At 43.6% G+C, this 72,089-nt stretch overlaps 2 protein-coding genes and 1 long non-coding RNA gene across 6 annotated transcripts; 2 read left to right on the top strand and 1 right to left on the bottom strand.

Moving 5' to 3' along the window:
* Positions 1–5,580: 5,580 nt before the first annotated feature.
* si:dkeyp-59c12.1 (Ras-related and estrogen-regulated growth inhibitor-like protein) lies at positions 5,581–8,164 on the top strand. Its single transcript, XM_066684991.1, has 4 exons — positions 5,581–5,674; positions 7,415–7,468; positions 7,565–7,641; positions 7,716–8,164. Exons 1-4 carry the CDS (start codon positions 5,602–5,604, stop codon positions 8,139–8,141), a joined length of 630 nt encoding a protein of 209 aa, XP_066541088.1. The 5' UTR covers positions 5,581–5,601; the 3' UTR covers positions 8,142–8,164.
* Positions 8,165–8,755: 591 nt separating this feature from the next.
* On the bottom strand, positions 8,756–41,734 carry plin1 (perilipin 1). 4 transcript variants are annotated; one of them, XM_066684988.1, is made up of 7 exons: positions 41,615–41,734; positions 41,413–41,486; positions 37,734–37,929; positions 34,662–34,744; positions 32,502–32,670; positions 27,255–27,421; positions 8,756–11,902 (listed from the first exon to the last, which is right to left on the bottom strand). In XM_066684988.1, the coding sequence occupies exons 2-7, from the start codon at positions 41,455–41,457 to the stop codon at positions 11,714–11,716; spliced, it is 849 nt and encodes a 282-aa protein (XP_066541085.1). In that variant the 5' UTR covers positions 41,458–41,486; positions 41,615–41,734; the 3' UTR covers positions 8,756–11,713. The 4 variants fall into 4 exon arrangements, with proteins under 4 accessions (XP_066541085.1, XP_066541084.1, XP_066541087.1 ...); XM_066684987.1 differs by having other exon boundaries at positions 41,413–41,492; positions 41,615–41,707; XM_066684989.1 differs by lacking the exon at positions 8,756–11,902 and adding an exon at positions 20,654–21,343 and having other exon boundaries at positions 41,413–41,492; positions 41,615–41,707.
* Positions 41,735–50,387: 8,653 nt separating this feature from the next.
* On the top strand, positions 50,388–52,860 carry LOC136710116 (uncharacterized). Its single transcript, XR_010804575.1, has 3 exons — positions 50,388–50,594; positions 50,729–50,832; positions 52,318–52,860. It is a non-coding gene; the product is annotated as an uncharacterized lncRNA (long non-coding RNA).
* Positions 52,861–72,089: the final 19,229 nt, after the last annotated feature.

Consider the following 72,089-nt stretch of genomic DNA (forward strand, 5'->3'; position numbering starts at 1 on the left):
GTACAGTCTGTCAGGTCTCCCCAGCTAAGGTTGATGTAAGCAAGGGACTGTAAATCCAATACACATTTAAGAGACGCTCAGCACCGGAGCTATCTAATCCCAAGACTTTACTCCCCCAGCGTGCTCTTAAACACACACTTGAATCGGGAGAGGGTGGACTTATCAGACGTGTGAAGGGAGGCCGAGCTTAGTCCGTAAGAAGATTTATTTCCATAAGCACACACAGGCCCAGGCTGCTTCCTAGGGACTGACTTTGCGAGAACACAGTGCAGTAAGACACTGGAGCGCTGGGAGGAAAACTGGGCGTGCAAAATATTACATTGAGGATATATGCAAATCCTTGCCACCTGGTTACTGACTGTCAGAGTTATCAGAGCTAATTCACACTGCCTCCCTCTACAGACACGGCTTGGGTTAATATTTCATCAGGGTCTACTCTCCATGGACATCTACTGATTCATTAGAGTGTTAGCACTTTGAAACCGACAAATCTAAGGTACATTATATGTCCAAGAGTTAATACTTAGTGATTTCAGCTCAGATTTCAGATTTTATTTTATAACAAGTACAAATTAACTATTAAAATATAAAGACCACTATTATAACATAGATATTTTCGCAATGGCATTAGTACAAATAAAATCTATGCCTGAGAAAACCTGACTGGAAAACTGCACTCCAGGCCAGAAAGGCTTTTGTTGCGATTCACCTACTTGGCCACTAGAGGTCACCTTGACTAAGGCACCATATCACTGGTAAATATTTGGGATGTGGGCGGCACGGTGGCGCAACAGGTAGTGTCGCAGTCACACAGCTCCAGGGGCCTGGAGGTTGTGGGTTCGAGTCCCGCTCCGGGTGACTGTCTGTGAGGAGTTGGTGTGTTTTCCCCGTGTCCGTGTGGGTTTCCTCCGGGTGCTCCGGTTTCCTCCCACAGTCCAAAAACACACGTTGCAGGTGGATTGGCGACTTGAAAGTGTCCGTAGGTGTGAGTGTGTGAGTGAATGTGTGTGTGTCTGTGTTGCCCTGTGAAGGACTGGCGTCCCTTCCAGGGTGTATTCCCGCCTTGATTCCGGGTAGGCTCTGGACCCCCCGCGACCCTTAATTGGATAAGCGGTTACAGATAATGGATGGATGGATATTTGGGATGTGAGGCCTCTGCTGGCCAGGTATGTGAACTACAAAAACAATGACAAACACTCCAGAGAAATTGCCCAGTGCACCTTTAAGATCCACAGGATAATCTACATAACGATGAGAAGGAAAGTGAAATAATTCACACACTCACACAGTCACTCACACACTTAACCAGTCACTCACACATTCACCCAGTCACTCTCACACTTAACCAGTCACTCACACACTTAACCAGTCACTCATACATTCACACAGTCACTCACACACTCACCCAGTCACTCACACACTCAGTCACTCTCACACTTACCCAGTCACTCACACACTCACCCAGTCACTCTCACACTTACCCAGTCACTCACACACTCACCCAGTCACTCACACACTTACCCAGTCACTCACATACTCACCCAGTCACTCACACACTCAGTCACTCTCACACTTACCCAGTCACTCACACACTCACCCAGTCACTCACACACTCAGTCACTATCACACTTACCCAGTCACTCACACACTCACAACTGTGGACAGTTTCACACACTCACCCAGTCACTCACACACTCACCCAGTCACTCTCACACTTACCCAGTCACTCACACACTCAGCCAGTCACTCACACACTCACAACTGTGGACAGTTTCACACACTCACCCAGTCACTCACACACTCACCCAGTCACTCTCACACTTACCCAGTCACTCACACACTCACCCAGTCACTCACACACTCAGTCACTCTCACACTTACCCAGTCACTCACACACTCACCCAGTCACTCTCACACTCACAACTGTGGACAGTTTCACACACTCACCCAGTCACTCACACACTCACCCAGTCACTCTCACACTTACCCAGTCACTCACACACTCAGCCAGTCACTCACACACTCACAACTGTGGACAGTTTCACACACTCACCCAGTCACTCACACACTCACAACTGTGGACAGTTTCACACACTCACCCAGTCACTCACACACTCACCCAGTCACTCTCACACTTACCCAGTCACTCACACACTCAGCCAGTCACTCACACACTCACAACTGTGGACAGTTTCACACACTCACCCAGTCACTCTCACACTTACCCAGTCACTCACACACTCAGCCAGTCACTCACACACTCACAACTGTGGACAGTTTCACACACTCACCCAGTCACTCACACACTCAGCCAGTCACTCACACACTCAGCCAGTCACTCACACATGGGGGGGAACGGCCAAACCCAGTCACTGTGATGGCGTTATCAGATCAAATGTAGCAATTATGATGTTATTAAGAAATATGTCTTTCTTATTTGTGCAGGAAAGGTACATATTAACACACTAGTGTTGCATTACACTAGCGCTCAAATCAGGGCCAACAGCCATGCTAGCTCCCAGCTTATAAACCACAGAGGGCTAAAATTCCCTGTAGTGACTTCCCACATGTATAGATTCATAAATCATCCCCCAGGCTTTTATATGCTCTCCTGAGAGACTCATAAAGACCCCACACACACTTCCTATGCATTTCTGAACCTGAGGCAAGGAGCAGAAGCAGCAGTGTGCTGTGCAGGTTATACACACGACCCACTTCTTGTCATTGCTTTGACTTTGACGTGTAGGTCATGTAGATTATTACTCGACTATAAATGGACCGTTTACAGCACACAGCGTATATCAGTTACATACACAGTGTAGAAAATGAATAGTTACATTTTGTCAACTACATATGTAAAAAGGGAACATAGACAATTCTGGGCAACTACTGTTTGTTTTCAATAAGAAGCTCTGCATCTTTTAAGGTGGAACGGTGCCTTTGAGTATGAAACTGGACTGTATCTTGTTGGTGTCTGAAGTGTAAATTTCTGTGAGTGTTTATTCACTGTTTGAATTCCCACAGAAACTCATGTGTAACTCGAGCTGTTTAGTTTTGTAGCACTTTCCCTCTGTGTTTACTTTCATGCAGTTAGCGCTCTCCTGAATTTAGAGTCAGTTCCACCTTAAGTAATGTAACTGTAACAGCAAAAATAAGTCATTGTTACCCCCCTATGGAGCAGGAATAGAGCAACATCCTCAACTTGTTTCATATTTTTCAGCTTTGGAGGTCTCTACATTGTCCAAATTTGTGCATATTCTGTTTCTCAGCCATCAACAGAGAGAGAGAGAGAGAGAGAGAGAGAGAGAGAGAGAGAGAGAGAGAGAGAGAGAGAGGCCTTTAGATTTATTTTCCCGTTTACAGTCAGGGATGTGTACATTCACAGGAGCTTTTTCCCAATGTACAAACAGAGTGGAGAGCAGCAAACGGTAATGAAACAGTTTGAATTTTATAAAAAGTGTTATTATTATTATTATTTTTTTTTTTATTAAAATCATGAAAGTCTTATTTAATCAAATACTGATGGATTTGCACATTACTGCTGAATTTATAATAAGTGAAGTCAGCTACTTTATGGAGCAACTTTTGTAGACAATGATGCAGATGTCCAAGTTCAATGCCAGTCATTGGCTAGAGGTGTTGTCTGAAGTCACCATCCCATACTTAGGGTTCGAGTCCCACTCCGGGTGACTGTCTGTGAGGAGTGTGGTGTGTTCTCCCTGTGTCTGTGTGGGTTTCCTCCGGGTGACTGTCTGTGAGGAGTGTGGTGTGTTCTTCCTGTGTCTGTGTGGGTTTCCTCCGGGTGACTGTCTGTGAGGAGTGTGGTGTGTTCTCTCTGTGTTTGTGTGGGTTTCCTCTGGGTGACTGTCTGTGAGGAGTGTGGTGTGTTCTCTTTGTGTCTGCGTGGGTTTCCTCCGGGTGACTGTCTGTGAGGAGTGTGGTGTGTTCTCTCTGTGTCTGCGTGGGTTTCCTCCGGGTGCTCCGGTTTCCTCCCACACTCCAAAAACACACGTTGGTAGGTGGATTGGAGACTCAAAAGTGTCCGTAGGTGTGAGTGTGTGAGTGAATGTGTGAGTGTGTGTCACCCTGTGAAGGACTGCTGCCCCGTCCAGGGTGTGTTCCCACCTTATGCCCAGTGATTCTGGGTAGGCTCTGGACCCACTGTGACCCTGAACTGGTGTGTTGTGCTGGTGTAGAGTGGATCAGACACAGCAGTGCCCCTCAGTGTCTGGACTGAGAACAGTCCACCGACCAAAAACATCCAGCCGACAGCATCCTGTGTCACTGATGAAGGACTAGAGAATGAGCGACACACACTGTGCAGCGACAGATGAGCTACTGTCTCTGACTCTACATCTACAAGGTGGACCAACGAGGGAGGAGTGTCTCACAGAGTGGACAGAGAGTGGACACAGGGTTTAAACACTCCAGCAGCACTGCTGTGTCTGATCCACTCTACACCAGCACAACACACACTAACACACCACCACCACGTCAGTGTCACTGCAGCGCTGAGAATGATCCACCACCACATCACACCTGCTCTGTGGGGGTCCTGAGCACTGAAGAACAGGGGGGAAGGGAGTAAACACAGTATGCAGAGCAACATGTTGATGACAATCTGTAATTGGAGAACTGTCCACACTAGGTGCATTATATAAACGGTGTCTATAAACATTTGGACACAGTCAAAGTGTGTGTTGGTGTTTGCCTTGTTTTGGGAATAAGCCTCTTGCACTCTGCCTTGTAACTGTTAGACAATACTGACCTCGTGTGGTAGGACAGAGCATTGCAAGGAGCGGGATGGAAAGTTTCTTCTTCAAAACAGATCTCACAGTTTAGTCTGAACAGGAGTCAGTGTGAGGAGAATCTTCCTGTCTTTTCTATTTTATCACTCCCACCCCCTTCATCTGCCTCACTGTGGTGGGCACTCCAACTCTTCCAGGGTTGCCTGGTCCACGTATTTCAAGCAATACTGGGCCTTTTCTGTGAATAAATACTGGTATTTGCTGGTTGCGTTTTTAGGGCTTGTTTCTAAAGTTGTTCTTGTTTTCCTCACTGCTTCAGTCTTTCTCCAGTAAACCTGTTCATTAAAGAGAAACTGACAGACTCCTGCTGTCCATTTCATGATGGTTTGGCGCCACCTACAGGCCAGTCTTGGTATTATTGGTTAGGTGTAATAAAACAACAGCACTCTGGCGCCACCTTCAGGAATTGATCTTAAGAAATGTTACTGTTTATATCGTTCTTTAACTGTTTATGTTTTAATTGACTCATTTATACAGACACAGGTGTAGTTTGTGTATAGTCCAGTTTATTTTAGTTGGGGGCTGAGGGGTGGGGGTTTAACCCTTTGACTTGTGTTTCAGTAAAATCAGTTCACTTTAACTTCCTCTCAGTCTTCAGTCACAGAGCTTTCTACAGCGGCACACGAGGTTAACTCCAGCTTTACAAGAGACTCTAATAAATCATTAACTAAGGTGCTGTTTACGTATTGGGACATAGCCTCTTTGAAAGCACCTCCTCCTCTTCCTCCAGCTCCTCCTCCTCTCTCTGAGAGTGTGTTGTGGCTGTGAGGGTCTCTGCTCCACTCTGAGAGAGATGACTGCCCTGAACACACAGAGGATGGAGGCTAACATAGTGGTGCTGGGGACGGACAACGTGGGGAAATCAGGTGAGTTCACATTCTGCTCATTAACACTGATACTGAGATAAATACAAAGCTTGTGTCTGATGTTTACAGTGAGATACTCAAGCGGTGAACCCTCACAGAGGGAATATTTAGGGAGTCAGACATCAGTTATTAAATTACTGTCAGTTATTGTCACCTTTTTTACATTTCTGTTTAAAGCCATTACACAGACTGCTATTTCATCTGGGTGCAGTGGGTAACGGCTATAAGAACGAGACACTGAGCGGTCCCTCTGTTTCTGTAACTGTTTAACACTCCTTTACAGACCTACGCTTAAGTGTGTGTACAAATCAGGAGAAGACTGCTTTACCCTACATTATTAATATTAGATATCAGGTGTTCCTATATAACTCTCACCATCAGTTTAATAAAAACATGGACGCTTTACTCCCTCAAAGACCAGCCTCGAACCACTGAGAGCTCAGTATAAATTCAGCCATCCGTACACTCAGGGCAAGGGCAGTGGGTCATGGCAATAACCTGAATATTACTTTTACATCACTGTCTGAAAAACCTGCCTTCATTTCAACAGGGTTTTCACTCAGTGGAGTGTTCCTTATCTCACTTTTTAAGAAACTACAATCTCACGGATGTAACAAGACTTTACTTCTAAATAGGACTGATATTATACAGTAGTGGAGTTATAGTAGGGTTTTCTTTAATAAAAAAACATTAATGTCACTCAAATAAAATATTTGAATATATTCATGTCATCATCATCATCATCATCATCATTTTCTTTTCCGCTTCTACATTCCAGGGTCGCGCTTATATATTCATGTGACATTTTATAATAATTACCTTTGTAAACGTTCATTAATAATCCGTTATAACACACAGTTGGAAAAACAGTGAGCTGTTCTTTGCCAAATAATGAACCCACGTCCATCTCTACTGTTAAACCCCAGATTTCACCAGACCTCAGTTTGTCTTCTACCTCAGTCTTCATTCGTCCAGCTTCAGCACATCTCTGTTACGTTTAAACATTTCACCACAAGTTTAAAGAATTAACCACCATCAAAACGTCCTGTTTAGATATTAATAATGATGTGGTGAACCTCAACAATAAGAAACGAAGGTCTGAGCACAGAAAGTTATGACACACTTATTTTTAACAAACTTTTTATTGGTCACTGTTGCCCTTCAATACACTGTCAGTGACCAAAGAAATATATGCATCTCCATTTTCTGTGGATTTGAACACAGCAGCTGTTCTTTACTCTGTGTGAAATTAAATGTGGAATGGACCAATAGAAATGCTCCAACATCATGTATTTATAAAATAACATTTTTTTACATTGACTTTACATTTAAAAGCTAAGGTGTTTCCTTCTCCGTCTCCTCTAAAGTCACTATTTTGGAAATATATATATTTTTGCTGTGGACATTGACTGTGTGTGTTACAAATAATTATTAATCGTTTTAAGGTGTTTACAACTTCATTAATAACTATTTAATAAACAGATTTTCAGCTTGAGCACCCAGGGCTTTCAGATTCACTCTGTTATCGGTTCTGATTCCAATTCTGTGAAGCTGCTTTTCGACATCAGTTGTAAAAGACTCTATATAAGTACATTTTAATCGATTGATTGATTTTGGCCAGGATTTTTCCAGATGTAAAGTTGCAGGTCATATTTGTCCTATATTAAAAACAAGATAATGCCAAAGAAAAGTACGTTACAGGGTTGAACGAACTCATACTGGTTTCTCTCGCCCTTGTAGCCCTTACTGTCCGCTTCCTCACCCGAAGATTCATTGGGGAGTATGGAGACATTGGTGAGTTACTCACACTAGGGTTAATACAGTGTTATTAACCCTGTACAGGTTACAGACCATTAGCCCTGACTAACCAGACTTTCTGTTCTTCTCCAGAGTCCATCTACAGTCACAGTGTTATTGTGGATGGGAGGGAGCAGACTCTGAGCATTTGGGACTCTCCATACTCGCAGGTAACATAGTGTTCACTCTGCTCCATCGTTTTAACAACTGGAGTCTTTCTCATGACGTCATGTTCATCTTACAGGACATGTCCACGGAGTCCACCACATTTGAGAAGAGACTGCAGTGGGCGGACGGCTTCGTCCTGGTCTACAGCATCTGCGACCGAGCCAGTTTCAACAACCTCAGCAAGCTCTTCCAGATCATAAAGGCTGCGAAAGACTACGTGGGTTCAGAGAAGGCGCCAGTGGTGATCGTAGGGAACAAAAGAGACCTGCACCACCGGCGCACCGTCCTCAGCGAGGAAGGCCGGCTGCTGGCCCTCTCCGTAGACTGTCAGTTCTATGAAGTCTCAGCCGCCGAGAACTATCACAGCGTCCTCGTGGTGTTCCACGGCCTGGTCAACCGCATCAGGGAGTCCAGGTCAGCGCTCAAAAAAACAGCAGGCATCAAGGGCATCGTCAAGAGCATGTCTGCTGTGTTCGCGCGGAGGCGGACGGATTCGCTGTGAAGCAGGCGTGGTCAGAGTCGCGCCTCAGTTCGGTCGGAGGTGACCTACTTTAGAGGCCCTAATAAGGGGCAGGCTGATGCCGATTCCTTTATGGCCCCAGTGTTAGGGCCTTGGCGAGGATCTGGACGGTGGCCTGTGGTAGCCCCAACACCGTAAGGAAGAGAGCAGATCAACAATCCAGTTTTGTGTGTCATGGTGTTTGTAGATGCTGTAGAAATCTGGTCAACAATGACCACAGTGGTCACTACTCTGAGGGACCCAGGTGACAGCATAATTACACCAGAGACAAACTCAAATCTCTGACATAACACGGAACAAACAATTCAGAAGCTTTTAAGAGTTTATTTAGCATTAAAACAGAGTCCTGTAGTCACAGATATAGAAATGTGATGTGTTTTCAAGCTGCTGGAGACATCTGTGGCATCTGCGGTGGTCCAAACAGAGACAAGACAGTTTTGTTGCCCTTTGATACACATCAGAAGCTCTACATTCTCCAGAAGTCTTTGATTAAGGATCTCTCACCATCCCAGAGTCGACTGACCTTTTAGAACAGTGTTGAGTGTAGGTGTGTGTGAGTTACAGGGCTTAGTCCAGAGCTGTCATGGTTTCGATGCTGTGTCTGTGAGAGCCCTTCATTAGACTGATGTTCACCTCCAAGATCTTGTTTTTCTTCTGTTCAGAGCAGCAGCATTTCCACTGGTCAACTCTCTCGTGGGAGTTGATAAACCAGAGGAAGAACTGTTTATTGATATTGTGTTGTATATGGTACACTGATGGAATATGCATGTGCTTTAATAAACTTCTGATAAACTGATGATGTGCACCAGGCTTTTGCAATATTGATTGTATTCCCTGATAATGATTTACCTTTAAACAATCCTTTTTAAATATTTCATCACCCAAAACAGATAAAACATAATAAAAAATGAGGAAAAAAAAATCAGAAATGTCCAGATTCATGTGAATGGGACGTGGCACTTCATAATTTAATCCACTGCAGTGTCTCATCCTTAAAAAAAGGAGCTGTTTTCACATGAGCTGGTGCTTTATGTTTTTTAGCTGTTGTTGGCCACAGTCACACAAACGCTCTCTCTCTCTCTCGCTGTAATCTTTCTTTATAACTCTGCGTATACAGACCCCATATTACAAAGTGCAGAAGGATACAGACAAAGATGTAGCTTAACACACACAGACAGAATGATTCTACAACGTTAGGAGATCTGAGTGTATGGGAAGGACTTGTTTAAAACACTGAGCCTGTTAATCGATGTTCTGTGCTGCATATATTGAGGATTAAGCTACATATTGGAGTAAATCTGCATAAACATAAGCTCTACAAACTGAAATGGAGTGAAAGTGGAATGGAGGACAGACGGAGCTCTAGTAAACAATGGAAAGGGAAAGTGTGAGTCAGTGAACTGCTGCTTTTTCTCAAATTTCCTTTGTTTTTTGAACGATTTCCATAAAAAATAAACCACTTTAAACCACACACCAGGTCTGAGAATGCTCCTTCATTTCTGCCTCCACCTCAAGTACAATAAATGACCAAAAGTTTACAGACACCTGTCCGTACCTCTCCTTCTGCTCTTTTGGAAAATAAATCCAAAGCATTGAAATGGCCTCTTAGTTTCTACACTCACTGTCCATTCTCTCAGCTCCACAGACCACACAGGAGCACTGTGCAGTTCTACAGTTACAGACTGTAGTCCACCTGTTGCTCTGCATACTTTATTACCCCCCTTTAACCCTTTTTGGTCAGTGTTCAGAATCCACAGGACCAGCACAGGTAGGTGTGATTTGAGTGGATCAGAAAAGCTGGAGTTTTTTAAACCCTGTGTCCACTCACACCTGTGGACACAATCATACCAGCAAATCACACACTAACACACCACACACCACCACTGTGCAGAGCAACAGATGGACTACAGTCTGTAATTGTACGTGGCCAGTGGTGGATGAAATGGAAATGAGTGTAAAAACGTGTTTTAATGTTTGGCTGATAGTTGTTATTCATTTAATCCACTATTCCTCAGTAAGGAACACAAGCAATGCTTCGGCCTTCTAAAAACTCGGATATTTAAATTTTAGCTGACGGTGTGCAGTCACACGTTGAAAGATGTGGAGATCTTTGATCTTCTGAAGTCACAGTTATTGGTAGAGATCAAAGCATATTGTCGTTTTTATATTACAGCTCACTTGAAAAAAAGCAGAGAAACTGTCAGATAACTTTTCTGTAGCCAATACTTTTCTGTTTGTGTGCAGCATAAAAAAGATATTTTATCATTATTCGATAGACATTAAAGTTAAACTGTGGGGAGAAGATACAAGAAGATACTCCAGATCAGTAGGATATCAAAACAGAAATATTCCATAAATATGCTTCATAGGTACCTGGTAATGATATAATGTTAAGGGAGTATTGATATATAGCCAAGACAATAGCATTTAAAAACACAGGAGCAGAATATAATCAATGAACTATGAAGTGATTGTGAGCTGAGGGGAGTAAACACCAGTCGAATTCAGTGAGGGCAATAAGCAGTGATGTCATCACTGTGTAACTAGAGTGTCTTGATATTGTCTCTTATGATGGCTGTGGTTGTAACGTTGATCATTTTCACAGCTGCCAAGAATAGGCAGTGGTCAGTTAGGGTACTTTTCCACCGCATGGTCCCTACTCTATTAGTCGCTGCTGGACTCTGCATGATTCTACTCTCTGTTGGGTTCCCTCAAAATGTATCAGGTGTCGTCTCAAAACCCCGTCTCTAACAAGAACAGCGGGCTTTGGAAACCCCAACAACGGCGGCGGTAACGTTAAGCGGTGTTTACTCATGGTGTATTGGCGTGTTGTTGTTGTTTGGGACTGAACACAGCTCCGTCATCAGTTCAGACAGATCAGTAGAGTTTGTTCCTTCCTTGTTGCAGCGTCCAGCTCTCGCTGGATTCTTTTGTCGGCCACCGATCCAAGGAGCGTTTGAACCTCTTCAAAAGACCACGGCGTCATTTTACAAGCTGCCGTCGTGAGTCGGATAAAAACAAACGTGATCTCTGCTGCAGCTGGAGATTTTAGAGATGGAGAGTTGGTGCTGGTCGTCTGCGTTGCGTGGCGTAGAGTGACGACTCTCTCTGGACAATCAGCGCTCTGCAAGGTTTACACGCCACGGTTTAGTCCCTACTCGACTCATTCTGAACCACGAGAGAACAGCCACTAAACAAGAACCCGCTTCCAGACCTGATTCACCAGGTGGAGGAGGAGAAAAAGATGAGTAGAGTCCAGTAGGGACCAGTGGAAGTGGACAATGCAGTGGGAAAGCGCCATCAGAGAGCTCACTGGGAACAGAAACACACCCTTAAAACGTAACTAATGTAAATGGATACACAAAAGTAACTCAGCATCTAAGTTTAAATTTGTCTTGCGAAATCTTGCACTTTCTCATAACCGTATCCCTCTCCCACCACCACCACACACATTTATTCTGCGTCTATCCTCAGACTGAGCAGAGCAGAAGAACTGGAACATTGACTCTGTCTCAACTTTCCACAGGAGGCTCTGGGTGACTTCTCTCCAGGATCTATTTTGTGTGGAGGAGGCGAAGCTCCTCAGATGACTGCGGCTCCACGTGTTCGCCATCCTTCACCGACTCCTGGGAACTGCGAGAGGGGCTGTTCTTCTGGTCTGATCCATTCGACTCTTCTGCTGTCCTTCCTTCTCCCACGTTGTGAAGGACATCATCTCTTTGGTTGGAGGAGTTGCCAGGACACTGTGTTCAAAATAATAATAACACATTTATTTCTATGGGTCTTCAGTATGACATGTATCTTAGGACACTAAAGAGCAGTGAGGAGAATGATATAGATCAATAATTCAATACTGTGCAGAAGTCAGAGACCACTTTTCATTTATTGTGAGCCTCCACCTGCACCATAGTCCAACATAATCCCATAGTAAAGTTATCCCAGTATTAGATGTTGTCACTTTAGTCAAAAAAAAAAAAAAACGATCACATATTCCTAATTATATTAAAAATAAACATGGAGATGTGGTGTTTAGCTCCTTCGCAGCTCTTGAACTGAACCAGTTGACTTTCATCATCCTTATCCAGTTTAGGGTCTCAGTAAGTCCAGAGCGTACCTGGAATCATTGGGCGCAAGGCGGGAATACACCCTGGAGGGGGCGCCAGTCCTTCACAGGGCAACACACACACTCACACATTCCCTCACACACATTCACACCTACGGACACCTTTGAGTCGCCAATCCACCTACCAATGTGTGTTTTTGGACTGCAGGAGGAAACTGGAGCACCCGGAGGAAACCCACGCAGACACAGGGAGAACACACCACACTCCTCACAGACAATCACCCGGAGGAAACACACGCAGACACAGAGAGAACACACCACACTCCTCACAGACAGTCACCCGGAGGAAACCCATGCAGACACAGGGAGAACACACCACACTCCTCACAGACAGTCACCCGGAGGAAACCCACGCAGACACAGGGAGAACACACCAGAGCTAGTGAGTCAGTTCTTGAAATTGTTGCTGAAGCAAGAAAAAACGTCAGGGCAATAATCTGACCCACTTCGACAAGGGGCACACTGTGATGGTCATAATGTTTTGATCAGTCTCCAAAGCTCCTCGACAGGGGGCGCTGTTACCAGAGCATCAGTGTTATTCACTACACTGGCCACTGGTTTAATCTAAAGGCTGACTGTGTGGATCTTATTCAGAGACTGCAGCCTTGCAGCTTCACATCCTTTCAGACCCATATCATTGACACGTTGCCCTCACAGTGAGAAGACCTGTTCATTTCTCCTACATCTTCAAGATGAAAGCCTTAAGTACTGTTTATTTGATGGTGACTGTGACGGGGGTCTGCTCTTGGAAAGCTCCTGTTCACATGAGTTTCGTTTGATGCTCCTTTTCTTTTCTATAATGGGTTACGTCTGAAAGTCTGAAGTGTCTCCTTGAGTCAATTATCTGCAGATGTGTGTGTACTCTCGTGTGTTAATGCTATGCTCCTTTGGAAGTGTTTTGTTTCTATGAAATGTTTTTGAGGCTTTTAGTGCCCAGGCCTGGTCTTGTACATGTGCAGGGTACGGTACGATCTGGTACCGTCTGGTGGACTTTACCGTCCATGGAAAACCATAATGAGACAGATAATGAACAGTGGTTACGCTACGCAGTGTGTTACAGACATTCAGTGCTAATAAGAGGGTCGCTAAATTACCTTTAGACACTATGAACTTAAACAAATATAGTCTCTGGCCCAAAATAAACATGTATCTACAAATTAGTAAGTTTCCAGGAGAAGGAAAAAAAACCTTCTTTACTTTCAGTGGAAGTCAGAGGAGTGTTTCTATTGGTTATTCATCGTGACATTTTCACACAGTGTGAAGGACAGCTGCTGTGTTAAAATGATGTAGTAAACTACACACCCACAAACTTTTATACATGTGTTAGATTTTCAGTTCTGTGAAAAAATACACTTCATCTTCACTGGAAAACCTCTTTCCTCTGAGATGTATCTTCAAGTCTGAGAGCAGGTAAAAGACCCTCGGGTTGTAGGGTGGAGTCCAGTGTCCTGGAGCCCACAGTCACACACACAGCGCCAGGTTCCACTTTCCTTAACACACTTGTGTTACTCTGAATGGTTTAGCAACTGTAGCAAACTAATGATGGAATACCTGCAGGATTAGAAGATCCTACTGAACACCTCTTATTTATTTTAAAGACAGAGACCTAGACTCTCAGGGCACAGACTCTGTGTAGCAGTGGAACACTCTGTTTTCGTCTGATGAATTTCCCTGATGATATTCCCACCAGATGCTCTTGGCCTTTCTCTGCGATGTCTGTTCCAACAGCCATCTTCTAACCAGAACCCTGCAAACCTTTTATTTCCAGAAGAGTGAACTGGAAGCTCCCTGTTATGGAGAAAAAAGAGTGGGAATCTCTCTCCTTAAGAATTCCACACACACAAGAGCACAGACCCTATAGAGGAGTATCCGTGTGGTGCTGAACTCAGGATGAACTTCCAGGGACCAGAATTTGGATGCCCTTTGTCTGTCCTAACACCTCGCCAGAGTGGGGCACTTAGCTGGGCGAGGGTAGCACTGGTGCCAGACCTAGTGGAGTCTCCTGCTTCTGTCTAGTGGCCTAAAGGCATCTCAGACAGGCCCATGCCGGGGGTTAATGAGCGAGGGATGGTCCGTCTACAGCATGTGACGGCTCTTTGTCACATTCCGTGACCCCTTTAAAGATCACTGCGCTGAGTGACACAGGGTCTGGGCTGAAGTCTGTCTCAAGGCTCTTTCATCAGTAGACTGTAAAGAAACATTAGCACTAATACCTCTGTAGGAAAACGGAAAGTCTGGATTCTACAAAGAGCCAAAGCAGACAGCTCTGTTCATGTCTCAGCGCTGGGAAACAAAGCCTTTCTCTCTTAAAGGGGACATACTCTCCTCCAACTCCAGGAAGAAAGAAAGTTGTGTCTTAATAAAGCCCCAAGAGCCCCACAGCAGTGTTCTCCCCCTGTGTAAACAGCCCCTGTTCAGAACGCACCTGTTCCTTTAAATGATAATGAGCCGCTCGCTGTTCACCCCGACCCCGAACGCACAGCAGTGAGGAGCGAGGAGCTCTGGTTTTTAGCCGTTTTCGCTCTGTTGTCTTTCTTCTCCGCTTTTACTCAGTGCTCTTATTTCTCCGCGCTCGTTGTGTCTCTTTTGCTGCGTTTAACCTCGTCTTTGCGCTCTCACATAAACATGGATCCAATGCTGTGATTGGACAGAGCCAGATGAGGGGGCGGGGCTAGTTTTATCCCATGTTCTCTGACTTGCACAGAGCAGAAAACTGACTAGGTGGTCTTGTTTCACAGTGTATGGGATGGTGGGATCTAGATCCACACATTGTTGGGCACATGCACTGATTAAGGGATTTCTTTATAAAACGTCCCCTTTAAAGATTCATTGGCAGATAAAAGCTTGTAAGTCATCGTGATGTAGCCCAGGCTGCACAGCACTTTATCGGCTGTGTTGGTAAAGGACTGTGAAGATGAAATTCAACCCTGCGTGACTATCACAAGTCTTCAACCCTCAAAACCTCCTGAGCGTGTCCAATACGCAGGTTTTACCCACAGTCTCAACCCACGGTCTACAGATACAACCCAGTTAAAAAATAAACACCAACTCCAGACACAACATCTCAGCCTTACCCTGCAGCTGAGTTCATTCCCAAACACTGGTGTCCAAGGAGAATAAGCAAACGTGCAGGGAACAATATAAATGTGCAATTACATGTCAGTGACACACTCACTGCTTTGGAGAGGTTCACACACTCACTCAGTCACTCACACACACTCCCCCAGTCACTCACACATTTACCCAGTCGCTCACACACACACACACCTGTGGACAGTTTCACACACTCACCCAGTCGCTCACACACACACACCTGTGGACAGTTTCACACACTCACCCAGTCACTCACACACACACCTGTGGACAGTGTCACACACTCACTCAGTCACTCACACACACTCCCCCAGTCACTCACACATTTACCCAGTCGCTCACACACACACACCTGTGGACAGTTTCACACACTCACCCAGTCGCTCACACACACACACCTGTGGACAGTTTCACACACTCACCCAGTCACTCACACACTCACACAGTCGCTCACACACTCACACAGTCGCTCACACACTCACCCAGTCACTCACACATTTACCCAGTCGCTCACACACACACCTGTGGACAGTTTCACACACTCACCCAGTCACTCACACACTCACACAGTCGCTCACACACTCACCCAGTCGCTCACACATTTACCCAGTCGCTCACACACACACCTGTGGACAGTTTCACACACTCACCCAGTCACTCACACACACACCTGTGGACAGTGTCACACACTCACCCAGTCACTCACACACTCACCCAGTCGCTCACACACTCACCCAGTCGCTCACACATTTACCCAGTCGCTCACACACACACCTGTGGACAGTTTCACACACTCACCCAATCACTCACACACACACCTGTGGACAGTGTCACACACTCACCCAGTCACCCACACACTCAGCTGTGGAGAAGGTCACACATTCACCCATGAGAAATCTTAAACGTAACATAGATTAAAGCATGTTGTTGATTTGAAAGCAATCAGATCATTAAATTGATATGACTTAATGAAACTATGTTTGTGTAACTTGTTAATTTGACTTGACAAGGAAAAAAAACTAAATTAATTTACATGTGACCATTCATTCATTATCTGTAAAGACTTATCCAATTCAGGGTCGTGGTGGGTCCAGAGACTACCTGGAATCATTGGGCGCAAGGCAGGAATACACCATGGAGGGGGCACCAGTCCTTCACAGGGCAACACACACACACTCACACATTCCCTCACACACTTACACCTATGGACACTTTCGAGTTGCCAATCCACCTACCAACGTGTGTTTTTGGACTGTGGGAGGAAACTGGAGCACCCGGAGGAAACCCACGCAGACACAGGGAGAACACACCACACTCCTCACAGACAGTCACCTGGAGGAAACCCACGCAGACACAGGGAGAACACACCACACTCCTCACAGACAGTCACCTGGAGGAAACCCACGCAGACACAGAGAGAACACACCACACTCCTCACAGACAGTCACCCGGAGGAAACCCACGCAGACACAGAGAGAACACACCACACTCCTCACAGACAGTCACCCGGAGGAAACCCACACAGAAACAGAGAGAACACACCACACTCCTCACAGACAGTCACCCGGAGGAAACCCACGCAGGCACAGAGAGAACACACCACACTCCTCACAGACAGTCACCCGGAGGAAACCCACACAGACACAGGGAGAACACACCACACTCCTCACAGACAGTGACCCGGAGGAAACCCACGCAGACACAGGGAGAACACACCACACTCCTCACAGACAGTCACCCGGAGGAAACCCACACAGAAACAGAGAGAACACACCACACTCCTCACAGACAGTCACCCGGAGGAAACCCACGCAGACACAGAGAGAACACACCACACTCCTCACAGACATTCACCCGGAGGAAACCCACACAGAAACAGAGAGAACACACCACACTCCTCACAGACAGTCACCCGGAGGAAACCCACACAGAAACAGGGAGAACACACCACACTCCTCACAGACAGTCACCCGGAGGAAACCTACACAGACACAGAGAGTACACACCACACTCCTCACAGACAGTCACCCGGAGGAAACCCACGCAGACACAGAGAGAACACACCACACTCCTCACAGACAGTCACCCGGAGTGGGAGTCGAACCCACAGCCTCCAGGTCCCTGGAGCTGTGTGACTGCGACACACTACCTGCTGCACCACCCTTACATGTGACCAACCGAATTAATTAATTCTTCGACACAACAACGCATTCTGTACGTTCATTCACCTGCGTAATATTTATGTGACTTACTTATTTCTTGTATGGCTTTGTTCATATTTTCATTCAGTTGTTATTATTTCATCGCTGTTCAATCAAAAACCTGTATCTCCGTGTGTGTGGATGTTTAGTTACTAAATCATTTGAACGAGGCAGTTGTCCTTCACACTGTGTGTAAATTAATGAAAAATAAACCAATAGAAACGCTCCAAAACTACTCTGAGTAACATCTTTTACATTCACTTCCATTGAAAATGAAGACCTTTTTTTCTTCTCTTGTAAAGTTACTGTTTTGGGAGATACATGTTTTTAATTGGATCTATCTATCAGTTCTTTTTTTACAGTGCAGTCACTCACACTCTCACTTGTGGACTGACATTTACATGAACGTTATGAACAATATTTAAAATATTCACACTAGAATGGAGCCTGCTCTTGTACAAAAGCTGAGGACCAGGGACAGAGTTCACACAGCAATGCTGTCGCTTTTGTATCGTGGCAATAATGTAGACTCCCATTAAGTATTCACTCTACACCAAACTACACCAACTACTGCTGTGATGTAACTGTGGTCCGTTGCCGCTGCAGTGTGTGATGTCTACAGCAGCATGGTGTGAGATTAATCCCAGTGTCACTGAGTGTTTTCCGAGAAGAAAACAGCAGGCCTTGTCCTGAGGATGGGTCTGTTCCCGAGAGCCTCGCCTGCTGTTTCTTCAGGGAAACTCAGACAGAGGCAAACAGGATGCCACATTTATCCACTGATTCACAGCCTTTATCTGAGACACCATCTGTCACACACATTCTAGCACAATGACTCAAGAATGAGAACCAGGGACTTGCGCCTGGCGTCTGAGTTTGGTATGTTATGGTGCAGCACAGGTTCTCCAACGCAGAGAAGGGTTTCCCGTTCTAGACAAGACAACTTTATTTATATAGCACAGTTATTTAATTGTATTTAGCATTACACTTATATAGCACCCAACAACCTGGAGGACTGCAGCGGGCAGTAGGGATTCACCCAGGATAGAGCGCCAATCCACGTCTGGGCACACACACTTTCACTTACACATGTACAAACATTCATTCACACACACATACACACACACACACACATACAGACATTCACTCCCACCAGGACAGTTATTAGAGTGAAGCCTATTCACCTAACCTCCATGTGTGTGGACTGTGGGAGGAATCCGGAGACCCTGGAGGAAACCCACGCAGACACAGGGAGAACATGGAAGCTCCCTCCAGATGGGCCTTGAACCCAAGATCCTAGCACTGAGAGGCGGACGTGCTCGCCACCAAACCGCCCCAAAACATTTAAAAGACAACGAGTGTCGACCAAAGTGCTGCTCAATAATCACTTTTCCTGTTTTGTGTGAAGTTTATACAAGTGCTGAACAAAGGCATGGTTTATGGACAACTGCTTTTCCAGCATTGCTTCAAACATTTAACCAACGGGGACCTGTTTCCCAGGGATGGGGAAAATGTTGGGAAAACACTAAGAGGTAGATGCTGTGCAGCTGCTCGAACTAAAGACATTTTCAAGGAAACTACAGCACAGCTGCTCTTTCTCTGCTCTCTTCAGCTGATACTTTTTCCTCTTTTACTTTCTTTTTTGTTCTCTTTTCTCTGCTGTTTTTTTCCCCTTAATTCTGTCAATACATTTTTTTGGGAGCAGTTTTTCTTTTCATTTTTTTTTTTCTTTCTTTCTTTTCTTGTGTTTTACTTTGTACCTTTACCAACTCCTCCTCTAAAAAAAGTGCAGTGTTTTTAATTAGTCCTACTTTCACATGAGAACTTAATCATGAAAGTGTTAGTTCAGATTTTAACGTCCGTTTCCTTTGAATGTTTACATAGTGCCATGGTAAAAATAAACATGCATAGCTGACCACTTTTGGTCGGTACTCACCACTGCACACAGGGAACACAACAAAGACCTGAGCTTTAGAGTCTAACCAAAATTCACAGCGTGGCTCTAGTCAAAGAGGCTCAGGCTCAGTGTTATGACTTCACCTGCCAGCGTTTTTAATCTTGTGGCTGATCGGCGTGTACAGTTCAAGCGTCTTCAATGTTGTTGTGGTACAGCAACTACACTTGAATAAGAGAGAGGACAAAACAACGTCCACACAAACAGATACAGGCTGAAGGGTCCCAGCAGAGGGTTAGAGAAGAGCATAACTCGATCCTGTTCAGACAGCCTGGAGGCACACGTGATTCCTACGCTCGCCAGATTCAGACATCAACAGATTCTATCTCAATCTGATACAGGACCACAGAGCTCCTGGTTGAGGGCTTGGTCACTGTTAAGATGTTGCTATGCTTTCGCAATCGTATGGAAGGTATGGATGGTAGGCTGTTGCTACGGCAACCAAATTAGGTTTTAAAATGGTGGCTAGGGTATTGTAAAGGTATCCCAGGTGGATACTAAGAAGTGGCTATGTTGCTGTTATAGGGTAAAATAACAATATGTAATATGTTTACCTTAAAATTACAGCTGCAGAATCATTGTGATGCTCCACTGAGCTGTAACAGGGAGAATAGAGCCTCAGACATACTCCAGACTCAGCACTTCAGAAACTGCACTATGCATTATCTGGAGGAGGGCAGGAAACCACCCCATCCCTCACCCTCGGCACTGATTTCAGTACAGTGCTTTAAAAATGCATTAAACTAATTAGAGCCCTAGGAGGAAAAGGGTTTTTTGATTACATTCGTGATCATCACTTTAAGGTACACCAGGTGGCTGCTAGGCTGTTGTTAAGGTATCTCAGGTGGCTGCTAAGAGGTGGCTAGGCTGTATTTAAGGTGCCCCAAAGGTGGATAAAGTGTTGTGAGACAGGTGCTATGGTCTTTAATGTGGCTGCCATGTGGAAGCACACTATATTTGTAGGAACAAGCCTCAGATTCCTCACAGTGGTTCTGGATGTTGAGAGGGTTGTTTGTGTCACCCTCAGTGAAGCTCCACTGAAGACAGACTCGACCAGGAACAGGCCAGGAACAGGCTGTTTATTAAGTTTACAACAAAGCATCTCTCGGTTTTCTAAAAAAGCATGTAATTGTACACTAGCGCTAACATTAAGCCACTGTGTGTGAGGCTACTACCGACTGCTAACTGCTGCAGACTTTGTCCCTCTCGGCAGGGGGTCAAGAATGTGTACACTGTAAAACATCTGGACCTGAGTGGACTTTCTTGCTAAAATAAAAACACACTACCAACTGCATTAACCTTTCAAACATCCCAAGCATCCGGTTCAGCCATGCTGCCCTGAACTCCACAGCACCCCCCGCAGAGCACACCTCCTCAAGGCTACTCCAGATATGGTTTGGCTCCGCCTACTATGGTTATCGTCTTTGAGGCTGAAACCTTGACCACACTGACCAGGGCGGCTTCTGAAAATAGACATGCCTTTATGCTAATGTCATTCTTAGTGTCACGCAGCTCTCTCAATCATCCACAATAAATACATTAAAGTCACTTCTCTGTCCACTCTCTCAGCTCCACTGATCATACAGGTGCACTCTGTAGTTCTACAATTACACCGCTGCAGTGACACTGACGTGATGGTGGTGAGAGTGGATCAGACACAGCAGTGCTGCTGGAGTTTTTAACCCTGTGTCCACTCTCTGTCCACTCTGTGAGACACTCCTCCCTCGTTGGTCCACCTTGTAGATGTAGAGTCAGAGACAGTAGCTCATCTGTCGCTGCACAGTGTTTGTTGGACATGTTTTTACAGGTCTGGTACCTTAATAAAAACAGGGAGAAATGGGTCAAACAAAGTATGCAGAGCAACAGATGGACTACAATGACTGTGAGTGGACAGTGAGAGGCACAATGTAGCAAGAGATTACTGCTGAAGCACAGCTATCATTCACTTCCATACCCCCAGAGGGAGCCGGCTGGCCTCAATGCACTGTTTAACTAAAATAACTGGCAGCTGGCAGCATCCAAACTTCACTCTGTTCTATTTAGTTATGAACTATGATGACAATGCTTACCTTGGGGGCTTTTTTGGGGTAGTTTTACTCTATCCATACCCATGTCAGGACTGGCACTAGGAGGCACCATCCCTAACACAGATGGTCACAGGTGAGTGCAATGCTATCAGCACATTTGATTGTTTACATTTCACTTCTCTGACTGATAGAGGTGTGAGGAACATGTTGTTTGAGGCAAAGGAGTGCCTGGCAGCAACATGGGAATAACTACATATAAGCCACAGAGGGAAAAACCTCAGTGGTCAGTGGCGTCTGAATGACCTTCACGAACAGCTGAGCAATGACTGACTGTTTTTTACTAATCATTAGCTTTAAGAGCAGGTTTACACTAGCTCCCACGGTTTCTTCAGAAATCAAGGGTATTTACAGGTAGTTTGTGCCCCTTTTGTTGCAGTGAATGCATCTACCATCCTGCAAAAAGTTTGTTAGTGATAAAGCCAGTCCAACTAACCTGCACTCCACAGAACACCATTCCACTGTTCCACAACCACAACTCTACCCAATGCTTGGTAGCAAACACGTTTTGGGCCAAACCTGTCTTATGTTTGTCATTTATAACTCAGTTACTCAATATCTGACCCAGACTTGTTCCATGCCACACCTGATGTCTGGCGCATTTAAGGTGGAGCTGTGGCGAGCAGTAAGACTCACTCCGAGTCAGCAGCATCATTCAAAGCCAAACGTGGGCCTTAACAGAAGTGCAGATCTGTCACATTTGGGCCTCAGTGATCTCACACACCTTTTGAGCTGTGGTGGAGATCTCAGTAAAGTCACAAACTCTGCTCAGATTTGCCATTTGAACTAAACCCTACTCTCTCCTCTGCCTCACGCTGTGGCCAGTCAGAGACTAAGGGGGCGATCATCATCACCTGAGCGCTAATGTTATTCGCCTGTTTTACATTATATATGCTGTTGGTTTGTTTTTATCTTTTCAAAGTATTGCCCTAAGGTTGCTGAGCTTTACTGAGCATTCTGTGCTTCTAAGGTTTCTCATTATCGTCTTGTACTTTCTACATTTCACTGCAGTTTTTGGAATTGCCTTTTGGATTTGATGCATGTTGTTTACTCAGCTTTTTGACTGTTATTTCCTTTGGGTTTTGCTTTATCCTTTTATTCCACTTTACTCTGCATTTGTCTCTAACACTAAATACATACACCAGGTACAATTTGGTGGTTTTGCTCCTGGGCTCCCCCTACAGTTACAGTGTAATTAATTTCTAGTTTCTATTCTAACCCTAAATTTAAATGAATAACTTCTACAGCACTGTTCTGAAATCAAGACGGAAGGAAAGGGGATGGTCTCCTTCTCTCCTACAAAAGCATCTGAGAATGATCCACCACCACATCACACCTGCTCTGTGGGAGTCCTGAGCGCTGAAGAACAGGGGGAAAGGGGGCTAACACAGTTTGCAGAGCAACAGAGACTACATTCTGTAATTGTAGCACTACAAAGTGCTTCTGTGGGTCAGTGGAGCTGAGAGAATGGACAGTGAATGTAGAAACAAGGAGATGGCTTTAAAGTTATGGCGGTGTAAGGTGTATGTGTACATTAAAAGCAGCTTTTGTTTTAGACTTTGTTTAGTGACTTAGTTTCGTTTCAGAAGCTAAGTGTAAAGGTGAACCAGGGCCAGTATCGAGTGATGAAGGAAGGCCTTGGTTAATGACCAACAGAGCCATTGCCCAAAGCACAGGAACCATAAACAAACAAGGCCATATCCACCTCAGTGCATTCTGGGCCCAGCTGGTATGTAATCACCAAGGTAATGGGTGATTGGGTTATCGTCTGTGTGTGTGTGTGTTCATGTTGGGTGTGTAAGGGGTGGGGCACACGCATGTGAACACGCCACATGATCTGGACTTCCCGACATGTGCACGTGCAGACTCAATTAGACCCAAGGATGGTAGACTGGCCCGTGATAAGAGACACTGTCCAGCACTTTCCTCTCAGCTGTGGACAGAGACTCCAGAAGCAAAGGGGCTCCTGGTGAGGGAATAGCTCTTGCACCAACCTCTTCACACTCATACACCCTCTGAAGCTGTTTTCCCGAGCCTGAACAGGAGCTCTGTTAAGACGTCAGTTTCGCCCCAAATGCTGCGATCTTTAAATCTAAAGACACATATTAGGGGACGTCTACGAAGGTGTGGAACCACAGTTGTCTCTGGTTTGCTCACATTCAGAAGCTCCAGGTCATAAACATGGAATGAATATTTAGACACATCATAATTATGTGAGAAATAATGCATTTGTCTATGAAAACCATGAATAACTGTTTGTACAAATTGCAGACCATGAGACACAGACTGGGACATATTTGTGAATAGTGAAACATATTGTGATTTGTGCTTATAGTTTACACATTTGTCAAGTGTTTTGAGACTAATCTCTTTCTGTATTAACGCATTCATAACAGCAGGCAAGTTAAAAATAAACAGCTTAATAGTGAATAGCAACCGTGCTGTGCACTGCGTCAGACACAGAGCAGCGTCAGAAACCTCCACCCACTCCCACTCAGTCATAACACAGACCACTGGAAGCAGATGTGTGTGCTTCTGACTGAACATCTCTCTGAGGGTCTGCTAGAGAGACAACCTGCTGAATACCACATTTTTAGATGAGATACATCAAAGAGAACTAGCTTGTAATCCACTCACTCATTCATATACATACTCACTAACACGCACACAAACATATTCAATACTACATACACACTCAGACAGGACAATCTCAGTGGATAATTGTAGATTATACAAACTGTGTACAGCTGAACTGCGTCATTTAAAATTCAGCTACCTGAGCAGGGAATAGAACCCTACTCATCACTCATTACTGATTAAGATGAAAAAAAGTGTTTATAAAATGTGCTGCTCTGCAGTCGGTTTGCTCTGGAAACCGCTCTAATGTGTTTACGAAGCCCCAGTGTCTGTAAATGGGTAACAAAAAACAAAGTGTCTGGGTCCGGTGCTAGGCTTTCTCTCTCTCTGCTCACAGCAGAGAAACGCCATCTGGAGGTTTTTAGACAACGGAGAGACTCCAAACGCTGAAAAGCACCAACCGAGATGAGGATGTTGCTCTATTCCTGCTTCATAGGGGGGTAACACTGACTTATTTTTGCTGTTTCAGATCATTTAAGGTGGAAATGTCTCTAAACTCAGAAGACGGCTAACTGCATTAGCGACAGTGCTACAAAACCAAACAAGTTTCTGTGGGATTTCAAACAGTGAATAAACACTTACAGAGAAGTCACAATTCAGCCGTTATTTTCCTAAAACACCATTCCACCTTAAAAGAAACAGCTTAAAACTGTGTTTTCCCACAATTGTAGACGTTCCTTTTAAGAAACTGACCTTATTTATGGGTCAATAGAAGTTATGACCATCATATTCTGTGTTATTATACATGTGTTAGTTTTATGTAACATGCTGCAGTTTTGTGTGGAGAACGCAGGCAGACAGAGCATTTCCCTCTTTCTCATCATTCGTCCTGCAGCTGATGGTAATCTCTCATAACTTTAGAAGAAGGGCTGCGTTGCTGATGTATGGAACCATTTAATTTCCTCTAGATATTAATCACAAACCCCACTCACTCCATATTTCACCCCTTCACTTCAGCTCCACTGACCGTACAGATTTAAAGAATAGTTCTACAATTACAGACTGTAGTCCATCTGTTGCTCTGCATACTTCTGCAATCCCCATTTCACCCTGTTCTTTAAATCACAGGTCCCCCAGTGTTGTGCTGGTGCGAGTGGATCAGACACAGCAGTGCTGCTGGAGTTTTTAAACCCTGTGTCCACTCTCTGTCCACTCTGTGAGACACTCCTCCCTCGTTGGTCCACCTTGTAGATGTAGAGTCAGAGACAGTAGCTCATCTGTCGCTGCACAGTGTGTGTCGCTCGTCCTCTAGTCCTTCATCAGTGACACAGGACGCTGTCGGCTGGATGTTTTTGGTCGGTGGACTGTTCTCGGTCCAGACACTGAGGGGTTTAAAAACTCCAGCAGCACTGCTGTGTCTGATCCACTCTACACCAGCACAACACACACTAACACACCACCACCACGTCAGTGTCACTGCAGCTCTGAGAATGATCCACCACCACATCACACCTGCTCTGTGGGGGTCCTGAGCGCTGAAGAACAGGGGGAAAGTTGGCTTTAAAAAAGTATGCAGAGTAACAGAGCTACTGTCTGTAATTATAGAAGTACAATGTGCTCCTTTGTGGTCAGTGGAGCTGATGAAGTGAACAAAGCCTGGAGGGTATGTGTTTTTTTTTTTTTTTGGAGTGGGCTGTGTACATGTCCTAGATATGATTCATTACCTTCCATTGAGGACATCTTGTGTCTACTGTACTGACCCACTAACACACTCAATAACACCACCACTCATTTCAGCTCTTACATGATGAACTTCGAATGACACTCAAACCTGGATAGATGAACAATGGCCGCCAAAAAAAATCAATTTACCACAGCCTCAGTGAGTGACGTCATGCTCTGTGTCTCAGACAGAGCCATCGTCCGCTCTGATTAAAACCACAACACTTTTTGGGACACATTCAAGAGCTGAGAACGGAGTCTTTCCCACTCAGACAGTGGATGTCAAACTCATGGACACACAGGCTGTGTCCCGAATATTAGACACTAGCTGTACTCCTGCTATGGGAAGGATTCCTCAGTTACAGCACCGTATGTGAATCAGCTTTTCAGCAAGTTCTTCCCTCTCACTGAGAAACTGATGAGGACCGTGTAAATCCTGAGAATTGATTAAGATTCCAAATCTTAACCTGCTCTTCCTCACTCAGGGTGCAGGAAAACTCCAGACCCAAGTATAATCATCAGTATCAATCTGTATTGACTGCACTTTAGAAACCACTGGACGTTATGAGGAGGAGGCATCAGGGAAGGTTCCTAAATCTGGAACTTGTGTCTGATTGGCTCCTCTGGATATTATGGAATAAGTAATCTGCATACAATTCCTAAATGGAGATCTTGTGTCTGATTGGTGGTGCTGGGACGAGTCAATTGGTTAATATTGGCTTATGTCTGATTGGCTGTGGATGTTTCTCTTCAGCAGATTCCCTCCTGACCACGGGTATGGAAAGATCTACTGTTGACCAGCACCTCAGGGTTTCATACATCACACAGCTAAGAAACTCAAGGACAGGGCTTGTTGGGGGTGGGGTGGGTGGAGATGGAGGTGGGGACTAATTGAATATTCATAGATCTGTGCATACTGAATAAATGAAGGTTATGACTAAAGTGAGGCACCCTTGAGCAAGGCACCTAACCCTGCGACTGCTCCCCAGGCGCAGTCGCACCCCGTGGGCTGCCCACCGCTCCGGGCATGTGTGCTTACTGCCCCCTAGTGTTCACTAGTGTGTGTGTGTAAATGTGTGTTTCATGGCACGGATTGGGTTAAATGTGGAAGACAAATTCCTGTGTGTGCAGCGCAGTGGCCAATAAAGTGATTCTAATTCTAAGAATGAGTTACAGCTAACCCACTTTTAAGGCTTTAAGACCTTTATCTTGGAGGTAACCTCTCAATATTTAGCTCTGAACTGAGAGGGTTTAGGGGGTTAATCGATTAATGGAGGAGGGTCTTTAATTATCTAGTTTGTCTTCATTTACAAAGCTGAATTGACTGAAAGTTTTAACTCTTACCTGAGGGGTCACTCCTTGGCTGGTCAGCTTTTGACCCTGCCTCTTGATTTGCTGGAGTAAAGCGCTGGTCTTCCCATAAGCTCGGCTCCAGACGGTGCCAGCCAGCACTCCCAGTCTCACAAAACTGGGCTTCGGGGCAGCGACACAAACCTCTGACACCTTCTCTTCTGTAAAACAGATCCAAACACGCAGGAGCGTTCCACAAGCTGCATATACAGTTGTGTTCAAAATAATAGCAGTGTGTTTAAAAACATTAGTTAAGCACAAAATCTTAATAGTAGTTTTATTTCCATGCATTGGGAACATTGCATACTGTTTTCCAAATCAAAACATGAAGAGAAATTTAAATAACTTTTAACTACTTTACAGAAAATACCAAACAATTAACATTAAAATAAAAAAATAGCAGTATCTGCATTTGTCTTTACTAACTCAAAATATGTACTCTTTTTTTTGGATTTATCATTCCTGTGAATCACTAACCTAATATTTAGTTGAATAACCACAGTTTTTTAGAACTGCTTCACATCTGTGTTGGATAGAGTCAACCAACTTCTGGCACCTGTCACCTGGTATTCCAGCCCAGGATGCTTTGACTACATCCCACAATCCATTTGCATTTCTTGGTTTTGCCTCAGAAACTGCATCTTTGATGTCACCCCACAAGGTTTCTATCGGATTAAGGTCCAGGGATTGGGCTGGCCACTCCATAACCTCAATTTTGTTGGACTGGAACCAAGATTTTGCTCATTTACTAGCGTGCTTAGGGTCGTTGTCTTGTTGAAACATCCATTTCAAGGGCATTTCCTCTTCAGCGTAAGGCAACATGACCTGTTCAAGTATTCTGATATATGCAAACTGGTCCATGATCCCTAGTCTGCGGTAAATAGGCCCAGCACCAGTAAGAGAAACATGCCCATATCATGATGCTTGCACCACCATGCTTCACTATCTTCAGAGTGTACTGTGGCTTGAATTCAGAGTTTGGGGGTCGTCTGGCAAACTGTCTGCGGCCCTTGGACCCAAAAAGAACAATTTTGCTTTCATCAGTCGACAATATGTTTCTCCATTTCTCTTTAGGGCAGTTGTTGTCTTCTTTGGCAAATTGTATCCGCTTCAGTACTCTTTTTTAACAGTAGGACTTTGCGGGGACTTCTTGCTAATAGTTTAGCTTCACACAGGCGTCTTCTAACTGTCACAGTACTCACAGGTAACCTGAGACTGTCTTTGATCATCCTTGAGCTGATCATTGGCTGAGCCTTTGCCATTCTGACTATTCTTCGATCCATTCGAATGGTAGTCTTCCGTTTTCTTCCACGTCTCTCTGGTTTTCCTCTTCATTTTAAAGCATTGGAGATCATTTTGGCTGAACAGCCTATTATTGTCTGCACGTCTTTATAAGTTTTACCCTCTCCAATCAACGTTTTAATCAAAGATCGCTGTTCTTCTGAACAATGTCTCGATCGACCCATTTTTCTTAGGCTTTCAAGGAGAAATGCATGTAGAGCATGTGCTGGCTTCACCCTTAAATAAGGGACACCTGATTCACACCTGTTTCCTCACAGAATGATTGCCCTCATTAATTGAACTCCACGCTGCTATTATTTTGAACACACCCCTTTCAATTAATTATGCAAATACACAGACTCAAGAGCGTGCAGATCATGAACGCTGGGTCTGTTGGTTTTCTAATGGTTTGTCATGTGGTAATATAATTTATACCAAAAACAGTGATTATCTGGTTAGTCAAATTGGACTGCTATTATTTTGAACACAACTGTAAACAGATCAGCCATAACGTTACTGACATCTCCTCGTTTCTGCACTCACTGTACATTCTCTAAGCTCCACTGATCAGAGAGGACCACTCTGTAGTTGTATTTTTACAGACCATCTGTTGATGTGAGTGGATCAGACACAGCAGGGCTGCTGGAGTTTTTAAACCCCTTGAGAATATTCCATCAACCTTAAACATCCATTAATAATAATAAAATAAATACCTGGCCTGTGGTGGTCCTGATCAGCAGGCGGAGCTAAAGATGGACAAAACCTTGTAGACCCTCTTTTTTATTTTACACCCACTCCTTCCTTGGCACTTTGTACAGGCAGCTTTAGCCTGAGAGGCAGTGAAGAGTAAACAAGTCATTGTGAAGTCCATCTATCTCCGAGTGTGACTTTCACATCAAGACCTCAGAACGGCACTCCAGAAACTCCTAAAGTGTACATTTTGCTTTATCGTACTTCATAATTAGTGTCGCCCTGAGAAAGACTGGCGCCCCCTCCAGGGTGTATTCCCGCCTTGCGCCCAATGTTTCCAGGTAGGCACTGGACCCATTGCAACCCTGAATTAGATAAACAGTTACAGACAGTGAATGATTGAATGAATAATTAATAGTTATCTTACAGTTACACTGGGGGCACTGTTTCAACTCTCTATTATGAACCTGAAGAAGAGCTACAGAAACAGTGCTGTAATCTGTTAGTGAAAGCTTTACGCAAACAGAACAATCTGCTGGTTCCAAACTTTAGGAGTTTAAAAGTAGGTTTATTAAGGTTACCATACATTCTCTTTTTGCATCAAGCCATTTCTAAATCACAAAAAAAAAAAAATACCTGAGATTCAGCATTTGCTGCCTGCAGTCTTTCCCAGTCTGTCCCAGTTTGTGCCATTAGCCCTAAGACCTACCTTGAAGTGTGCAATTTGACAACATCTGATGATGTTATTGAAAGATGAGAAGAAAGGGGCGAGGGTTGAAGTGTTCAAGGGGTTGGAGATCTGAGAGCAGAACTGGGACACACTCAAGTCACTTCAGTGCTGTACCTCACTACGGCGTAAACACCATTCTCTGCTGGGAGCAGATGAGCTTGGCTTAACATTAGAGTGTTTTACCATTAGAGTCTCACACATATATTTGTTGAAGGTTACAAAGACCATTGATTATAATCTCTTCTTTATGTGTGGAGGTGTTATTTGTTTGTAATTATTTGATATACTTTATTTTACGTACTGAGTTCATTCGTCACCTAATTACACCCCAACCCTTCACACATTGCCATGGTGCCACTAATTCAATTTAATTAGTGCTCAAAGGCACTTCATCTGTGGATGTTGAGTGAGGAGACAGCACAGTTTCTTCACTCTCCCATCTCAAACTTTCCTGCCCCTTAAGAGGATCACTTGTGTGTGTTTTCTGTTTCCTGCCACAGTTGATTTAAACGTGGAGTTTTGATGTCCTCAGAGGGGATTAATAAAGTATCACTTTTTCTTTTTAAAATAAAATCTGGACCAAGACCAAATCTGGTTGAGACCGTAGCGGATGTTGTTGCGTGACTACAGACTGAACAGCTTTAGCACACTATGATTTAATACACTCCCCTAGCATTTTAGTGAGGGAGTTGTTCACATCCTGGACGCAATCTGAGTCACAAAACCATTCCAGCAATTCCACTTCCAAACAGGCTGCGAGGTGAGGAATCCGACCAGAGACGAATGGCTGTGAGTGGAATGCTCCTCTGAAGCCTGTGAAGGCCGTGAAGAGGAAGGGAGGTATTTTTCCTGCACGTTCATCGTCTTTCATACACATTAAAACTCAGACGTCTTCATTAGTCTGTCCATCCGATGATGGATAAATGTGATGGGTCAGTGAGCAGTAGGAAAAACACAAGGCTTTCTGCCTGCTCTGGGGCTATGGATGTCCAGGCCGTGTGGAGATGTGGATAACGGCTTGATTTGGGACGATGAGGACAAGCACTTTTAAAGCTGCAGTCACATATACACTGTGCAGTTACTGTGGAGGATAGATTTTCCTTGACTGTCATCCACTTACACACACTTTTACACTATTGCAGACCATCTATTGGTGTGAATGGATCAGACACAGCAGTTTTGCTGGAGTTTTACACACTCACACTTGTGGACAATGCTACACACTCACCCACTCAGCCTGGTCATAGTCACTATACTGAACATTGCTCTAATCTTAGACTGAATTACCTGGTCACGTGAATTACCTGGTCACGTGTCACACGCAAGACGTAATATTAGATCTACTTCACAGCACTGTAGCCTGTAGCCTGTATTAAAACCACACACGGGAAATAAGCTCAATAAAGAAACCTATTTGACGATGAGGAAATGACAGGAATAGGACTGGACAGTGATCTGGACGTGAAGCTGATCCAGAGTTCCTCAAAGAAGGCGAGGTGTAAACAGCAAGCGCATGTGCCCAATGTAATAATCAAAGCCAGTGGCCAGGGGGCTGAAGGGCTGGGCCAGGCTTAGCCAGAGTTAACTGGAGTTTATTCAGTGCCTCTTGTTCAGGCCAAGCAGCATTAGACGCCTCCAAATCAATTTAGACGGCGAGACAAAACAGCAGCTAAACAGATTCCCTCCACTGGGTGCACAGTTAAAAATGCCAATAGGAGACTCATGCCCGGAACCGAAGCTGGGGCTGGAGGTTGGCTGAGGTGATGTGGAGACGACGTGCTGCAGATGGAGAGCCACGTGAGATCATGCATCCAAGGACAAGGATAAACAAGACTATGTTCACAAGTTGATGATCAAATGTGTTGATGTGTGTTCAGAGAATCTACAGAAAAATATGAACTCGTAATAAAAAAAAGAAACAACTACAAGCAATTCCATGAAAAATAAAAATCAGGGACATAAACAAAAATGTGACCAAGGATGAACAAATGGCAGGGCTTTGCAAAATTGCTCCCAGCTTGCCCCAAAGAGGGAATATGTTTATTATAACTGTAGAAAATGTAGTTTATGTTCATGACAAAAGTAAATGATTAATCAATACCTATTTTTCACAATGAAAACTAAATGAGAACTAAACAAAAACAATGAAAACAAGAACTATAACTAAATGTTTTGCACTCTGTGGTGGGTGCAGATGAGTCAACTCCCAAATAATTGATTCTTCAAGCATCTGGGAGTTGCTCATTTCAACTGTTGGCCAATGAAACAGAGTTGAATCAGCCTTTTATTACGATGCATAAGCTACAATGGCTTGAGGACATTAGAATCAACAAATGTCCAGAATAACAACAAAAATGTACCTGCTAATGATTTAAACCCCGCTTCGCCTCCTTCTGCTATGAACCAGAGGCACTTTTACCCTGTCAGAATACAACAGCTCCATCTAATGGTCAACTGAAGGAGCACAAACACTTATGTTGCTCCAACATCCCCCATGGTTCCTGTCCTAATTCCCCTCAGCGTTCAGCCGTGTTGATTACCTTTCTCCTCTGAGGATGCTGGGAGAATGTAGTTGACCAGGCGTTCAGTGAGAGTCAAGGCACTGTCAGCTCCCTCCTCCGCCAGCTGTGAAATCTTGCTGCTGAGGACGTACTGCACAGCTGGACTCCGTACTGCAGAAGACATCAGGTCTGAGATTCCTGCTGCCAGCTGATGGAGAGAGAGCGTGGGGGTGTTAGTACTGGGGGTCATTTTTATATCATAAGAGCTGTGGGTTTAATTCACGCTGACATTATCAAGACATGACTTAAGTTCTGTACATAACACAGGAGCTCCACATTCAGAATATTAAAATATTAAAGCCATATCTTCTTGGTTATAAAACCTCACATGGACCTTAATTAAAATAAAACAAACACAATTTAAATCATGATTTCAGTCAGAAATCAGTCAGAAAACCTGCAATTAGGCATCGATCAGCTCTGCTACAGGTGATTCTCTGTATTGAGTCAGGAACTGATGCTTCCTCAGTATTTGGTGCTTTAATTGCGCTTATGGAAACAACAACAAAAAAAAGTACTTAAAGAATGGTGCTTTGGAACCATTAATCTGTACTAAATTACTATTAACGTGTAATTTAAATGATATTAAGTTGTACATAAAATACACCAAGTACAGTAGCCGTGTTATATTCACCACTCGTCTCCTACAGTTATAGTTTATTTCTCTGAGCTGCCGACTGAACTCTAAGACACATTAAAGTGTGTGAAGGTTACTTTTGAAATATAAAACATAAAGTAAATTTCATTAAAAAAGTGTCAGGACTGCGGGGTGGACTGACGGAGGCGGACGCACTTGCTAAAACACAGACACATTTTATTTATAACAATAAATAACAAAAAAGAGACCGACTAGGATAACGACAGAATACTTAAACAAGGAAAAACCTAGATAGAGATTTGAACAGAGAAGAAACTGGACAGAGAAACCTAGACTGGGGGAGCTAAACAGACAGAGAGCTAAACAGAATAAACTTAAACACAGAGCTAAACAGACAAACTAAACAGGGAGATCTAAACAGAGAAATACAAACAGTCAAACCAAACAAGCACACAAAACATATGGAATAAACAGACAGACATAAGCAGGGAAGTCAAGCAAGGAACTGATAAGACAGACATGCGAATGTTGACTGCCCAAAAAGAGGAAGCGAGACAAGGGAACTTAAATACACCACACAGACAAGGGACACCTGGAACAGATAACGAGGGGGCAGGATTACAAATGATACTGACGAGTAGGCGGAACAAAGGCGGGACTAGGGCGGAGACATGAACAATAACAAACAGAGCCATGTGCAAGAGCACATGGTGGGGAAAACTGACAGGACAAGGGCGTGACAAAAAGAAATGAACAAACCGTGTCAAAAAGGTCTCTAATAAAATGACAGTAGTAACACAGACTACAGCACTCATACATTAGAGCAAATTCACCAGTGATAATCAACACCATTAGTGTAAAAATGTAAACGTGTCAACACTCTAAGTGTTAATTTAACACATAGTGCTGATTTAACACTGGTGATTTTGCTGTGTACATGACCTATTACACTAAACATATTAATATATTTAAATTGTATTAGTAATGTGGCCAAAAACACACGTTGGTAGGTGGATTGGCGACTCAGAAGTGCCCATGGGTGTGAGTGAATGTGTGTTGCCCTGTGAAGGACTGGCGCCCCCTCCAGTGTGTGTTCCCACCTTGTGCCCAGTGATTCCAGGTAGGCTCTGGACCCACCGCTAACCGCTAACAGCAGTAGGTATGAATATTGGAATGTGACTCGGCAGTGGACGTCCAGCACGAACACAGAACACACCAGAAAGTGAATGGGAAACAGCCCAAGCTTATTTGATCATTTTTAGTCTAAACTTTGTCACATCATTAGCATCATTCACTTGAGATTTACAATATGCTACAAATGCAACACACACACACCCAGGGGGTAGATGCCTCATTCAAAGGCACCTCAGCCATGAGCGGGGTTGAGGGAAGATACAGTGCTGTTCCTTCACTTCCCACACCCCTTTTTTCCTGCCCATCGAGGTGATCGCACCCAACCTTCTCTAACCTTTAAATCACAGCAGATTTTATAAAACTGGCCGGAAAAATGGCATTACAGTTTCACTATCCCTCAGCTTTACCTTTGCAGGGGGGTAATCCAAAGCCGGCATCTTCTCTTCGAGGCGGTCCAGTCCTCGGCAGGCCAGAGAGTTGGCAGCTACAACTAAGGAAAACGAAAAATTGAAAGAAATTGACTATTTTGTTGAGGTTTTGTTTCAATGAAAAGCCCTGCACTGAGCCATTTATAATGTGCACCCTGATGTAGCTCAGTGTCTTATTCAGCCATCAACTGTTGATAATCAGTCCACATCCACAGGTTCAGATCAGTCAACATCAAGCTCACACACCTCCTATCGGTGTTGCTTAGACTCATAGCTAGGAAAAAAAGTGCAGGAAAAAAACTGGTACACCAACTTTCCTATTGCTAAGGATGCAAGGTTATTTTTTGTTGTCTGTCTCACCCCACTTCTGTCCCTCTGCCTTTCCAGCTCTTTGTTTTAAGTCAGAGTGATCAAAGCTTGCTGGCCTAGTCATCCAAGGCTGGGAGTTTCTGGATTGGATGTGATGGCCCACTATCTCCCCTCATCAGGAGATGATTCTGCGCTCTCCTGTGGTGCACTGGGCTCTCACATGACGGCATTAACGGCAGTGTGAAAAGAAAAGGTGGTGGGCATCACATGCCTTGAGGGAAGCATGTTCTTGTGCTCACCCTCCCAGTGTTGAGGGGAGTTCAGCTCACAGCTAAGGGCTAACAGGGAAACACTGCAGACGATTTGGTAAAACCTCTTCATTAAAAATATTTATTAAAAAATACAACAAGACATGCACATTTCTGCATCGTTTATGACGAGTTCTGAAGCAACTACAGCCACATGCTTCTGTTAACAGTGTAAACATCCATATCTTTCAACTGCTGGAGACTTTTGTTTAAAAGATAATTTGGAAAAATTAATTCTTTTTAAAGTATAGATTCATTTAATGAACTTTCTTGATTTAAATATGAGAGAAAATTGAATCATGAGCTGAGTGTACCATTACACCCCCGCAGTAGACTGTGCATATTCAGTATACAATTCACTGAACAGGAAATGTTCAGACGCATCAGGAGAGGGGAGGCAACGCTGCAGACGTATGATGCAATTCTCCAGTGGCTTCAGAAGATAATAAATCATTAAACATAGATTGAGAAACATTCATCTGACCTTCTGAAATCTACAGGAGTGTAGCTTTCCAGTGTCTGGGGAGCAACCAAGCCATGACTCTAGTTTCACAACAGTGTCAGGTCAGGTGCTGATGCTGGACGGTTCTGGATAACAACCACAGCTCCAACTCATCGCAGAGGAATTAGATGTGGCTGCCCCTCTCCAGAAAACAAACCCAGTGCTTTAGTGTGCTTTAAACACGTCTAGCCCAAGCCATGCACAGAGCATGGAGAACTTAGGCTCATGTGCAGCTGCTCCAGAGCATTTGGGTAAACCTTTATTAGAATGGGTGTCTGCAAATGTTTGTACGCTTGAGCAGTTCCTCCGAATACTCGTTTTCGTAGCAGCTTTTGATTTCTGGGAAGAGCATTCCAGAGATCCCAACATCTGGATCAGATGTTCCCTCCCAATGCCAACGAGGCGTCTCCACTCTCACTGAGTTCTGCATCACTTCCATAAGTCTTTGAGTCAATTCTAATCAATACCAACCTTTATAATAAAAGCCATAATCACAGCTTCACCCCAGTGAAGGAGTCGTCCGACTATTAGCACCACACAGCTGACCAAGACGACCCTTCATCTGCCTGTGCCTTCAGAATCTCCCCACTAGCTGCACACAGGTCAGGCTGAAGTCAGGAATCACACTGTGTCTAGACAGTGCTGTTCTCCCAGTGGAAAAACAGGGCTGAAATGTGACACTAAGACTCTGGTCCAGCTCCAGTTAATTGGGACAGATCAGAAGGCTTTTAAACAGACATTCACCGTCCTTAAAGTCTTAGATACCAGCTCAGTTCTGTCACTGTGGAAAGATGTCTCATGGAAAATAAAAGCCTGAGATGAAATATTAGAACTAAAGTCATCTGTCTTCTGGGCAGTGGTCACTTGATCACTTCCAATAAATAAAACTGTCCAGAAATGGGCTGAACTCCTTCATAAGAGCTCGGAGACTTTCAGTTAGTGATATTTCTTCAGTGCATTCATTACTTGTTAGGTTTAAGAAGCCTACAGGGTTGTCACACCATGTCCTCGTGGGAGTCTTATGTGGAAAAGGCTTAGCTCTGTTCATGGTACAATTTGGTGGTAAAATGTTTTTCTCCTTACACTGAGGTATATTTATTTTAAATATGTAAACTCTTCAGACAAAAAAAAAAAAAAAAAAAAAAAAGATTCAAAATGACTTCTGGACACAGTAAGGGGTCTCTGAGCCGTGACACTACTCTAAAAGGGGCCTCTGCCAAAGACTCCATCTCCCAGAATGCTCTGGGGTGATTTTCCAAATTATATTGAGGTGGAGAGGCGGCTATTTAAACCCCAGAGACACACTCAGAAGACGCTGTGCCTTTGTAAAGGAGCAGCTGGTACATGGTTCAGGAAAGAAATAAAAAAATAAAAAAGTGTTCAAACAAAATGAACAGAAAATGAGGCACAAATCAGAGAAAACAAAGTGAGGTAAATATCAGAGGAATGTTGACAAATCTATGTAAAACAAGAGGAAAAAAACTGCTTTATTGTTGTGCTCCTCAGCTTTGAAAAATATCCTCATTTTTGAATGATGTCTTTTTTGTTTGCAATTCCCCACCTTTTTTTTAAAAATCACCAGCCTCAGACAGGTCTGCCCCTGCTCACACTCGCCACTGTGTGCTGCAGCAGTAATGTTCCTGTGCTTAGTGGCTATAGTTAGTGGTTCAAACCCTAACTCTGCCAAGCACACACACACACACTCACCCAGCACTCACTCTGTCTAGGTTTATAGCTCAGTTTCATGTCACACACAGGACCCCACACTGAGCTTGAGTTTCTTCCACATACTGCATCATCTACACAAACGCAGCATATACCACTTGATTTTTTTTACATTCTCACCTCTAAATAAATACTCCAGTTAAACCTAACTCAACATAAAGGAAGTGCCTGTCTGATGTGGGGCAGACAGTGTGTTAGGGGACTCACGCTGAGGCTGCAGTAAGTGGACAGCAGGCTGCATGCTCCGGGCTGCTAGGATGCCAGCGCTCCTCACACCTTCTTCACACACTCCACACACAGAGGACAGGAGTGGGTTCGCAGCCTTAGCGCTGGAGTATGAACGCCCGATGACCTCAAACGTGATGCTGACACTCGGGAGGTTCCGGAGTCTTAGAAATAAATTCTGTAACAGTAGAGAGAGAGAGAGAGAGATGCTTGTATTTCATATTGATCTATCACTGACATTTTACACCCTTCACATGCAACACTCAATTTCAATAAAACAAAACCAATAAAAATCTGGAGATAAATCCTGTGGGGTTTCTCTAACGTGATTAATGTCTGTATTCAAAGTAGTCTGTTAGAAGTCTGTTTAATGTTTGGTTAAAGCAGTGGTTCTCAATCCTCTGTCCTGTATGTCGTAGTTTTCTCCTCACTCCATCCCACCCACTTAAACTTCAGAAGGGTTGTGTTAATTAGCTCATTAGTTGCATCAGGTGTGTGGAGAGCAGACAGATGTTTAAACTGTGCAGGGCAGAGGCCCACCAGGACCAGGATTGAGAACCACTGGGTTAAACTCACGTGATGTGAAATGCAGGTCCTGGGGCCATGGCCTAAAATGGAAAATCCACTTTACACCCTTGGTACATTTGTATTAATCTTTCTTACACAGAAGTGTAAGCGATCAGGATGATACTCAGGTTCCCCTTGTTCCTTTTTTTTCCTCCAAAAACGAAGGCGACATTCATGACTGTAATCAAAAAAATTTCTAAAATTCGGAAGGTGTTTCCTCACCATTTTGCTGCTCTCCAGTCTCACTGTTAGTAAACAAGTAAAAAATGTTGTCCCATGCTAGGCCTTCTCTCTCTCTCTCTCTCTCGCTCTCTCTCTCTCTCTCTCTCTCTCTCTCGGCTCATGGCAGAGGCATCTGTTGTTTTTATTATTTATTTTTTTATTTTTTAGACAACAGAGAGAACTCAATGTTGAAAATCATGATCTGAGATGAGGATGTTGCTCTATTCCTGTCTATAATATTATATTGACATCTATATATCTACAAAACTAAACAGCTCAAGTTACAAATGAGTTTCTGTGGGAATTCAAACAGAGAATAGCTGCGTACAAGCAACTGTCATTTTTCTGCTCAAACACACCGTTCCACCTTTAAAAGAAGCAGAGCTTCGGAACGTAAACAAACCAGAGAGAACTGTTTCCCCACAACTGTAGATGTGCCCTTTAATATGAGACCGTGGGCTAAGTTTCACATCATGTCTCTCTCATGTCAATCTCTTGGTTTATATCTTATTGAACTGACTGTTACAAATCTGTTTAACTTTAACAAATCCTCCTACCATGCTTTTGTCAAATGTGGTGTTCCACAAGGGTCAATTATTGGTCCTTTACTACTAACTTTATATGCTCCTGCTGGGTAAATCAGGTATTCTGTTATATTGATATGTTGATGACAGCCAGATACATACCAGCAAAACCTAATGATTTTTGTGTTTCTGCAAGACCTGCCTCAACATCATATTCTGAATTAGATTTAGCTAAGTGAATCAACAAACATGCTGTTACTGATATTAGCCTGCTGTGCTTAGCCTGAAAAAGCTGACTTTACACTTATTTGTGCCAGCTATGTTGTTGTTAATCTCACTGCAGCTGGGTTTCATTTACATTTAATTCTGTTAACACAGGTTTAATTAGTTTAATGGATTAGCATATTTAAAGGCTAAATTGGTCAGCTTAAAGAGCCTGTATATCAATCACAGCAAATCAAACTCCTCCCTTCAGTGCTGCTTCAGAAGCTCCGCCCCCTACATTTACTCCATGCCAACTGCGTAAAGCCCCAAAGTTAACATCACCACTCTGAAAAATTGTGAAAACAAGACTAATTGTCCAACCCAAATCTACCATTACCGGGTGTTGGCATCATAGCTATTGGGCTCCAGCACTGCGTTACTAGGCTGCTAGCATCACTGTACCTTGCTGCTAGGTTTGAAGGCTGAAAGTAATGTAGCTTTACCTTCTAAAGATGGAACTGTATGTAAATTATTTGTGGTTTAAGTTGAACTTGCGTGTAAGCTCCTCCCTTGAGGATTGGCTGGAGCAGTGTTTTGGTGTTTTGTCTGAACCACTTTGAACATAGCCCTTCTCTGTAAATGGGGAAACAAACGTGTTTTTCTAGTGCGAGAACAGACCTGAGAGTGAGTGAATGCTGAAGAAACACTCTAAATTTAACAAATAAAGCACCTTTTATAAGCCATGTTTCCAGACAGACTGGCATGTGTTAGCTTCCAGACAGACTGGCATGTGTTTGCTTCCAGACAGACTGGCATGTGTTAGCTTCCAGACAGACTGGCATGTGTTAGCTTCCAGACAGACTGGCATGTGTTAGCTTCCAGACAAACTGGCATGTGTTAGCTTCCAGACAGACTGGCATGTGTTAGCTTCCAGACAAACTGGCATGTGTTAGCTTCCAGACAAACTGGCATGTGTTAGCTTCCAGACAGACTGGCATGTGTTAGCTTCCAGACAGACTGGCATGTGTTAGATTCCAGAGAAACTGGCACGTGTTAGATTCCAGAGAAACTGTCATGTGTTAGATTCCAGACAGACTGGCATGTGTTAGATTCCAGACAGACTGGCATGTGTTAGATTCCAGACAGACTGGCATGTGTTAGATTCCAGACAGACTGGCATGTGTTAGATTCCAGACAGACTGGCATGTGTTAGATTCCAGAGAAACTGGCATGTGTTAGCTTCCGGACAGACTGGCATGTGTTAGATTCCAGAGAAACTGGCATGTGTTAGGTAGCCGCTAGTGCTATCTTTTGGACTTTTCCACATTTATTAATGTATTAAATATAAAATGGACTAATTGGTAACTTAATTAAGCCTTGTCCGACTGTATCCACCTTTCAATGGAAAAATCACAATCCAAAATGCTGTGTAGCCCAGGACTAGGCTTAATAATCCCCTCTCTGGGAAACTACCCCTCTATGTATAATATAGGATATGCTTTTGTGAGTGAGTAAAAACAAATGTTATTAAATGAGCTGGATGTATATTTAACAATTAAAAATAACACTGATTTTTGTCCTTTTACATTATTATTCTTATAAAACGTTGTAGCATTTTAAGAGCGGAGATATAGAGCAGACTGGGATATGCCTGCTGCGGTTGATCACCTTACCATTCACTGGTGTGCTAGTTATATGTGCTTGCTGAACACTATTGTTGCAATGTAGAGAATAAAAAGCCTTTTATGCAGAGGTCACAGGAGACAGGAGATGCCAATGCCCCCGGTTACCAAACCTGATCAGCAGCTGACCTCTTTTCGTTAAATAAACAACTGAGGACGTGATATTTGGAAAAATGTTTTCTTTCTAATCTGTAATGTACATACATCACTATTATTTATATACATTTTAAACAAATAAAAGCATACAGTGAAGAATATTAATTACAATGTCTAACTGATAAAATGAATGAACTGTGATGTTCCCAGCCTTCGTCTGTACACAAAAATCATTACACATTTGTTTAATTAATGTAAATAATTACCACCCACCACTGTCTAATGGCACTATTTATCAGTTTGTAATGTTTTGCCAACTGCCTTCCGTTTCTTAAAGGTGGTTTAAATTATATTAAAGTGTGTTACCTGTTTATCTTCAGTTTTATCCTGGTCTTTTTCTGCTGGAACCATTTTCCAAGATCCTCCTGACGTAGTAAACCCTGCAGCTGGACAACCACACTCAGTTAGCTACAAACAATACTCATTTACAGTGGAATATAACACAGAATGGCTCTCTGAAATGCAATACCTCAATATTTATATATAATGGATAAAATGGTGCCGTTACCGTAAAGTTAAGTACTTTCCCGAGTCCAGGGGTTAGAGGCAGTGTGTCCGAACTAATGGGGCTACTCCCCTTGGCTCAGGTGTTCCTCCACCACTGCTCAGACATGATTTCAAAACCACACTTTTCACCCACATTGTGTAAAAGAGCGTTTAGGAAATGGTTGGCTCTGTTTTCTTATTTCAGTGAACTTGCATCAACATAACCTTGCCCTAAAGTGACCTCATGGTGACCGTCAGGAAACAACTCTTTATACAAGCTTAACACTTGAAATAAAATTGTTGTTAATAATAATAATAATAATATACACAGCGTTTTTTACTATTAATTTAGCCTTGCCATGAGAGTAAAAACACACACACACATGGAGCACTGTGAACACACACACACCTGGAGCAGCATGCAGCCACCTCAGTGCACAGGTACCATTTGGGAGTTGAGTGCCTGTGGATGTCAAAGGAGGAGACAGTGCTGCTCCTTCACCAGCCCCCACCCACATTTTTCCCACCAGACCCGGGAATCAAACCAGAGATCCTCTGATCACAGACTCACTTCTCCAACCTTTAGACTATGAGCGTTCACATTGCGTCCTTAAAATCAATTTTAAATGAATAATCCTTTTATAGAATTATTATAAAAATGGCACAAACGGGGTCTGTGACCTTATACACTGCTGTGTCTGATCCACTCTACACCAGCACAACACACACTAACACACCACCACCACGTCAGTGTCACTGCAGCGCTGAGAATGATCCACCACCACATCACACCTGCTCTGTGGAGGTCCTGAGTGTTGAAGAACAGGGGGAAAGGTGTGGGGGGGTAACAAAGTATGCAGAGCCACAGTTGGACTACAGTCTGTAATTCTAGAGCTGCACAGTGCTCCTGTGTGGACAGTGGAGCTGAGAATGGACAGTGAGTGTAGGATAAGAGTGGGATGTTGGAGCAGGGCAGTCTATATCTCTGTGGTGCTGTGAGTTGTAGTTGGTTGCCACTAGATGACAGTGTTTACAAACTATTTACACAAAGGGGTTTTATGGTCAAATAATTTTAAAATCTAAAAAAGAAAAGGCTACAACCCCCTGGAGATCACTTTACAATTTCACATGTTTATCTTGTCCACTCCACTGTGCGTTTTATGAATTAAGCAGGGAAAGACATATTTATGGAAGCCCAATATTATGCTTTTCCCAATTTTTAACTGTGATAATGATAATTGTTTTTCTTTTGGAGTGGTAATGATGAACACATTACTTTCTTAATATCCTCAGGATGCCCTGTGAAGGATTGGCACCTTGTTGATTCCTGCCCTGTGGCCAGTGATTCCGGTTAGACTCTGGACTCACCGTGACACTGAACTGGATAATGAATGAATGAATGAGTGAATATCATCAGGGAAAAAAACAACAACATAAGCAAGATGTAACTAAGGCAAAGCATAAAATAACGGGGGCGGCTGTGGCCTTGAGGTTAGAGAAGTGAGTTTGAGGCTGGAGTGTCACCGGTTTAATTACTGGGACCAGCAAAAGAGCATTCATTCACGGCTGAAGTGCCCTTGAGCAAGGCGTCAAACCCCCAAACTGCCCCTGGGTGCCGAGGTGGTCACAGCCCCCTGCTCCAGTTGTGGGTGCGATCACTGCCCCTAGTGTGTGTGTGTGTGTGTGTGTGTGATCACTGCCCCTAGTGTGTGTGTGTGTGATCACTGCCCCTAGTGTGTATGTGTGTGTGTGATCACTGCCACTAGTGTGTGTGTGTGTGTGTGTGATCACTGCCCCTAGTGTGTGTGTCTGTGTGTGTGTGATTACTGCCCCTAGTGTGTGTATGTGTGTGTGTGTGTGTGTGTGTGTGTGTGATTACTGCCCCTAGTGTGAGTGTGCGTGTTTGTGTGATCACTGCCCCTAGTGTGTGTGTGATTACTGCCCCTAGTGTGTGTGTGTGTGTGTGTGTGTGTGTGTGTGTGTGATCACTGCCCCTAGTGTGAGTGTGCGTGTTTGTGTGATCACTGCCCCAAGTGTGTGTGTGTGTGTGTGATTACTGCCCCTAGTGTGTGTGCGTGTTTGTGTGATCACTGCCCCAAGTGTGTGTGTGTGTGTGTGATTACTGCCCCTAGTGTGAGTGTGCGTGTTTGTGTGATCACTGCCCCTAGTGTGTGTGTGTGTGTGATTACTGCCTCTAGTGTGTGTGTGTGTGTAATCACTGCCCCTAGTGTGTGTGTGTGTGTGTGATTACTGCCTCTAGTGTGTGTGTGTGTAATCACTGCCCCTAGTGTGTGTTTGTGTGTGTGATTACTGCCTCTAGTGTGTGTGTGTGTGTAATCACTGCCCCTAGTGTGTGTGTGTGTGTGTGTGTGTGTGTGTGTGTGATTACTGCCCCTAGTGAGAGTGTGCGTGTTTGTGTGATTACTGCCCCTAGTGTGTGTGTGTGTGAGTGTGCGTGTTTGTGTGATTACTGCCCCTAGTGTGTGGGTGTGTGTGTGTGTGATCACTGCCCCTAGTGTGTGTGTGTGTGTGTAATCACTGCCCCTAGTGTGTGTGTGTGTGAGTGTGCGTGTTTGTGTGATTACTGCCCCTAGTGTGTGGGTGTGTGTGTGTGTGATCACTGCCCCTAGTGTGTATGTGTGTGATTACTGCCCCTAGTGTGTGTGTGTGTGTGTGAAAACTGTCCCTATTGTGAGTGTGCGTGTTTGTGTGATCACTGCCCCTAGTGTGTGTGTGTGTGTGTAATCACTGCCCCTAGTGTGTGTGTGTGTGTGTAATCACTGCCCCTAGTGTGTGTGTGTGTGTGATTACTGCCTCTAGTGTGTGTGTGTGTAATCACTGCCCCTAGTGTGTGTGTGTGTGTGTAATCACTGCCCCTAGTGTGAGTGTGCGTGTTTGTGTGATCACTGCCCCAAGTGTGTGTGTGTGTGTGTGATTACTGCCCCTAGTGTGTGTGCGTGTTTGTGTGATCACTGCCCCAAGTGTGTGTGTGTGTGTGTGATTACTGCCCCTAGTGTGAGTGTGCGTGTTTGTGTGATCACTGCCCCTAGTGTGTGTGTGTGTGTGATTACTGCCTCTAGTGTGTGTGTGTGTGTAATCACTGCCCCTAGTGTGTGTGTGTGTGTGTGTGATTACTGCCTCTAGTGTGTGTGTGTGTAATCACTGCCCCTAGTGTGTGTTTGTGTGTGTGATTACTGCCTCTAGTGTGTGTGTGTGTGTAATCACTGCCCCTAGTGTGTGTGTGTGTGTGTGTGTGTGTGTGTGTGATTACTGCCCCTAGTGAGAGTGTGCGTGTTTGTGTGATTACTGCCCCTAGTGTGTGTGTGTGTGAGTGTGCGTGTTTGTGTGATTACTGCCCCTAGTGTGTGGGTGTGTGTGTGTGTGATCACTGCCCCTAGTGTGTGTGTGTGTGTGTAATCACTGCCCCTAGTGTGTGTGTGTGTGAGTGTGCGTGTTTGTGTGATTACTGCCCCTAGTGTGTGGGTGTGTGTGTGTGTGATCACTGCCCCTAGTGTGTATGTGTGTGATTACTGCCCCTAGTGTGTGTGTGTGTGTGTGAAAACTGTCCCTATTGTGAGTGTGCGTGTTTGTGTGATCACTGCCCCTAGTGTGTGTGTGTGTGTGTAATCACTGCCCCTAGTGTGTGTGTGTGTGTGTAATCACTGCCCCTAGTGTGTGTGTGTGTGTGATTACTGCCTCTAGTGTGTGTGTGTGTAATCACTGCCCCTAGTGTGTGTGTGTGTGTGTAATCACTGCCCCTAGTGTGTGTGTGTGTGTGTGTGTGTGTGTGTGTGTGTGTGTGTGTGTTCACTGCCAAGGATGGCTCAAATGCAGAGAAGCAATTTCCCCAAGATGATCGATAAAGGTGTTTCTTCTTCTTCTAATAACATCACAGACTGTTTGCAGGAGTTGTGTATAACAAATTATGACCACATTTGTAAGAGTTTGGAAGCTACATCCAGAAGCAGTGAATGGCTCGTGTGTCGCACTGTTTATGGCTCTGTGTCCCACAGAGACACTGTAATAAATGTTTGGATGATGTGACTGATGATAGTTTGCTGTAATTTGAGCAATAATGTGCCACTTGTGTTTATTCAGCCACAGCAGGGGCAGCCGAAGAGGGAGGAGGGGGCTGTTTCTGTTCACGTCTTTGGTCTCTCAAGGAAACTAGACAGTGCACTTGCTGCAACATTTAACACTAATGATACAAAATGAATGAGTTGTTTTAAGTCTAATTAGTTCATTGTCATAAAAACATATCGACAAATTGTTGTAAAGGAATATGCAAAACCTTTTATTTTGCTGCTCACTTCTCTCCCCAGAGATGCCTCACACAATAACACCTCAGCACTGGAGAGGGTTTGGAGGGTCCATTTCCATCCATGTGAAGCAAAGTTGACCTTGATGTATCTTTTATTTATTTATTTTTTGGACAAGAAAAAAAACTAAATAAATAATTTAAAAATAATAGTATATTATTATATAGTATATATCCCCTTATCCATGCATTTCCAAATGTACCCTCCTATGTAAACACCCTACTCATTCATTCATTCATTAACTGTGAACACTTATCCAATTTAGGGTCATGGTGGGTCCAGACCCTACCTAGAATCATTGGGCGTAAGGCGGGGAATACACCCTGGAGGGGGCGCCAGTCCTTCACAGGGCACCACAGACACACACACACAGTCACTCACACCTACGGACACTTTGGAGTCACCAATCCACCTACCAACGTGTGTTTTTGGACTGTGGGAGGAAACCGGAGCACCCGGAGGAAACCCACGCAGACACAGGGAGAACACACCACACTCCCCACAGACAGTCACCCGGAGGAAACCCACACAGACACAGGGAGAACACACCACACTCCCCACAGACAGTCACCCAGAGGAAACCCACGCAGACACAGGGAGAACACACCACACTCCCCACAGACAGTCACCCGGAGGAAACCCATGCAGACTCACTCATATATATATATCTGTTCATCCACATACATAAGGTATATTCACATATGGGTCACGCATTAACAAGACGGTCCTATATATAGGGCACAGTTATTCTGTTCTATCCATTGAATCCAAATCAGTTGAGTCAAGTACCTTTATACATACTCATCCCTGTAGACGGGGGATAAACAACAGAATAAATACATGAATTAAACTAAATAAATATAATAAATAATATGAATAAATATAATGATACGTGCAAAATTATAACAATCTTAACAACAATGATAATTAAAAAATGAATAAGATACAATCATTGTACATACACCATCTAGTAACAACATAAACCCCGCCCCCTTGTTGCCCCTCAATCCTCCACCATGTGGATTAACCATCTACATTCTTGTCGTGTAAAAAGGAAATAAAAGGGATCCATATCTTATCAAACAGTGCTCTGGGACCAACATATGTCACTTCTTTTAGCCAGACATTGACCAATGGAATTTCTTTATTTTTTTTTCCAAAATAAGAGAACAGATTTTTTTTTCCAAAATAAGAGAACAGATTTTTTTTGCTAGTAGCAAGACCTTGATGTATCTTTAATTTCACTCCAGTGGAGACTGGCTGTCCACAAACCTACAGTGTTCTCAGACTCTGTCTCTTTCCTCCTCTTCATGAAGAATAGTGAAGGAACACATCAGAACAGGGATAAATGTGTAATGATGTGCAACGTGACGTGCCAATAACCCACTGCCTCCTCCTACATCATATTGAGAGCCACTTCAGTGCAAGCTAGGCTTTCTCTCTCTCTGTAAAGTTGTCTCTGAACAACTCGACTGTATTTTGTAAATATTAACACATTCAGAATTCGGCGCCTGCAACTCGTTCCAAAAGGTTTGGACAGAGATGAGTTTCCTGCCGTGTTTCATCACCTTTACACAAGTCTAATGTGTTTACGAAGCCCCAGTGTCTGTAAATGGGTAAAAAAACAAAGTGTCTGGGTCCGGTGCTAGTCTTTCTCACGGCAGAGAAACGCCATCTGGAGGTTTTTAGACGATGGAGAGACTCCAAACGCTGAAAAGCACCAACCGAGATGAGGATGTTGCTCTATTCCTGCTCCATAGGGGGGTCACACTGACTTATTTTTGCTGTTTCAGATCATTTAAGGTGTTTTCTGCAAACACACTCTTCCCCCTGATGACATGGTTTTGCAGAGAGCTGATGGTTTCTACTTGTGGAATAGTATTATGTTGCTTTTTTTTTTTGATGCAGTGGTGGACTGTGTTCAGTGACAGTAGATTTCTGAAGTCCTCCTCAGTCCCTGTGGCTATATTTATCACGGCAGCATGATGGCTTCTCATGCAGTGTTGTCTGAGGATGAGAAAGCACTCACATTCAGTTGCTGTCGAGAGATTTCTCTGGTGGTTCCTGAATCCAAACTCTCTGACTTTCACACACAAAATCCCAGGTCTGTACTCAGCCGTGCTGTGACTTACCTGACGGGATCCAGTCTTCTGCTTTTAATATTTATATTACACGCTCACCTGCGTATTCTCAGTTTCAGGAGCGTGAATTATCTGTAATAAAAGCCAAGTGCCTTCGTGTCTCCAGCGTCTGAGTTATCGGCTCCTAAACGCTTCACTGGAATTAACAGCCACTTCCTTGGGGTCAGTTGGTGGAGACAATGTTATCTGTTTAGTAAATGTCAGTGCCTTCAAATGACAGGGTTAAATGGTCTGCGATTGTGTCCCTGCAGCGATAAGCCTTTCACTGTGATTCGTCTGGGAAAGGCCTTGTCTTGTAAAAGAATCATCTTTTGTGTTCAATAAAGGAAGCTCCTGCTGAGGAGAGTAGAGAGACACTAAAGCCACACGCGGGTGGAAACTGAAAGAGGCCAAACCTGGTCCATCAGCCATCAACCGATACACAGCTGCTGTTTTCTGAAGTGTCTGAATCATGGTATGTTTATGACCTGAGAATGTGCCACTGCACACTAACAATATATATATTCACTTGATCTGGTCTTACAGATGAGGCATTCATTCATTCATTCACTCACTCATCTTCTATAACTGCTTCATCCTGATGGAAAATGTGCAAAACCAACTGGGAATTACTGGGTGCAAGTAAGGAATGCACCGTGAAAACATTCAGTCACACACACACACACACACTCACCCAGTCTCACACACACAGACACCTGGGGAGAGTTTCACACACTCACTCAGTCACTCACACACACACACACACACACACACACACACACCTGGGGACAGTTGCACACATACAGTCACTCACACACACACACACACACACACACCTCTGGACAGTTTTACTCATACCGTCACTCACACACACACACACCTCTGGACAGTTTCACACATACAGTCACTCACACACACACAAACCTCTGGACAGTTTCACACATACAGTCACTCACACACACACACACACACACACACCTCTGGACAGTTTCACACATACATTCACTCACACACACAAACACCTGGGGACAATTTCACACACTCACCCAATCACTCACACACTCACACTTAGGGACAGTTTCACACACTCACCCAGTCACACACACACACACACACACACCGGTGGGACAGCTTCTCTCACGTCTAGATGACCTCACTCGCTCACCCACACCTGGTGAGATTCTCTCACGTTCACAAAGACACTCGTGCACACACACACACACACGTGGACAGTTCTACACACTCACCCAGTCATTCACACACTCTGAACAGTCAAACTTCAGCTAGAAAGGTATAAAGTCTGTGGAACAGTGGAACTGTGTTCTGTGAGGGGAGGGACATCTTGTGATCCAGAATCATTCAGCCTCAGCCTCTGAACTCTGTGGTTCCTGTGGATAAATCTTCTTGATGGGGTCATGAGTGATGATGGGGCTGCTGTGATTGTAATGGGCTGATCCTTGCAAAAGTCCAGTCCAACCATGCACTCAGACCATGCACACACACACACACACACACACACTGTCCCATTATAGAAACATACTGCAGGCTGAGAGCCCTCCAAAAAGTAGTCTTTTTATCAGAGATATGTTCAGCACTAGTTAAAGTGCTGGTGAAATTTCCAGCCCCTGTACCACTGTCTTCTCTGCTTTCTTGATGTGAAAAACAAATCAGCCCATACTTTAACATCCAGCTTTCCAACCTGAAAGACTGACCCAAAGATTGAAAGGATTAATCTCTATCCTTTAATCGGTGAAAGTCATGGTTCAGTTCAGTAGACATTGAGCAAACATGTCAGAATTATACAGAAATGTGAAAATATGCCTCAGAGCTCATGGCTGGATCAGCATTTCTAAGAGTACTGACTAAAGCAGTGAACTAGTGCCTGGATGTTTTGGGGGTTGAACTGTAACAGAAGGCCAGCCTGATACAGTCTGATCAACACAATAACTGATAATGTAACAAAGATCAGACAGCTGTCCAACATCTGTATGATTACAGTAACCAAAGCATGTGCTGTTTGTCCAAAATGAATGAGAAATGTCTTTTTGTACTCCAGCCACCAGAGGGCAGCGACAGACGGCCAATCAGCCATAACACCCAACACCTGGTGACAGGTCTATAAAGACCCACTAGAGGCAGCGTGAGTTGCTGGTTCTTTGGCACTACATGAGAGAGAGAGAGAGAGAGAGAGAGAGAGAGAGAGAGAGAGAGAGAGAGAGAGAGAGAGAGAGAGAGAGAGAGAGAGAGAGAGAGAGAGAGAGAGAGAGAGAGAGAGAGAGAGAGAGAGAGAGAGAGAGAGAGAGAGAGAGAGAGAGAGAGAGAGAGAGAGAGAGAGAGAGAGAGAGAGAGAGAGAGAGAGAGAGAGAGAGAGAGAGGCTAGCTAGCTAGCTAGCTGGTAATTTTGGTATCTGTCTGCTCTTTTTTCCTCTGTTTTCTCAGAAGGTTGAGTGGTCTCGCTCTCCTTCTCCTACGTTTTGTGTTTTTCAGTTTGGAGTTACTCAGTGTTTGCTGAGGTAGCCAGTCTCCCCTGGCGTCCTTTGTTTTCCTCTTCCTGCTCAAACGGGTGGGTTTGTGCGGAGTTTTACTTTTTTCACCCGTCTTACGTTTTCCACCTGTTATCATATTTTTATTTTAATTAATTAATTTTTCTCTTCTGTCCCCCTCCCTTACTGTTTGGCACTTGGGTCCACTCCCAAGTTACGCTGGTAGCTCACCTGTTTGGATTTCTGAATAACATCCAGGAATAGAAAGTCCCAACCTCACCGGGGGCTACCATTTTTACACTTCTATGAGGTGCATACGTAAGTACACAATGTGCAGTTGGAGCAAGTCGTTCAATTCTGATCTGAGAAATGCTTCAAAGTGACTCCAAAGAAAAACTGTAATGGTATAGTTCACAACTGACAGCTGTTGTGCTAATTGTGTTTAGAGTTTTGAAAATGTGAATACAGATTGGACAAAGTGATGCTAGGGATTTTAAAAAACTGTAATAGTGTCCATTTAAAAAATAAAGAAATTAACAGTTAAAATGGTGGTAGATTTTAGGAGGGAAGTGAAAGTTGTGTGACATGCAGGACAAACTAATTAGAGGAAACTTTTTTTTTTTTTCCCTCCAGTGTAGTCTTGTGAATTGTTTTAATTAGAATCTCTTAAGTAGGGGTTTAAGTGAGAGTCTTGGCGTTGAGCACGAGCTTTAATAGAGAAAATTAACAGCTCAGACATGAATTAAATGAGGACAAAGCAGGAGCTGTGTCAAAGAGAGAGGGAGAGAGAGGAGTGTGTGTGGGGGGAGTGGGTGTAAGAGGGTTAATTGATATTTAAAACAAACTTCAACATAAATGTAATCTACCTTTTGAGCTCAACAACACTGTTCACCATTAATAAAATCACTAATACATCACTAGTCTCTATGGAATAGTGTTTTTAATGCACTAGTTTTCAGTCATTCACCTTCTGTCAGTGCTTCGGGGTCTGGTGGCTCCGCTTCTGACGTCAAGTGCAGAGACTTTAGAATGGCCCCGCCCCCTCATCTGAGTCTGTCCAATCACAGCGCTGGACCTGTGTTTATGTGAGAACACAAAGACGAGGTTAAACACAGTAAAGCGGAGAAATAAGAGCACTGAGTAAAAACGGAGAAGAAAGAGAACAGAGTGAAAACGGCTAAAAACCAGAGCTTCTGCTCCTCGCTCCTCACTGCTGTGCGCTCGGGGTCGGGGTGAACAGCGAGCGGCTCATTATCATTTAAAGGAACAGGCTCTGAAAGTGGCCGTTTCCATGGAAATTCTAAAGTAATAATCATGCCACTGGGGTTGTTCTTCTCACCGCATTTTGCAGATAAATGTACACAGTAGGAAATCTCAGCATTCTGACTGTAATTGCAGGAAGGATAATCTGATAATCACGCCTCTCAGCGCTCACTATTCATAGAGCAGCTGTGTAATCTTGCAGTGGCTTATAATCGAGCTGAAACACTGTTGTTCCCAAGGCAGAAGTCCCAATGAGATTCTTCTTATAGGCAACAGGAGATAACACAGCATGGGGCTAAAGGTTTCCAACGACTACTGGAAAGCAGCACTTCTGTATATCATTGCGGTCTTAAAGTTCTATCCTCTAAAATAGTAAATATATAAGAGAAGAGAAATGTACTGACCAATGAAAAACTTAGTCACGTGGCGTTTATGCCGCGAAGTTCGTCCGGCTTTAGTGAGCACGGCATGGTGAGCGAAGCCCCCAGACGACGTATGTGATTGTTTCTTTTCACATTCATATTTTTTTGGTGAATCCAGGTGAACGTCGTCTCAACAGAAGTATGCTGAGGCCTTAACACACCACCACCACGTTAGTGTCACAGCAGCGCTGAGAATGATCCACCACCCACATCATACCTGCTCTGTGGGGGTCTGATGTCCTGCGGTGGACTGTTGCCCTGTCCAGTGTGTGTTCATGCCCTGTGCTGTTGCCTCTGTCTAATAACCTGTCAGTGGCATGTCTTTTTCTAGTTCAGAGAGGGCTGTGTTCACACTAGATGTTTCCATACCAGAATAGCATTTCCTGGAGGGCTTTGTGTGATGATATGAAAAATAAAGCACCTGAGGCAAGACATACACGTAGTAACCATAGAAACATTGGTACACTGATGTCATCTTTTAATGGAAAATGCTTTTCTGGAAACTAGCGGTGTTCTTCAAAAGGGGGCTGCTTTCGGACCACCTTGTTCTGCTTTGAGTTGCAAATAAAGGAGCGCAGCAAAAACTATGGAAAAACACTCACAGCCCTCTGTGATCAGCTGCCAATGTCTGTTTTTATTGAGGGATAAATGTTAGAGAAGGCTATAAATACTACCAATAACTCACAATTGAGAGCCTCTTAAAGCAATGATATTAGCTGGGTAGCTAACTACTGATATCATCTAAACGTTTAAGAGCTAACATGTAGCATTAACTAATGGCTTTGACAAGCTAAATGGGCCATAAATGGCACTCCAACTCATCCAAGGTATTAAACACCGCTATGTTTCGCAACACAAGTTACACTGCTCCACAACGTAGCACTGGTCTCCAGAGGATCTTATTTGGTTTCCTGTCTGTTGCTGGCGTATATGCTAGCTGTGTTTGCATAAATTAATCTCTGCTGTTTTCATAAAAGCCTAGCAATAGGCAACCATAGGCCTAATGCTAAATGGGCAGCCCCAGCGTCAGACAGCAGGTAGCCCTCGTTGGTTGGAACAGCCTTGGAAATATACTGAATGAATGAATGCTAGCTAGCTAGCTACAAATGTACATTCACAGTCTATGTAAAGGATAAGTTAAGAGCTGAAAGCACAGGACATTCACCCTGTGCAGCTGTGATTTAGTATAACAGACATAACCCAAAGAAATTAGCCTTAGCTCAACAACTAACTGATGAAATGCAGCGTGTTAGTTCCAGAAGCAGGCACCTTCATTCTTTTCTGATACAGTGGAACATATAAGACAATGTGAGCTCTTTTGATTCAATGTTTGTTTATTTTCTATGCTGTAAATGAATGTGGAAGACATTAAAACTATGAAGGAACACAGATGGAGTTATGTAGTAAACAAAGTCTTAAACAAACCAGAATGTTTTATACTTTAGACTCTTCACAGTAGCCCCCTGTTGATTTGATGACAGCTTCACACACTCTCTCCGTTCTCTCAGTCGGCTTCATGAGGTCGTCACCTGGACCGGTTTTCAGTGAACAGCTGTGGCCTTGTCAAGAATTAAGCTGTAGAACTGCTCCCTTAATGTGTCTGAGACTGTAACTGGGGTTGTGCAGAGGTAGGGGCTGGTACACAGTTCTATACAGTGACTAGCTCTACTCCACCAATCACTAATGAGATGTGTCCAATATTTTGACTGATACTGCATTTAATATCAGTTTATATTTTAACATGTAACACCAGGATTAACATCTAATCAGTATCTGTTTACGCTTGTAGAGGACTGTGCCCAGGACCCAAATTTGGTGCTACACCCCTGTGCAGACCAGCTGGGTACCTGCAAGTTCATTCACCGGTAAATGATAGCCCCTCCAGGCGTGAGGGACAGACCAGGGTGGGTTAAACATAGGGCTGATATATACAGCCCCCATGAAAACACATCTATTTAAATAAAAACAGCCCAATGTGGGTCGCAGTCACACAGCTCCAGGAACCTGGAGGTTGTGGGTTCGATTCCCACTCTGGGTGACTGGTGTGTTCTGTTCTCCCAGTGTCTGTGTGGGTTTCCTCTGGGTGCTCCGGTTTCCTCCCACAGTCCAAAAACACACGTTGGTAGGTGGATTGGCGACTCAAGTGTCCGTAGGCATGAATGTGTGTGTGTGTGTGTGTGTTGCCCTGTGAAGGACTGGCACCCCCTCCAGGGTGTATTCCCACCTTGCGCCCAATGATTCCAGGTAGGCTCTGGACCCACCGCGACCCTGACTTGGATAAGCGCTTACAGATGAATGAATGAATGAACCCAATGTGGACACCCTATAATAGTTACCAGGCTGCCAACGTTCAACCTGGTGGGCCCCACTAAGGCGTGCTGGCTGGGGGTCTCATGGGAGATATTAATACATTTGGAATTACAGCTGTGTCCTGAAATGCCTCTTCAAACTTAGCCTGTCCAACACCTCTGGTCAAGTCTGAAGAAGGACAAATTGCACAAGACAACACCCTGTCCATCAATCAGGACTGAAGTGTTGTGATGGTGATATTATAAATGAATTTAACAAAGCTGTGTGTGGATTTCTGCCATTTTCTTGAAGAGTATCAGATGAAAGCAGGCATTCAAACGTACTGAGATTGAAGGATGGAATCTGACAAAGAGCAATAGCTACAAACCCATCTGTTATTTTTCAAATAAACACTCAGAGAAATAAGATTCTTTGAGTTCTCTGTGGGTCTGGACCTGATTAATTCCCTGAATAAGAGAACGATTTCATATCCACATCCCCCCCCCCCTCTCAGTCCAAGTCAGTAGAATGTTGTATGAAATCACTGATTTTGGCGCTGAAAAAAAAGTTTTTTACTGTGTTCTTCATTTTCAGACTCGTACGGACTGATCCACAGTAGATCGTCTCCTCATTCTCCTGCGCTGTTTCTGCCGTCAATCACTCTGACCCCTCCCTTCTGCACTTCCAGGGTTTTTTTTTTTGCAGCTCCAAACCAATGTGAAGTTTAGAGAGTTGGGGTCGCACTGTAAAAGAGGTTAACTCCTGCTATAAACCAAACAGAGCCCTTCGGTCATCAGACTCTGGTCATCTCAGAGTCCAAGATCACCAGGTCCAAACCTGGTGGAAATGCTTTTAGTGACTGTGGTCCAGCTCTGGCCTGATGACCCACAACCTACTGCTGCTCTAAAAGCAAACTGAGTACCTTCTTTTTCCCTCAGTCCTTTCTCAGCTCATGCTCCATTCATTAGTGTGTTTTTACTTATACTTTCATTTTAAACTGATATTTTCTTTCACATTTATTCACCTAAATATCTATCCATTTTAATAATAGTTTATTTCTATTACTTTGTATTTAATGGGTTTTATCTGTGTGTAATTTATTTTTTTTTTTTAACTAATTTTTGCTGTATATAATAATAATAATAATAATAATACTTGTTTCTATAGTCAATGTCTGTGATTCGTTGACCTCACAGGAGCACTTCATAATTCTACAGTTAGTGTGTGTGGCGCTGCTACGAGTGGATCAGACGCAACACTGCACAAATGAACATCGGCGGCACGGTGGCTTGGTGGTTAGCACGTTCGCCTCCCAGCGCTGGGATCTTGGGTTCAAGTCCCATCTGGGTGGAGATTCCATGTTCTCCCCGTGTCTGCGTGGGTTTCCTCCGGGGTCTCCGGTTTCCTCCCACAGTCCAAAAACATGGAGGGTAGGTGAATTGGCTTCTGTAATAACTGTCCTGGTTTGTGAGTTAATGAGTGTGTATGTGTGAGTGAATGTGTGTGTGCACATTATCCAGATAATCCCAGCGCCAATCCCAGATATGGATTGGCGCTCTGTCCTGGGTGAAATCCTAGTGCCCGATGCAGTCCTCCAGGTGGACGGTCGTTCCTGGTTGAGAGTACGCTGTGCGCGTTTGGCTGCCGCTTCTCGCCAGTGTGTGTGTGTAAATTGAGTGTTCTGAGCAGTGTAGATTGTAAAGCGTCCTTGGGTATCTAGAAAGACGCTATATAAGTGTAACGATTAAAAAAAAAAACATTGAAGAACAGGGTGAAAGGGGGCTAACGGATATAACACAACAAAGGGCACCTGTACATTTTTATAATATTTATAAATCTTGGATGGTGACTAGTTGAAGCTCATTTGTGGTGTACAAAGTGAACAGCAGTGTAGAGCCACGTGGATCACTCCCTGGATGTGTTAGTAACGCAAATGTCTGCTATTCAAACACATGTCACCAATCAAGAGGAGTGAACCAGGACTGCGTTAGTACAAACACTGATCATACAGATCAGCAAATATTCACAGCCACCAGCTGTATACACTGCATTTATCTGAATGAAATCTTACAGGAATATAGTAGGAAGACAGATGTGCTGCTCTTCTCTTCCTCGTTTATTTACACCCACCACCCACCATCACAGTGGTGACATTTCACAATCCTACACTCCTCCTGTTCCATACAGCGTGATTACTGCTCTCCATAGTGAGCCGGTCTCCTAGAGACAGGAACTGTATAGAAAAATGTGAGATAAATGCATACATTCCCAGACAGAGGGATGAAGAGGAGAAAGGGCATGTAGTCTGTCATAACTGTTTGTTACTGGAAGTGAATCATCTCTTAGATTAGCGACATCAAACAGGACCCTCTTTGTGTCACCAACACTGTTCTCCTCGCGTCTGGTTCCCCCTAGAGACCGTGGAAGAGCCCATTGTTTTAGGTGGTAGACAAGTGGTGCACAAGTTAGTGGAACGTTTCTGTGATGTTGGATGATTAGCTCTGGATCACAAACACCACTAGTAATCCTCCCGGAGCTTTACAGCCCAATGCTGTAGGCCATTAATTCCCCTCTTGCAGACACCTGGGGTTAAGCACAGACTTTTGGGTGTGGATCAGAGTTTTTAGACAGAGAACAGTCCACCGACCAAAAACATCCAGCCGACAGCGTCCTGTGTCACTGATGAAGGACTAGAGGACGAGCGACACACACTGTGCAGCGACAGATGAGCTACTGTCTCTGACTCTACATCTACAAGGTGGACCAACGAGGGAGGAGTGTCTCACAGAGTGGACAGAGAGTGGACACAGGGTTTAAAAACTCCAGCAGCACTGCTGTGTCTGATCCACTCTACATCAGCACAACACACACTAACACACCACCACCACGTCAGTGTCACTGCAGCGCTGAGGATGATCCACCACCACATCACACCTGCTCTGTGGGGGTCCTGAGCGCTGAAGAACAGGGGGAAAGGAGGCTAACTTCGTATGCATAGCAGCAGATGGACTACAATTTTTAATTACAGAACTACAAAAGTCTGTGTTTTCCGTGGAGCTGATAAATTGGGCAGTGAGTGTAGCAAGAAGGTGAATTTTATATTATGGCCGTGTGGATTTTATGTAGGGACTAAACCTGTTTACAAACTCACACTGTTGGGATTTAGTTCTTCACAGGGCACACACACTCACACCTAAGGACACACTTGAATAGCAAATCTACCTACCAACATGTTTTAGTTATTCTTTTTTGGACTGTGGGAGGAAACCTCAGCATCTGGGGAAAACCCACAAGGACATGTGGACAACACACAAGCCCTTATTACAGTTTACAGTATAGACGTGTTTTAGGGCAGGGTTATGCTTAGGGCTGGCTAATGGAGGTCTGTGTGTCACGAGGGGTTAGAGGAACAAGGAAGCGCATAGATATTTTATTAAAACAGAATGGACAAGAAAACATGAACACAAGAGGACAAGAAACACAGAATAACATCAACCACTGAGAACTAAAAAGATAGACTTTAGCCCTGTTTGTTTACTTTCTAAGGGAATTAAGAAGTAAATCACTAAACAATAAGATCAGGGCAAAACAAGAAAACACAACTAAATGGAAACAAGACCAAATAGGAATGAGATTGAAGGGAATCAGAGACCAGATTAATACTGAGAAAGAGAAGGAATGAACTTCAAAACCAAAATGAATCAATGGGAGACTATAACTAACTATGAATACAGCCATTAAACATAAATAAATAACTAACCACAAACCCAAAATATAACATGAGACGCTAGGAAACATCAGAAACTCCTGTGTCCGACAAGGAATCAATAGGGAACAAAACACGAGGCCTACGCAATAGGGATGGGTAGAATCCGCATTCCCATCATACCATCTCTAATTAATATTGTGGTGTACGGTATTTTCCTGGGGAGGGATGTGCACTGTAGGGCTGCTCTGAGCCTCATATCTCTGAGCACAAAGTCAAGAGTGGTTTTGTGTGTTTGTACTGTACAGTTCAGCTCAGCACAGCCCAACAATAAAAACCCATTTCTGAGACATGGCAGATTTCAGCGCCTGCTGCTGGAGGAACAGAAAAGTTTTAAAATAAGTGAAATAAGACAGTTCTGCTGTCACGCCCTTGTCCTGTCGTGTCTGTTTCCCCCGCTATGTGCTCACTTAGCACGTGGCTCTGTTTGTTATTGTCCATGTCTCCGCCCATGTTCCTCCTCCACGTCAGTGTCGTTTGTAATCCGTCCCCCTCGTTATCGGTCTCAGGTGTCTCTTGTCTATGTAATGTATTTAAGTTTCCTTGTCTTGCTTCCTGTTTGTCGGTCATTCGTTTCCCATGTCGAGTTTCTTGGTCTTGTCATGCCCTCCAAGTCAGTCTTTGTATCTCTTTTGTCTCTTGTCTGTTTGTGTGTGTTCAAGTTTAGTCTGCTTTAGCTCTTCCTGTCTAGGTCTCTGTTTAACTCTGTGTCCAGGTTTGTCTATTTAGTTCTATATCTAGGTTGAGTCTGTTTCTCTTTGTTTAGCTTCCTCTAGGTTTCTCTGTCCAGTCCCGTCAAAGTCTCTGTGTCTAGTATCATGTTATGTTTTCCAAGTCTGTCTCTGGTTTGTTATTTATTGTGTGAATAAAAATCATTGTGTTCTAGCGAGTGCATCTGCCTCCGTCAGTCCGCTCGTTACGTCCCTGACGTCTGCACTGTTTATAAGCACAGCTGGCGCTAACAGACAGGTGGTTCAATGCACCACAGCAGATGATTCTCCAGTGAAACTGAGGCTCAAATCACACACATTTAACGAACTTTGTGCTCACAGCTGTGAGGCTTTAAGTGAGGGCTCTTCTAAGAGTTGTCTGTTTTCAGTTTCAATCCTTTTTCTTTTAACCCAAACTCAGTGGGAGACTGGTCTGTGGTCGGCAACTGGAAACACCAATCGTAACACAAGGTAATGACCCCAAAATTAATAAACAAACCTGAGCATGTGAGTGTACTCTATTATAAATTGCTGCTTTGTGAATACATGAGATAAACCCAAATTATAGCACCGTTTATAGGTTTACGTGTGTAACATGATACATTAGCATTTAGTTGTTACAATCTGTTAAATGGATTCACATGAATTTAATACTCTGTGCATGGATTCTTTATTTTAGAGCGAATATATTAGCACTGAAGAAGATTAGTTCATCAACCTGCTGAAGCAAATGACATCCAGGATAATGACATGCAGGCCACAGGCAGGTTAATACAATGCTAATCAAATGTGACTCCATTTGTTTTCCCACTTTAAATCATTTTGTACCCACTGTTTTGAAACCAGAGAAAACAAGCACTGGTATAATAATGGGGTTCATATTACAGTCAAATGAGTTGCTAGCCAGTCTACAGACCCATGTGGTCCTCTGGTCTTTACCCAGATCAGCACTGAGGACAATATAACACTCTGTAAATGACTCGTCCAGCTTCACTGTGCCTTAACACTTTATTTGAGGCTCTGTGCTCTTTTCATTATTTCAATAAATGTGTGAATGGCACAAAAAGTTCAAAAGTTTAGATCCCCGGTGGGAATTAATTTTTCTGGGTTGGTAACAAATTTATGATTTAAGGGAATGCACCAAATTATTCTTGTGAACGCTGAGGATGGTTAAAGTACTTGGACCATATTCCCCCCAAAAAACAAGGATGCACCAGATGACTCAGTGAACAACTCAAGTAGATCAACCTGACAGTCCCATCATTAACAGCAGAGTCATAAATTCTCTTTTGCATAATAACTCTTTAAGTGTGTTCCGCTCAAATCCACATTGTGTTCTTGCTGTTGAGATATAGCCACAGTTTCAGAAGCGGGGGCGGGGGGGGTTATGGATGGTCAGGGTGGATATATCCCACCCAGATGAATCCTTTTGCCCATCCAATGAAACAAATCACCAATACAGCTATCAGAGCTTTCATGTTCTTGTCTTTTGTATCTATGACCACTTATTCACAGGTTTCACACACATTTGGGCAAAATCTACCAAAATAATTTGGTTATGAATTTTGAAAAGACGTGTTCAGCTCTTGTTATCACTCTTTGAAATCTCCACATTTTCATCGATGCTATGTGCGTTTGTGTTTGTTGCTGAGGGTGTGTTTGAGTGAAAAACCCCAGCCCTGATTGCCCCATCCTCCCCTCGCACTGTGGCCCCTTGTGTGATGTAGGGTGAGAGGATGTGTGCGAGGGCAAGTTAGAACTGAAATGCAGACCTAATGATGACTAAATGATGGGAGATGTATTAGATAAACCTCAATGAATTTTCTTGGTGCTTAAAAACGTTATTTAATTTCAGAGACACACTGTAATAATGAACGCAAATCAAAACAACAGACGTGACAACAGAACACTACAGTTTCCACAAGAGCATGGCCAGCCAGAAATAGTATGAACCTCAGGTCATTCCCAGGCTAATTCAGGACTTTGCTTTAAGGAAAACTGCTTTTTTCCAGCTCTCTCTATTCTGTAGAGTGCAGGCAAAAGACAGGTCTATATGCGGTATGTGGACTCTTTTTGTGTATTGGGTCTGACACGGAAAGGCACTCAGACATTTCCCCTGAGAAAGCAACAATGGGTCTCGATGGGGAAGGGACAGCAGTGTCACAGGTGAGAGTTACCATCCCAAACCAGCCAGAGCTGGTGAGCGAAAAGGCAAAGACCCACAGCGAGCATCCCTTTACTCTCATTCCAGCTGTGTGTGTCTGCCCAGATTTAGCTGGTGCATGTTCAGAATTTAAATCAAGATAAATATAAGCTATGCATCCAGTAAATGACTCAGAACTGAATGGAGCTTGAGACTTATCCTTGATTTTATACACTATGGTGTGGTTGCTTCCTTGTCTTTTGCACATTTCACGTATCTGAGGCACCTATGCAGCACAGACAATTACACAGATGTTTGCAGAACTATAAGCTCTAAAGAGGACATATAAAATCCCCTACATACAGTTTATGATCTTAATGAAACATCTGTGATCTGCTTTGGTCCAAACTCCACAGCAGTGTTCTCCCCCTGTGTAAACAGCCCCTGTTCAGAACGCACCTGTTCCTTTAAATGATAATGAGCTGCTCGCTGTTCACCCCGACCCTGAGCGCACAGCAGTGAGGAGAGAGGAGCAGAAGCTCTGTTTTTTAGCCATTTTTGCTCAGTTCTCGTTTTCTCTGTTTTTACTCAGTGTTCTTATTTCACTTGTTTCAGTGTATGGGTTAGTGGTCGTTAGATCCCCAAGCCAGAAAAAAAAGAATGTTTTAAGGGACTAGCTTTGGAAGTGGGGCTGAAGAGAGATGCAATATTTAGAGTTGGATATTTGCAACAATAGACTTACCCTTGCTGTCCAGGGTGTTGTCCTGTGTGGGTTCAGTGATCTCAAGTGTGCCCCAGACACACCGTGACCCTGATCAGGATGAAGAGCTTACAGAAGTGCAATGAATGAATGCTTAAATATAAAATGACCTATGTTTCATGTCTGATGTTAAACTGAGCAGTGCATGCTTCACAGACACACACTCCACGTCATTTCTCATGTAAAAGCACAGCACGCTGGACCCTCACTCTCTTTATGTCATGAATAGAAATTCACATTTGGACTCGACGACTCCATATCGAGACAGAGAGTGGTTCCTGAGATTGTTTTTGTGGTGAGAGGGTTTGCTTTCTCTATGCTTTAGAAACAGAGGCCTATGCAGAACCACAGATAGACCTCAGTCTGTCACAGCATGGGGGCTTTTAGCAGACCACTGTTGAACAAATAGTCTCATCTGTCGGTCAGGGGAGAGGTCTCAAACTTATATCAGCCCCCTCCTGCTGTAAGGTCCTATAGGGACAGATAAACATGCTCAACTGTCCTGTGTCCATCCATGGTCTGTGCACTCCTCACTGCAGTACAATACAACCCTGAATGCTTAGTGCATGGACACATTTGAACTTGAGAGCACTTGATATGTTGGCAAGGAAACCCAGCAGATTAGACACTATGCCGTGAGACTGAGGATGTAAAGCTCATTTTTCCAGAGAAGAGAAGCCTACTCAGTCCATATTTCCCAGTGTGTGTGATTCGCATACTCTCACTTTCCAATGTAAAAGCTGCATCTCTGTGTTTGTAGATGTTTAGTTTACTACATCATTTGAACACAGCACTGGTCCTTCACACTGTGTGAGAATTTCATGATGAACGGACCAATAGAAATGCTCTAAAATTACTCCAAATAAAATATTTTTACATCGACTTCCACTGAAAGTTTAGAAGGGGTTTTTCTTCTTCTGTAAAGTTACTATTTTTGAGACATATTTTTTCATTGGACAGCATGCAACCACAGTGAACACTGATAATCTCCTCCACTGAAAATCACTCCTGACAAAACAGAATGTGTCTCTGTGCCCAGTTTTTAGAGCGGTGTAGATTCCACCGAGCAGTGGAAGTGCATTTTTTTGGAGAGAGACAGGGCTCCAATCAATGTCTTTGGGCTGAGCTGAAGTGGTGTTTGTGATCGAGAATAAAACCTCCAGCCTCACTAAGGTATTCACCCTGTGTATGTTCCTCCCATATGCAAGTCTCCAGACTGCAGAGATATATACTTGGCTTTTATCCAGACCCAGGTCCACTCGCACTGTGGTTTTGGTTTGGTCAAGTTTGAATGTGGCTTTTGAGCCCGGACATGGTCTAAAGCACTCCATCTCTGGTTCTTCTGAGATCGGGTTCTGGGTTTCGGTTCTAGTGGACTAGCTCCGCTGCAGGTGTTGAAGCTCTCGGTTCCTGGGGCCATATGTGGAGCGGCATTCATTTTGTAACATGGCTGCTTCGACTTGTGGTTTTACTCAGAGCTGGAGCAGGGAGACTGTAATGAGCTCAGCTCTGTGAAGTGAGAGCATGGGGAGAAACGCATGTCTCACACTGGACGGCAGGGATAAGTATCTTCTCACACCAGAATGGCTCAGTGTTTGTGGGGCCACTGCTGATCCTCACTGCTGTAGAGGTTATATCTTCAGAAAATAACGAAAAGCAGGGAATGGATCAAGCTTCTTCCTAACACTGTGAAACTACACTGTAAAAAAAAAATGTCTGTGAATTTTACGGTGAAAAACTGTAAAACCGTGACTGTAAACTCTAAAGAGTTTGAAAACAGTTTCTGTAACAGTGAAATATGGTAAATATTTTTATCAGCCAAAATACAAATTTTTACATCTCTTTACTGTGAAAAATACATTATTTCACTGTTAAACACAAACCATTAGGGGGTGGTACAAGTGTCCAAGGACTGGGAGGAGCTGAGACTCATTAGGGAGATATTTTCTGTGATTTTCCGAGTTTGTTTTTATCCATCGTTGAGACTTTTAAATTTTGGGTTGCATTGGGGTGATTATTTTGTGTGTGTTTGTGTTTCTGTGCATGTTGTGACGATGGTGTTGGTCAGAACAGTTCACCATCAGCCTGTGTTCCGAGTGCTGGAATGTGGCGCCCAGATCCCGCACTTTTCTTTGGTCCTTTCGGCAGTACTTCCTGATTAAAGGATGTGGTTTGGTGGTTTGACTCTGTCTAAATACGGCTATATCTCAGTCTCCATTCTCTCATTTGTCACACAATTTACATGTTAATATTATGGCAAAACAATGTCTCTTTGTAAAAAAGCCATAGTATTTAGATAAAAATAAGTGTATATCTGTCTTTTTAACAGAAAATCGCTGTAAACAAAACAGTTCTTAAATGTAAAATTGATGATTGACAAAAATGTGACTGTATATTTTACGGAATTCTGGTAACCACAGCTGCCAGTTTTTCACCGTAAATTTTACGGATTTTTTTTTTACAGTGTACACACAGAACAGTGACACATGGAACTGATTCACAGATTGAAGGGTGCTTAAAAATACAAATGAATAAAAAATAAATAGATAAATTAAGATAATGAGTTCCTGCACCCAGTGATTCCAGGTAGGCTCTGGACCCACCGCGACCCTGAACTGGATAAAGGTTACAGATAATGAATGAATGAATGAATGAATGAATAATAAGTTCCTCTCCCAAACGAGCCCAGAATCGGCCTTGGGTTCAAACTCAAAAACAGGACAATTGTGAAAGCATTCTAAGATACTCATGGCCTAATGCAATCAAAAATGTTCCAAAAGAAGTGTAGAGACAGCTACTGCAGCAAAGCGAATCAAACCCTGATTAATACGCTGCAGAAGAAATCTTGGAAGAGCAGGTGTCCACAACCACTCGGCCTTGAAGTCTGGAAGAAGACGCAGTCCATCGGATCAAGGTCTAGGAGGAAGGCTGCTCTAATGATATCGACTGGGCTTCATGTTTGAAGCCCTACGGCTGAAACCCTCCAGCGTTAATCTCCATCAGATGATTACGCACTGATCCTGTTCTCTCTCAAACCCAGAATATTGACTCTCCCTCAGGTTACCATCAACCATCAACCTCTTGAGACTGAGGCTTATATCCAACTGTACACACTCCCTGACAGCCACACAAACACACACACACACGCTGCAGTTTACACACATTGCACAAAACCACTCATCATAGGATGGTATTTTGGGTCATTAGTGTGATTTGAAGATGATGATGATGATGAAGATGATGAAGAAGGAACACCTTTATTGATCCCCTTGGGGAAATTGCCTCCCTCTGTTTGAGCCATTTGTGGCAGTGGACACAAACACACTCACTAGTGAGCCGTTCTACACACATAGGGGCAGTAAACACACACACACTGAAGCGGAGCAAGGGGCTGTGACCACCTCGGCGCCCGGGGAGTAGTTTGGGGGTTAGGTGCCTTGCTCAAAGAACACTTTAGCTGTGGATTAATTTTCTTTTTGCTGGTCCCTGGAAACGAACGGCCGAACCTATGGCCTCAAGTTCACTACAGTAACCTCGGCCACAGCTGCCCCCGACCAAGGCAGCTTTGAGACCCTGTCCACAGGACTCTGGCGTTGTAGCTCACTGTTAAAAGGTCTCACTGAAAACGCTCTCCAAGTTGGAGATCTGTGAAAACGCTGTTGTCTCTGTTCTTGTGTGGACAAGGAAAACCAATCTTTTCTGACGTCTGTCTCAGTCTGAATCTCACCCTCTACTTAACTGTGGGCTTCTTGAGCACCTGATGTGCATTACCTCACTTTATGAGCAATTATTGTACATGTGTATGAGCGACCTGGAGCTCTCTATTCCTGTCTGGTGACTCCCGAACTGTTATATGGATGGGAAATACACCGTCTGGATGGTGGCCTGTGTACTTTGCTGGAGAAGACAGAAAGAAGAGCTGTTTTTCCCTCATTCCTCCTACATACAGCCACATTACACTGAGCACAAATAGAATTGCCCTGATCCTTAAAATCCATGGTTTCAAACCTTCAATCACAAAAGAAATGAAAACCATGAGGTAGGGCATCATCTTGTCTTTAGGTTCCTACACAAGCCTTCCATGCCTGCCTTGGCTTCCTGTAGAGCGCCGCCTCTCAGCCTTATTTCTAAAGCAGGTGTACTGTCTCTGTGTCCTTCTCCTAAGCAGTTTTCTCTTGTTTTTAAACCCTCCAGCATCAGCACTGAAGACAACCACCTGTAAAGCACTGAGACACATTCTCAGATCTTTTGAAAGGCTTGTGAATGGGAGCTATTTATATTTTATTCTAAACACAGGCAGAAGAGTATAGCGTTAGAAAAGAGGTGCTGCGCAGAGACATGGTGCTGCATACCCAATGTATAGCCAATGTCAATATACCTTCAAAATATACCTTCGGGTAACTATCCACTACATTCTCTTCTCCGAAAAAGAATGTTTAATATTTTTAAATGAATTATTTTAACATTAAAAGCGAAATAAAATGGTTGTATTTAAGTGGGGTGTATAAAAGCAGTGCAACTTTAAAAGCTACAGTTACTATAGAAGATGGAAGAGTTAAGATCCCTAACTACGAGTATTTAATATGTTCCTTTAGAGGGTTCCACTGTAGTCACAGTTTTTCTGAGAATGTGTGTGTATATATGAAGTGATTTATGAAGTTTATCTCGAGGTTCTTTGTATTTATTAAGATTCATCAGATTCAATTTATTATTAAATTCAAGTTATCAGTGCACACCACGCACTGCCATTTCAGAGTTCTAATAAACAATCAGACACACTTACACTGAATAAATGGCTTCTCTCAGACACACACACACACACCAGCAACGTGACAGAGAGAGAGACACGAAAATAAAGAATAATCAATCATCACTAAAACACTATATAAATAAAGTGATATATTTGGAATTCAAATTACAATGCAAAACTCTTATACATTCAGTGAAACACTATGTACTTTCACAAACAGATTGGATTTTTACAACATCATATTAACAACTTGTGCCCCGTGTTTCTGGGTTGGACTGAATAAGTGATTACAGGCAATGAATGAATGAATATTTCTAACTTATCTACATTGACTCACAAATAGAAAACAAATGTAAAAGTCTTTGATCCTGTTTGGCAGAGTGGATTATTCCTCCAGCAAAACAAGGAAAAGTTTAGAGTGTAAAGGAGATGAACTTTTTAGAAAATTCAGAGAATATTTCCTCACTATTGGCTGCTCTCTGTTAAGTTTGTACTCTACAAATGTCTCTCTCACTCTCGCCGCCCTCTGCTGTATTCACTATTATTATTACAGTCTGTAAATCGCCTGTCGTTTTAAAAAACATTCACGAACAGGAACCGTTCCAGATCTCTGTTGGTCGAAGTGCTACAAGAGTATAAAAATATTAAAGAAGAAAGAAGGGTTGTACATCAGTCTGCCCACAATAACAGACATGAATGACTCGTCTGACTCAGAGTTTAAATTCAAAGAGGAAAAGCAATACTTATCAAACAAGGAAAGAGCAATTCCACTGCGGAGGGAATAAAAGCGCCTGTTCACCCGTGTTAAGTCTTGAAGAGGCTTCCTCTGTAATTACAACAGCGCTACATAACTCAGGCTCCATTGAGAGTCCCTTCTCTGATAATTGCTGCACTGATGGGCTGGCCTCAACAACTGCTCCGCTTTCAAACAGGGAACGTGATTTGAAAAAGTTTTGGAGAAGTGCTCCCACTGCTCTACATATTACAAATAATAAGATGTTTAAATAAAAAATCATCATTGCAATATGTATTTGCTGTAGATTTTATCACCATTAAATTACTAGCATTATAATTACATAATCATTACATCTTTATTAAACACTTTTCCACATTCCCATTCCATATGAGCATTAATTTTTAACCCCCACCAAAAAGAATGTAAAGTTCCTTTTACTCCCCTAATCACACATTGCTGAACACTCAAAAAGGCTCCTGAGCTAATATCTCTGTTAGGAACCACAAGATCTAACCATAATCCTAAACATAACTCTAACCAGTTAATCAAACGCTAACCCTAACCCTAACCCCAGCCTTAATCTTAACCTGATCTTCCACCCTAATCCTAACTCTAGTCTCCAGAGTGTCGTGAGCTACAGGATTGTCTCCTGTATAAGGTCGTCCCGCAGGAGGTTACAGCACTGTTTCTGTGATTCCTCTTCCCAGTTCATATCAGAGAATGATGTGAAGGTATAACCAGGTATTACATAGAAATATTAAAATGAATACCTGCTATGTTCCTTTATGTCATATACTAATGATTTGGAGATCTTTTAATAGAACTATTTTGTAAATGTTTCAGTAAAGTCCCCAATAGGTTCTTCTGTTGTTAAATTTGACATTAATATCATAAAAGAAATATTCTGGTGATATATAGATCCTTCTTCTGAAGAAACATTTCACCTTACAACAAAATAAATCTTTGCTATTTAAGCATACAATGGAGTTCTACATAGAAATCATTTTTCTGAATAGTGCTATTGCCTTTAATAAAGAACTCTCAACTCAGGGTGTGCCAAGCTGGAATAGTGAAGGCAATCATATGCTTCCTCTGGGCTTTGTGAAGCTAGCCTCCCCATCTTTTCAAACACCAATAAAACATTTCGCTGAAGAGCTTGACATGCTCAAAGGAGAACGCTAGCTGCTCAGTTATGTGGTGTCGTCTAACACACTGTTATTATGGTTTCTGCTTGTTTTAAAGCCCAAGTGACAGGCATTAAAGGGAACGTCTATGATTGTCGGGAAACATAGCCCTGCATCCTTTAAGGTGGAGCGGTGTGTGTGAGTAAGAAGCGACTGTATCTTGTTGGTGTCTGAAGTGTAAATTGTCTGTAAGTGTTTATTCACTGTTTGAATTCCCACAGAAACTCATATGTTTACTTTTGTAGCACTTTCTCTCTGTGTTTACTTTCATGCAGTTAGCGCTCCCCTGAATTTAGAGTCAGTTCCACCTTAAGTAACGTAACTGTAACAGCAAAACTAAGTCAGTGTTAGTTACTGTTTTTCATTAAATTCATGAACATCGCCTATAAAGCCTCAAGTTCACATTATTCATGTGTCAGAACTGGACTGAAGTCAAGGACTATGGTTACCAAGGGCAAGCTGCATTTACGCAACCACACAAATCTGCAGGGGCCAGTCACGGCAAGCGGCCCCTCATCAGGAAACCACTGACCACCTTCATAATTACCGTACATGCTAATTACTAAGTAAAGTCTGTAAATGTTAATAATAAGAGCTTGTATCAGGAAGGTGAACAGATGAGAAGATGCAGGGTGCTTTTGAACCGTGTGGTGTTCAGAAGTGACCTCACTGTATGAGCTCATTCTACTGCCACAAACCTGATGTGACAGCTGCGCCTCTGGCAATGAAATGCACTGCCTACGGTGAGGTACGCAGCTGCTTTACATTAAGCATTTTTTAGATTTGGTGAAATATACCCATTGTTTTTATAGCAATTATGCTCATTTCAATGAAGAGAAACAAGGCGAGAACTGGCTTCACCTAAAGAAGTATATATTTCACAGGCTGTGCATTGTCATGTAAACTGTACATTGTGCTTTACCTGGAAGTGTAGATGTGTAATTACCATCTTCATCTTATTCTTCATCTTTATCATCCACAGTACCTCATCAACATCCACTGTATCCTCTCAGGTTGTGAAGGCCATCCCCAGCCCCCACTGACACCGTTAATGCATGCTCGCCTGTGTTTTAGCAGACACTCCATCACCACAGCTTGCCTCTGGCTCACAGCCCCTTCTCCCACAGTCAAACAGTTAAACCCTACATGTCCACTGCAATTCACATTTTCTCCCTCTGACATAGTCAAGAATTAAGGCCCATCTACATTTCTCACTGCCTCTTTCCCAGGGCACACACATCTGCAGGTGACATGAAGAGGTGGGAGAAAAGTGGAATATAACAGAAAGAGAGAGAGAGAGAGAGAGAGAGATGGAGTAGTGACACACAGACATTACACACCTGTGAAAATGATGGCACAACGGGAGTCTGCTGCAGCCGCTCACATCTCACAGAACCAACCTCAGAGTGAGTCATGGAGGAGACGCTGTACAAAATAATAACAACCCTCAAGTCAACTGTACACATGCTCAGCTAAAATCAAAACATCGTATCAGCTCCACAGACAAATCAGGAGCACTGTGTCCTTCTCTGGTTACAGACTGTAGTCTATTTGTTGCTCTGCATACTATGTTTGCTCCCTTTCCCCCTGTTCTTCAGCGCTCAGGACCCCCACAGAGCAGGTGTGATGTGGTGGATCATTCTCGCGCTGCAGTGACACTGACGTGGTGGTGGTGTGTTAGTGTGAGTTGTGCTGGTGTAGAGTGGATCAGACACAGCAGTGCTGCTGGAGTTTTTAAACCCTGTGTCCACTCTCTGTCCACTCTGTGAGACACTCCTCCCTCGTTGGTCCACCTTGTAGATGTAGAGTCAGAGACAGTAGCTCATCTGTCGCTGCACAGTGTGTGTCGCTCGTCCTCTAGTCCTTCATCAGTGACACAGGACGCTGTCGGCTGGATGTTTTTGGTCAGTGGACTGTTCTCAGTCCAGACACTGAGGGGTTTAAAAACTCCAGCAGCACTGCTGTGTCTGATCCACTCTACACCAGCACAACACACACTAATACACCACCATCACGTCAGTGTCAATTACAGCACATTTTTTCAGTGGAGCTAATGAAATGGACAGTGAGTGTAGAAGCAGGGCTGATCAGCATGGCTGCCCCCAAGTGGTGGAGCCACTCTATGCAGCATCTACTGGTTCATTTCATGATGGCAAAGCAATTTTATTTTTCACTTTGTGAGTTGCACTTCTCTTGACCGCGTGGTTTCTGAAGGACGAGTTCAAAGGCAAAGCCCAATGAGAAAACTACAAAAGGTTTGATCTTCAAAAAGCTTGGGATTATTTTTGAGTTATCTGTAGATGGGCTTTTCCAGAAACAGCCGGTTTGAAGCCCCCTCCACAGTGAGTTCCCTTCTCACTGTGAGTCTTTAATTGAAATTTGCTTTGTTTTTTACCAGTAGAACAAATTGCATTGTCATCCTCCTGCAACTCTATATTTATGACTGGCTGTGCTGCTGTGTGTGTGTGTGTGTGTGTGTGTGTGTGTGTGTGTTTCAGTATGGCTAGACGTAATGAGAGTAGACTGTGCTGGTCAGTGTTTGTGTCGATGTTTAATGTAGCAGACAGCTCAGCTCCCTGTTGCAAGGAAATGGGGCCATCTCAGGCCAAAGGCATCGAAATGTCGGCAGCACCTCAGGGGTTCTCGACTGGGTTCGAATTTTCTGCACACTGCTGCTGTACCTCCTGTTGGTGAGTGTTGGAAAGGTCACCGGGTCATTGAACATCAGCAATAAATTCTCCAAACCTGTATATATTTGGCTTTTTGCATCTGAGGCTGTCCACAATCAACCGCTGACCCCTTAAAGTTCACTGTGGCCACGGCATAATTAAAGAGTTGTCCCCCATCCAGTGAGGTGTTTTCTTTTTAAAGGCCACGTTCAAGATTTTAATAAAAAAATATATTTTTAAATGAAATTCTGAAGACCATTTGTTTCCTCACCATTTGTTGCTGTGTTTACAAAAACAAAGCGTCTCTGTCCGGGATGCTGGGCTTTCTCTTTCTCTCTCTGCTCACGGTAGAGAAACAAAGCTTATTCGTAAAAACTATTTTTGCTGTAGATGGGACTGACTCTTAATTCAGGAGAGCACTTACTGCATGAAAGTAAACACAGAGGGAAAGTGCTAAAAAACGCACCATTTTCCTCAAACGTACCATTCCACTTTAAAAAATGATGAGCTTCAGAATATAATACCTACTTTTCTGAAACTGCAACAGCCAACACTGCCTCTGTGTTGGATCAGACACAGCAGACTCAGTCCAGAGGATGTTAGAAGTCAGAGTCAGAGCAGTGGTACTATTGGTCGGGGCACGAATTTGCGTGTCAAAATTCACCAACATTTAAATCGACACGAAACTTCTCAGGCGAAACTTATTCACCTGGAAGTTTAGTGTATGAAATTCAATTGTCGTGGAGAATATCATTGAAATGAATGGACTTTCCGTTGTGAAAATTCACAGACACAAACCCAATGGGACCTCATTTGAACACAGTAGGTTTTTCAAGTTCTGACCATTTCCTTCTGCATTCAGGGATCAGTCCAAAGGTAGGAG

Source organism: Hoplias malabaricus, chromosome 11 (assembly GCF_029633855.1).
Source record: "Hoplias malabaricus isolate fHopMal1 chromosome 11, fHopMal1.hap1, whole genome shotgun sequence".
In the NCBI taxonomy this organism is placed as follows: Eukaryota; Metazoa; Chordata; class Actinopteri; order Characiformes; family Erythrinidae; genus Hoplias; species Hoplias malabaricus.

Bases quoted from the DNA above. Each gene is read 5' to 3' on its own strand.
- si:dkeyp-59c12.1 (XM_066684991.1), top strand. From the start codon at position 5,602: ATGACTGCCCTGAACACACAGAGGATGGAGGCTAACATAGTGGTGCTG. The intron at 5,675-7,414 runs GTGAGTTCACAT...TCGCCCTTGTAG, and splicing joins GGACAACGTGGGGAAATCAG to CCCTTACTGTCCGCTTCCTC. The intron at 7,469-7,564 runs GTGAGTTACTCA...GTTCTTCTCCAG, and splicing joins TGGGGAGTATGGAGACATTG to AGTCCATCTACAGTCACAGT.
- plin1 (XM_066684988.1), bottom strand. From the start codon at position 41,457: ATGGTTCCAGCAGAAAAAGACCAGGATAAAACTGAAGATAAACAG. The intron at 27,422-32,501 runs GTAATCAACACG...TCTGTTTTACAG, and splicing joins AGCATCCTCAGAGGAGAAAG to AAGAGAAGGTGTCAGAGGTT. The intron at 11,903-27,254 runs GTAAGAGTTAAA...TTTTGAACACAG, and splicing joins GCCAAGGAGTGACCCCTCAG to TGTCCTGGCAACTCCTCCAA.